This window comes from Emydura macquarii, unplaced genomic scaffold (genome assembly GCF_026122565.2).
Source record: "Emydura macquarii macquarii isolate MOO-44397 ecotype Brisbane River unplaced genomic scaffold, CSIRO-AGI_Emac_v2 contig_295, whole genome shotgun sequence".
Classification (NCBI taxonomy): Eukaryota; Metazoa; Chordata; order Testudines; family Chelidae; genus Emydura; species Emydura macquarii.
This window is the reverse complement of record NW_027130432.1, coordinates 12,619,082-12,671,235: the sequence shown is the minus strand read 5'-3', so window position 1 is coordinate 12,671,235 and position 52,154 is coordinate 12,619,082. Positions and strand designations below refer to the sequence as shown.

General features: G+C 44.6%; 1 protein-coding gene across 2 annotated transcripts; it reads left to right on the top strand.

The window, feature by feature from the left end:
* Positions 1-877: 877 nt before the first annotated feature.
* CSNK2A2 (casein kinase 2 alpha 2) lies at positions 878-41,178 on the top strand. Of its 2 annotated transcripts, none has more exons than XM_067552590.1 (12): positions 878-1,131; positions 2,074-2,185; positions 13,848-13,949; positions 14,947-14,997; positions 24,047-24,106; positions 26,606-26,689; positions 27,939-28,049; positions 28,264-28,365; positions 28,808-28,908; positions 30,422-30,570; positions 30,845-30,938; positions 40,510-41,178. In XM_067552590.1, the coding sequence occupies exons 1-11, from the start codon at positions 1,028-1,030 to the stop codon at positions 30,919-30,921; spliced, it is 1,053 nt and encodes a 350-aa protein (XP_067408691.1). In that variant the 5' UTR covers positions 878-1,027; the 3' UTR covers positions 30,922-30,938; positions 40,510-41,178. The 2 variants fall into 2 exon arrangements, with proteins under 2 accessions (XP_067408691.1, XP_067408697.1); XM_067552596.1 differs by lacking the exon at positions 40,510-41,178 and adding an exon at positions 31,415-32,352.
* Positions 41,179-52,154: the final 10,976 nt, after the last annotated feature.

The window sequence follows — 52,154 nt, the reverse complement described above, 5'->3', positions numbered from 1 at the left end:
GAGATCAGGCCAGGTTAGGTTTAAAGCAGTTTCCCTTTATTTTGAGCTCTGTTGTGTCTTTAGCCACCACTGCCCGCTGTGGATGGTGTGACTGAGAGGTGCCATGGTGTTGATCTTGAAATGATGGTGGGTTAGGCAGGAGGTGATGATGTAGAAGTGGCAATAAGGTTGGATGGAGATGGATAAGTAGGTGATGGAGGGTGTGTGATGGAGCTTTTGGGGAGGTTGAAGAATTGGGAAGACGTTCTTGAGCTCTGAGACGTGGGGAGGAACTGAGAAGGTTTTTGTTGGTTGGAGGGGAATTGCAGGGCTCTGGGACCTTTGGGTTGTAGAGGGTTCTAGGGACATATTTGATTTCAGGGGATGGAGAGTGGAGGTTCAGTTGGGCTCAGGGTCTGGGGCAATAGAATAGGAGGTTACAGGTCTCTAGGGGTAGGTGGGGAGGCTGGGAGTCATTGGAATTAGGGGGGCAATAGGAGGTGGGATTATAGGTCTCTAGGGGTAGGGGAAGGCTGGGTGTCATTGGGATGTAGTGGCTCCAGGAGGGTGGGATAATAGGGGATGGGGTTATGGGGGTGAGTGGGGAGGCTGGAGTCATACCAGTATTAGGGCCCCAGCGGGTGCGGTGGGTCCCCCCGGCCGCAGGGGTCGCTGTGGCGCCGCCCGCGCAGCCGGTCTCCGCCGCGGACTCTCTTGCTGGCTGGGCCGCGGCCGCCGGATCAGCCCCTTTTCCGGGTTCGCTGCGCTGCGCTCGGGGCCGGCTCAGGCTGCGCCGCCGCCGCTGGGGATCGGGCCTCGGGCAGAGACCGCGCGGGACCCGGAGCCCGGCCCGCCAGCCCCGCCCCCTCCTCTCCTCTCCCCTCCCCCCGCCGGGCCGGGACCGGCCCCCTGCCCCGCTCCCCTCCGGGCCGGCCTGGCTCTGCTGCCCCCCGCCGCCGCCCTCCTGCGCTCCGTGCCCCGCCTCGGCAGCCCCGCCGGCCCCCTCCGCCGCCGCCTCCTGCAGCCGCCCCCGCCGCTCGCCCCCGCCATGCCCGGCCCGGCCGCCGGCAGCAGGGCCCGGGTCTACGCCGAGGTGAACAGCCTGAGGAGCCGCGAGTACTGGGACTACGAGGCGCACGTCCCGAGCTGGGGGTAAAGCGGCCCCCGCCCCCGCCCCGACCGAGCCGGGCAGCGAGAGCGAGGGGCTGGGCTGGGCTGGGCTGAGGGGGCGGGCTGGAGCCGGTGGGGAGGGGAATGGGCTGGAGGGATGGGGCGCTGGGGAATGGGCTGGGCTGGGCTGGGCTAGGGTTGTGGGGAGCAGGGGCTGGTGAGGGAGGCGGGCAGGCTGGAGATCTTTCCCACAACTCGGGCCAGGCCCTCCTCTAAACCCTGTCTCAGGGAGATTCTGCTGCTGCCACCCACACTCCAAAGCTGGGCTAACGGGGGGGGGCCTGCTATGCAGTGCCTCCACCCTCTCTGCCAGACACAGGGCCGTGGGTGGTGGGAGCTGCCCCCCACCATGACCAGATCCTCAGGTCAGAGATCCCTCAAATCTCATTGTGGGGTGGTGGAGGCTGGTACTGAGTGACCCCCAAGGATATGCATTGTGGGAGTTGGTACTGACCCTCATAATTGCACTGGGAACCTGCCAATGAAGCCCACCTCAGGAGCAGCCTTGCAATAGACTCTCCATGAGTCCAGGGATGGGTGGAGATCTCAGAGCTGCCAGGGTGTCTCTTCTTCCCTGAGATGGATATTAAAGGCTGTGGAGAGAGAGCAGGTTCAAGGGAGAGTCACAGTGTCCCCACTCCTCTTCTCTACAGGGCTGTGTGACTGAGAGGAAGATGGTTGTGGGCACTAGTGCTGCAAACTGAGCTATTTGATTAAAGGCTTTTCTCAACCCAAAGAGAAACTCGTTTGGGGATGGGTTTGCAGAATATAGCTGTTTCAGGCCTGCCCCCTCATCTGAAAGCAGATCGCTTAATGCACAGAGCTATGTCCAAATGCCTTGGATGCAAAGGGCTAATGGGGCTGGGAGGAGGGAGAATTCCAGCCTGGTAGCCTGTCAGTTATTTTCCTTTTTGCTGTTCACAGTAATCAGGATGATTACCAACTGGTTCGGAAACTCGGCAGGGGAAAATACAGTGAAGTCTTTGAGGCCATAAACATCACCAACAACGAGAGAGTGGTTGTGAAAATCCTCAAGGTGAGTGTCCAGTTGATGTCTTTTTTGAGCTGGAAAAGTGTGTGAAAGGGGACATCTTTCTAGGTTTATCTGGGGGAGGGGAGGTCTCCTGGGTTTCAGCCCTGCCCTCTCTGATGTTGGGGTGCTGGATTACATCTCTGAAAACAGATTTTCAGTTTGTGCCCTGTAGTGATGTTTTGATGTTCTCTTTCTTCTCTCCCACTCTGGGTAGTAGGAGTCAAGGGGTGCTTGTCAGTTTGAGACTGCAGTCTCTTTGGGATAAGAATGGTGTGTGTCTTGATGTTTGAATGGGACTGGATGTGCTTTCTGCACTTGGTAAATAATATCTGGCAATGTTCGTCTAAAATGACTTGTGAACTGTCCTGTCAACAGTAATGTGAAGCCTTGAGGGGGAGTCCTTCCATTAACCTTTAAATGATTGGCATTTAACTGTAACAGAGCCAGGCTGTATAGATTTTGGGAAAGCAAACTAAATCTTGGACTTGGTACTCTGGAAAGCATATTGGATGGCAAATTCCAGGATATTTAATGTTAGTCGTAAGCATAATTGAAAATCAGGGTAAAGAAGGAAACTTGTTTACCATCACTCACTGCATGGTATGTTCTGTTATGGTAACATCCCAGTGATAGTGGCACATTATGGACAGAAGTACAAAGGTAGCTATTCAAATCCTAATGGTTTTGGTCAGCCAAGTGCTCTGTGCTGGCTCGTGGGGAGAGTAGTTTCTCATATCACTGCTGCCTGGGAGCACTGGAAGTAGCATGCACAGCCTATGAAAGAAGTGACCATTCAGCTGATTATGGAAGGATGTTAAAGGGGAGAGAAATGAGGGTTGGTGAATTAACAGAATGCTTTGGGATGATTGGCAGCTGCAGTCCTTCTTTCTAAGTCTACCATCATCTTATTGCTTTTCCCCTAATATACAGAAGCCTGCTTCTAACACTAGAAATGCTGAGAACTCAGACATGCATCAATCTTCAGTGCAACAGTAGGGGTACTTAGGAAGTGGCCCCTCAGCCGCTGTGGCTAATAGCTAACTGCCATGTATGCATGGCCCTTTTCAGCAGAGCAGCGTTTACCTGTCAGCCTGTGAATTGGATACTAGGTCTGACAACGTTTGCTCTGGCAAAATCCTCTTGATAGCCCAGGCTGCTCTGATTGCATGGCTGGCCAGCTAGCATTGGCTCTGCTCCTTTCCTTTCTCCTTCAGGACCAGGTGGTCTGCTCATCCAAGACCTCTGATTCCTCTGCCTCTTCACCCCATTCATCTTGTTCTGCCATAGATCATGTTCTGCCTGGAAACAGATACTGGGTAGGGTGTGACTTCCCAGCCTCTTTTGAGAAGAGTTAGCTATATCAACAGCTTAACTGGGGTTCAGAATTAAGGCAGCAAAGTCATATGAATCTTCAGTGAGAGCCCCACATCAAAGAGTTGGCTGGTTACTCTGTATATTCATATGAAGAGGTGAAGCTTGCATGTTGTGATTGAATTTGTTTGGCTTACTGTTCAGGCCTGTGCCTCCTTTGGATGCTGCTGCCATGACCTAAACATTTGCTATCTAGCACTCTGAGGGGCAGAAAAATCAGCATTCAAAGAGAGAATATTAAAAAGTAGCCAGAATGTAATTGTTATATGGAGAGGTGGCTCTTGACTAAGCATGGGAAACCATATGCTTCTGTTTACCACCAGTCTGGCAAATTCATCCTGGAGCTTTGGTGGTGGACATTAGATGACTGATCCAGTGCAAGGAGAACCCATGCATCACCGTATGCAAATAATCACTTCCCTCGAGCACTGCTAGAAGATTGAGGGAAGTGATTATTTCCCTCTATTCGACACTGGTGAGGCCACATCTGGAGTAATGTGTCCAGTTTTGGGCCTCCCACTACAGGAAGGATGTGGACAAATTGGATAGACTCCAGCGGAGAGAATATAAATGATTAGGGGGTTAGGGCACATGAATTACGAGGAGAGGCTGAAGGCATGGCTTATTTAGTCTGCAGAAGAGAAGAGTGAGGGGGGATTTGATAGCAGCCTTCAACTACCTGAAGGGGGGTTCCAGGGAGGATGGAGCCAGGCTGTTCTCAGTGGTGGTAGATGACAGAACAAGGAGCAGTGGTCTCAAGTTGCAGTGGGGGAGGTCTAGGTTGGATATTAGGAAAAAGTTTTTCACTAGGAGGGTGGTGAAGCACTGGAATGGGTTACCTAAGGAGGTGGTGGAATCTCTATCCTTAGAGGTTTTTAAGGCCTGGTTTAACAAAGCTCTGGCTGGGATGATTTAGTTGGGGTTGGCCCTGGTTTGAGCAAGGGGTTAGACTAGATGACCTCCTGAGGTCCCTTCCAACCCTCATCTTCTGTGATTCTAGAAAGGGGAGCCAGTGAGACACTATTGCCAGGAAAGGGCCTTCTGAAATCTTCTTGTCTTTTTTCCTCTCCGTTCCTACCCAGAGGGCCTACACTGGGTTGGTATCTTCTCCCTGTTGTAGAGTGAATCCATGTCTCTTTGGGAGCCTGTCATCATCACTCGTGAGTCAGCTGGAGAGAGTCGTTTGAGCAAGGCGAGGCATTCCCTCTCTTCAGGGTCTGAGTGTATTGCTACAGGAATGTATCTAGTGCTTTCTGGGTCTGGAAATGAGCTTGAACTGTCTCAGACTGTGTGCTGTGCTGCTGGTAGGCCTCAGGCTGACATTTTTCACTTTAATGTGTAAACAGCGTTCCTGTGAGTTACATTGTGAAAGCAGAAAGTACAGGAACATAAAGATGAGCTTTCTTCAAAGTGGAAACTGGATCAGTAAAAGGCAACTTTCAATTTGCCACATTGCGTGTGATGCAGAATCACAGCATGCATAGATAGTGTCACAATGAGATATACATAGATTAGTAATTTCCTGTCACTAAATCTGTAATAATTAAGCCTATTTGTGTGCTCTTGTTTTAGTAAATAGGGTGCATCTCTCTGGCCCTCTGAATTCAGCCTATAGTTTATGAAAGAAAAACCAGAATGTAACAATTTTTACCCTCATTGTTCAATATAGCCCCATGTCTTATCTGCTGCACACCACACCGCACTGACTAAGGATATGTTTTTCTTTATAGGCTTTGCTATGGCTCTCATCACCATAGTGTCTGAGTTCCTGACCTCATCTCTGTGAGATCAGGCAGTTTTATCACAGTTTCTCAGATGCAGAACTGAACCACGGGGGCGGGGAAGGAGGAAGGAGAGAGAGTTGTCAGAAGTTGCACAGGAAATCTGTGAAAGAGGCAACAATACAGCTTAGACCTCCTAGGTCCCAGCCCTCTGCTTTAACCATATAACCATTCTTCTCTTGCTTCATTTACTGCATGCCATGCAACTTTTACAGTGAATGAGGGTAGGGTGCTGCAGGCTCTAGCTTCATTTCAGGACACACCATACAACGATGTGGTGAATAAGGCAGGATGCTCTAGACCATATACTATTTTACTACAAAACCGTGCCTCATTCATTGTCCATCCAGTACTCATTAGATATTATCATAATGATATATATTAGATAATGTAATTAGATATTCTCCTAATCTGCACAAGAGGGCAACTGTAACTTTGTCTCTTTCCTGACTTTTTTGAGTGCTTTTTAATGCTCTTTTCATGTAACATTTTTGTGTGAAACTTGCTAAGTGTGTGGTGTTTTCTTTTTAAGCAAATAAAGAAAGAGAGTTCCTCCAGATCCCACTGTAGTTAGACAACAGTTAAATGCTCTGTAATGCACAATATGTACAGTCTGGAAGGCAGGAACACTTGCTTCATCCCATATATGTTTTCAGAGATCACATTCCACAGCATCCATTTGTTTAAAGTGAGGGCCAGTTGCTTGGTCTTTACACTCTTCCAGTGGTGCAAAGAATCTGTAAGGCCACCTAAGCAGGCACCACCTATGAATCAGGCTGGTGAGGATTTTCCTCGTATGGACTATTCTTTGGGTGATGTACCTAGCTCTCTGCCAGCTTGATGTGTGTATAAGGCATGTTTCTCAGCTTAGAAGGGGATAGTCAGAATGCTGCTGTACTCTGGTGATCCCCATCTGGCAAAACTGCCTCTTGGAGGGCCATTAACAATTGAAGTTAGAGCAGGTTCAGGGATGCTCTAATTTTATGCAGAGGGCCAAACCAGTCTGAGGCAGCGTTGAGGATCAAGAAACATGCAAAAATGGCATATGGCCACTTTTGCCTCCCACTCAGGTCCTATCCCAAGAACAGCTCGGGCTGGACCAAGGATTGAGCCCTGAAATTCTGCTGTACAACCAAAATAATTCCAGGGCATCATCTAGTCAGTGACAGTTTCCATTGATTTTTATGTAACGTGCATATATATATTACCAATGGAATATCAAAGTTATCCAACATAATCCAGTGCAGATCTCCAGTCTGATTTTTAAACATCATAAATCAAACCAAATCAAAGTGAATTTTCACTTGACCAGCGAAAGGCCTGTCTATGATTTAGGTGCTGTATGCCTGCCAAATTTCAAGTTTCCATCACCTTCTGCTGAGGTGCTAAAGCTATTAAAAAAACCCAAAAAACTGGCTGCATTCATGATTTCTTAGGAAGGAAAAAAGTGTTGCTTTTTTCATTCCTTCTGTTCCTGAAAATGGCTCCTCTGTTTTTGCTGCTACCTCAAGGAACCTTTTTTATTCTTTTTCTGAAGGCAAGAATGAGCAGAGCAAATTGCAGCCCAAAGATAAAACTTTGGGAAAGTTACAAGTGAGTGAAAGAAGATGGGAACGCTTGGGGACGGTTATAGTTAAAGTTGCCAGTGCATACCATCGATATATAATGCCACTTCCTTGCTGATTTTCACAGCCTGTGAGTTTGGGTTCTCCCTTGTGCCTGTTATCTTCAATATTGTTGTCTGCCGAAGGCAGTGACAACAGCATCTATATACAGCTCTGTTCAGGATTTTTCCCACTTCTGTTCTCTCTAGATTTGTGTATTTTGTTCAGTGTGCTATGTGTTTACAGACTCATAAGGGAAAAGATTCATCCCCTGAGGTGTTTACAATCTGAATAGGCAGCATACACAGGAAGGGTAGGGAAAAGATGCAGTAAAAGGCAGCGGGATTGAGTGGTGAAGTGTAAGGGATTGTGTTTCTAGCGAGAATGGAATTGTTCTCTTGCTCGCTTTGGTGATTTCAATTCTTGAGCTGCTGCACCTCATTGCAGTGTGACAGTTTGGTCCATTTCTCCTATCAGGGTTACTGGGGGAAAGGGGCCTATCCAAAACTACTTCAACACAGCGGTTTTGATGAATGGGCACTATAGGCTACTGGACAGTATTATATTTTATCATTCTTTTTGGTTGTAATATCCTCTCAATAGTGTGAAAACCTCCTTATCAATCTTGTCTTATTAGATTTTCTGAGAACCACTATATGATTTTCTTTGAAGGCTAGAGTCTTTATAAGCCCTTTAGAAGAAACTAACTTTAAGGTATTTAAATTACTTTCATATTGGTGTGAAGAAACATCATGGAGTAGGATCAGATATGTCACTGCTTCCTTGTGGCTGCAGCTTTTGACTCGGTCACCATCTCCATCCTAAAAACTGAGCTCGCACCAAAGCATATTCCTGGTATTACTTTCTCCTCTACTCTTTCAGTTGTGTTTTGAAGATGCGCCTCCTTCCTCTTGGCCCAAATCATCTGCCTGTTGCATATTCCACAACATGATGTCCCCGCAAGTGGTGTGGGATGATAACACTCGTTTAAACACATCACTGATGTTTAGCTCAAACAACCAGAGAAACTGTGAAATGCACAAGCTGGGGAGCAATCCGTGCCATTAGCCTTGTGCGGTTTAAAGCTTATTCTGTTGCCAGAGTCCCATTTTGAATGACACTGTGATTGTGTACTCGATTTAAAGTTGTAATACAATTTTAATCAAGGATGTCACTCGGTTGTGCCAAACAGCTACTGATTTATCATAAAACACAATCAATTGATTGGTTAAGAACTGGGAGAGTGTTCATATTCTGCTTTTTGTTGCAAGGTGGGTGTGTAATCAGTCTGGTCATACTGACATTGGGCAGAAACTAGTAAATAAGTTCTGTTAGACTGGCCCAGCAGGGAGGATCCATGTTTCGGTCCTGAATATCTCAAATGCAGCGGTCTTGAAGTGCCCTGGTTGGAGCCATCCCTGCCGGCTGAGGGGATGAATGGTACCCATATGCGACTTTAGAAGGTGAGCAAGGAGAATTACAAAGGCAAAAACAACTTAGCATTTTAAATGCTTTTTTTTTTTTTTTTTTTTCTGTGCTGCTCTTGGGAATTTAAAAGGAAAGTTTACTTTTTTGTAAAGGACATTTTGCAAGACAGCGAAGGCACAAATTGTTATTAAAACAAATGCTCATTTTTGCAACTGCTTTAAATCTGTATTACTTGGTTTTCCAGCTAACATTTGCTAATGACAAAATAAATTCAACGGTCCTGAAGCCAGTTTCCCTATTGAGCAATCAATGTTTGTGCTCAGTAGGTCGGTTATAATAACCCCCTTGGTAACAATTGCTAGCTATAAACAGGCCTTTAATACCAATCTACATATTAAACATTGTCATATGGATGCTAGGCAAGTTTTTCTGAGGTTGGACTCTGTACACCAAGGTTTGCTTACTGATTCATTGGAATCATTACAGCATCTGCCTATAGTCAGGATTTGGTGAACAAAGAATATTATTCCATTTTTTTAAAGGTTGAAAATATTAGTTTGCCTGATTAACTTGGTCATTTCCTGCCTTGAGTGATTAAAGTTGCATATGCAATCTCAAATCTGTGTTACAATAAGGCTTTAATTACGTGCCCAGGGTATATCTCCTAAACGGTATTCTCTACAGTTCTAGTTACATATTCTGCAGCATATGTATTTTTTGTTCTCATATATTTACACTCTTTATTATCATAATCTGGCTTCCTATATATAACTGTGTCTCTAGAGATGTGTATTAAATGTAGTCAGCAGGCATGCACTATACATTTTCTTTTCAATCATCAATACCTCTCTATGTAGGTGCAGTTTGGGAGAGGAGGCAGTTATCTACAAAAGTGAGGCCTTATTTACATTAGAAAGATGTGCTGCTCTAACTATATTGATGTCAATAAAGTAGTACAAATGTCACACCCCAGCATGGACACACTTGCATTGCTATAAAGATGCTTTATACTGGTAATAGGTTTTCCTGTACAGGAGGAAGAATAACTATAACAATCTAAGGTACCTTGATACTGGTAAAACTAGGACTTTTACCAGTTTAGCTATTTCAGTTTTAAGAAAAAGGGGGTGGGAGAATCACATTTCTACCTGGAATAGTTATACTAGTAAAACTTTGAAGTGTAGGAAATGGCCAGTATTGGGTGCAGTTTGTGTACTCTTCATTAAAAGGGCTGAAATGGGCTTTGTTTGGCATTATGAGGGCATTATGAGGGCAGTACTATAGTAGTAAAAGAGGGTACAAAGATATTTAAGGTTGTAGAAGAAAATTGTATAATGTATCTGAGGGGGTGACCCTAATGCATGTGTACAAGGGGTAGAGGGAAAGTTATACACGTGACCTTTAATGCTGGGATCTCCTGACTCTTGAACATTAGCTATGCAACCCTTCTGATCCCCTAATGTAGCACTTAGTGGAACTTCCTAGATTATCCATTTTTTAAAAGGAGAAATGTTAGACAAAAATGCCATAATCCTGACAGTTTGGCTAGATACTGCCAGAATGCCCTGTCCCAACTACTTGATAAAGTGTCAAGAAGAGAGCCCTCTCGCATCTAACCTTAAATGATGCAAAGCAGGGCAGGCTTGCACCCCATCTATGGCACTGCCGAGGAGCACAAGAGCAGGGTTTCCTTCCTGTGCTTCCCTAACAGGTTAGCACCTGTAGAAGCTCCTGGCTGTTGGGGTTGGAGGGAGACCTGCTAAGGTTGTCCATACACAATTTGTAAAGTGCATAGTTGTTAGCCATGTGTGTATTGTCCGGCCTTAGCTACATGCTTCATGAGCTTAGCAGTAAAAATGCACTGCAGATGCATTGCATACAGGGGTTTTAACTCAATCAAGTTGAAACCAGTTTTTGCTAGAGCGCTCCAAACGATTTCTATTTAATGACAACGATAACCCTGTCAGGTTTCAACGTCCACCTGCTGGCATTTCAGCTACAAAGATTTTTTTTTAAAGTCACTCTCTTTGATCTGAAAAGTGGCTGAACCATTTTTGTTCACATGTTGAAAAGAAGAAAAACCACTTTCAGCCAGAGACTGAGCTTGAAAATGTTCATGACAGAAGGTAAAATTTTGGGACATGTATGATTGAAAAGTGGGTTAGAGTAGAAACCTTTGTTCATCCTTAACTAGAGTGGTCATTGCTGCTATAATGAAGAATCTTAATAAAAGTTTCAGGATGGAGGAACCACAGTACCTCTACCTACATTGATGCTAAGGAGCTCAGAGTTAATACAGTGTAAGGGGAAAGTGGGGTTTACATCCCCTCCCCCCTGTTAGATTAGGACATGAAATACAGATGTTAACTGTCTGACATCACTTTGAGAAAGACAGGGAGGGTGAAGTAATATCTTTTATTGGAGCAGCTTCTGTTCGTGAAAGAGACTAGCTTTTAAGCAGAAGAAGAGCTCTGAGAAATTTCAAAAGTGTGTCTCTCTCATCAGCAGAAGTTGATCCTATAAAACATATTACCTCACCCCCCTTGTATCTCTAATATCCTGGAACGAACACAGCTACAACAGCACTGCAAATGACTACATCATTTTTGTCCTGTTGACAAGTTAAAGATGCCTCTTCAGCTTCCTGGCTGGTATTGCAGTGTATGGGACAGAGGAGCTCTTGTGTAGTTCTGAGGCTTTGCTAGTGGCCAGGCTTAATGGGCTTGTGTTGAGGATGGAGTGACAACCTAGCGTCCCTTCAGTTACTTGCAACTGTGTGTGGGTGTGGGGCTGAGTACAGATGGACAAATACAGTAACTGGATTTATGTCCCTTTAATTCTGTCTTGGTCTTCTGATGATGATCAAACCATGTGAACAAAGCTAGAAGCCATTACAAAGCCATTCTGCTATACATGGAGTTACAGTTCCATAATGAAATCTCTTCCTGGTGGCTTAAAAAACAAACATACATCCTTCCCTCATTGATTAGAATGCTGGGTCCATGGCACATGCAAGCGACTGCCCTTTTCCCCTGCTGTCCCAGACATTCGAGTTCTGTCATTGCTTCTTGTGTGGCTCTTGTCTTCCATTGTCATCTCTCGATTGGACACTGGAGAGTACTGACTGTCTGCAGCTCTGATTGACTCCTGTAACTGATGTGCATGATGCAATTTCATACGGTTGTATTATATCTTGTGCTGGAATTCATGTATTAGGGGAGGCTCAGTAACTGTTATATATCAGGGTTTGCTTAATTGCTTCCATATTAAACCCATTTTCAGTAGTTCATAACTTTCTGCAACTTTCACCTTTTGAGACTGAAATTTTCTAACCTTGATCTCCGTTGGGAGATGACCTGTTTTGGAAAGCTTGAGTTAAAATGGTTCAGCCACGTTTGACAGTGTATGAGGGAGGAGATACTTTCTCCGTTACATAAATAAATACAGTTATAATGCTTTTGGAACAGCTCTAAAGCTAAAATGGTTGGAGGCCGAAAATGAAATATAATCTTTCAGGAAGATAGGCCTTACTGAGAGATCCGTGCCTTTGGAGAGTTCTGGTGAAAATGGGGTTCATTTTGATTTGATAAGAGTTTTGAGAGCTGACCCTCTCTTTCTCTGTGTACGTGCAGTACAGCTGGAATGATACTTTAACTCTTTGAAAGTAGGCTACACAGCACTCCTGTGTCTAAAACGTAGTTACGTACTGCAGAATTTAGTGCAAGTTCACAGTGAATGGAAGGGCTATATAGAAGCCTTTGCCTCATACACTTTGCATCTTGCAAAACTGCCCAGATCCTCTCTAAGGTGTTCAGCACATAGTGTTCTGGTTGTGTGTCAATATGGCTAGATACTGTATGAAATTTATCTTCCCAAAAGCCTAAAATCCCTTCATTTGAGAGAGAGAGAGTTCGTGATTGGGATTAACTATGTAGTAGTGTGTATTCACAAGGGGGTAGAGTAAAGTAGTATGTGCAACTTAACTTTCTTTTCCTAATTTGTAGATGCTTAACAGTTCAACTTCAATGTTCTCTTAATGTAGATTTTAAATATAACTTATGTTTAATGGGAGTCTGTTAACGGACACTTCAGCTTTTCCTTTGGCTCTCTTACTTTTTTAGCTGTCTGTGTTTATTGAGCATTCCCTGGGGTATGTTTATGATTATGCTGTCTATTAAAGGCAGGAGCTGGCATGGGGAGAGGGTTAGTATTCATACCTGTGTGTAAGGGGTTCTTACTACTATTTTATTTTCAAATTGAAAGCTTTAAAGACTTTAAGAGACTCTCCGGGATCTTTAACTTTCAGTGCTTCAGGAGGCAGCCAAAAATGAAAAAGTAGGGTTCTTAAATTCAATGTTACAATGGTGGGTCTCTAAAGTTTCTCATTTTACAAACCATTTTTTTGGGAGGGAGTGATATGTGAGTGGGAGAGAGTGCATCTCATGAACTTAAATCCCTTCTTAGTACCTCACTGCGGTTCTCAGAGTGGCTCATGCTGCAGACCACTGGTGGCCCATGGACTATTGTTCATAGACATTGTCTTAAAACTTGCCTGCTCTGCTGCTTTTTCCTCTCCAAGCAGCTGCAGGAATAAAGAGTCAACAACTTCAACTTCCCTTATGCCGAGTTATGTAAATTATCATCTCTTTATATGGAAATGGGCAGCTGATCAGTATGGCTAAAAAAATACCCTTCTGATTTAATAAGATCTCTCCTTTGTAAAGTTTGCTCCCCAAAAGAGGTTTCTGGAGTGTGTATGTTTGAAGACAAGTTTACAACAGTTTAAAATGTCCTTACAATTTTTTAAAAGTGTGTGTAAAAGCAATAACTTGTCAACAGGTGCAGCTTTAGTGGGTGTCCACACTCCCTGGGGTAGATGAATGTGTGCTAAATGGTGTGCAATTATACACTTAAGTGTCGTCTAAACTCCTTCATAAACCTCAATATCTGGAATTTCAGCAAATTAGCTAACTGAAGAACGACTCAAGATAGGATATGTCTAGAAGAAATAAGAGCTGCACAGCAGTGGAACAAGAAAATCGTGTGTGTTAAACTAGTGAACACAGGCTATGGTACAACATCTGCCATATTTGTCGTGATGATATATGCATAACAACTAACTATAACCTTCTCCATATTGGGCTTTTATTAAGCCATCTTTAAGTGCTTTTACACTTGCTTATGACCATAGTACTTGTAGTCACTTTTGTCTGCAAAGCACTCTGAGATTGCATGTAATGGAAAAGAAACCTATCCTGACAATAGGGAATTCACTGTTCGAGGCTCCTGTCTGCTGTATGTTGACCCTTTCTGAAAACTGCCTTCTCCTTGCAGCTAGAAGTGTTCTCATCATTCTCCTTTTTCCTCTCCCCTCCACTCCCCCAGAGGAGGGAAGTAGTTCAGTCCAGTATAAAGCACTGGATGAGAACTGGTGTTCTCTTCTGAAAGGGTCTCACTTCTAATCATTTTTGTGTATTTAAGCCAGTGAAGAAAAAGAAGATAAAACGAGAGGTTAAGATTCTGGAGAATCTGCGAGGTGGCACCAACATCATTAAGCTGATTGACACTGTCAAGGATCCAGTGGTAGGTGTCAGTATGTCCTGGGGTATCTTGTGTGCTGGGCTTGTCTTTAGCTGCAGTCTATAGGGTAATTCATGGAAATACATGTTTCAAGTATAAAACTCCTATTTGTTGCTGGTTATCTTGTTGCTTTAGCCTTCATATTGCTGTTTGCATCTTACTTCACTGAAGAGCAATGTTGGGTTTTTAGGTTTTATTGAGAATACTTTGGTTTGGATGACCTGGAAATCTTCCTTTGACCCCAAAATCCTTTATTCCCATTCTGTATCTGATACCTCTAGAATTGATTGGTGTGTGGGGAGAAGCGTTTTGGGTCTAACGTGCCTGTCTTAAACACACACAAATAAATGTCATCTCTGCATCATGGCCACTTGGTAAGATTTGTCCAGGTGAATTCATAGCAGGTGCTCGTCCTCCCACTTGATTACATCTTCTTGTCTTCTTACCGAACTGCTGCTGCTTATTTCCTCTTCCTTCCTTCATAAGTGATGTTTCCCGTGTTTGGTCTGATTTTGCCCCTTTCCCAAAATGATTCCTTTGTTGTTTGGGGGATCATAAGAGAATGATTTGTTGGGCTGGGTCAGATGACCTTTTATTTTACTGACAACTACAAGAGGAAATGATTAGCAAGTTGTAAGTATTAGCAAGATACTGATACGATTTCACTTACCAGCTCAGCCGTGATAGTGCACAGCAAGGTGAAATGAAACGTCTTATGCTATCTGTGATCAATCAGCTGGAGGGGGAATAGCATGGTGGGAAATGCCTAGCTGTTGCTTGCTGTGTGGGTAGTCAGGATGATTTGTTCCAGCCCACTTTGTTGGTAGCAGGACAGGGGTTGTGTTCCTCACCCTTTCCTGCTCTGTTGTGTGGAGCATAACAGTGGGCAGGAAACTACATGCAAGCATGTTTTTTTCAGTCACAATTAGGGGGCTCAGAAAGGACAGAAGGTACTGCTTTTGCAGGAAGATGGCTAACTCTTAATCTTTCTCTCTTGCAGTCAAAGACCCCAGCTCTGGTGTTTGAGTACATCAATAATACAGATTTTAAGGTGAGTCTGTCTTTGTACCAAAGCGGGAAAGGTGGGAGATCTCAAAATCCTTTAAATTTACCATACACCAGGTGTGACACACTGCACACCCCCCATGATCACCCTTTTATGTAATAGTGTATTGTTTAATGCAGAGTATGTCATATAAAATGTTTCTGGAATGCTCATAATGTACTGAACATTATTGTTTATAGTAATATATTTGTTGTAATGTCATGTGTATGGTCATGAGGCTTTGCTATGTGATATGCCCAAAGATCTCATGGCTTAAAACATATCCAAGCAAGACACTCTGAGCAGAGGGGCAATTCGCACCTCACTAAGCCATGATTAAACCAAACCCAGCTTTGCAGCATTCCAGGAACGAAGGAGTGGCCCAGGTCTCAACAAAAGATCAAAAGGACCTTCAAATGAGCTATCGCCCCCTTTTCCTTGGCTAGCTTGAAGCCATATAAGGTACTGCTCACTGACTCAGGACATGGATGAACCCCTACAAGGACATTGTTTGTCACCTGACCTGGGGGGGGGAGGAGGAGGAGAAGAGACATTTTAAAAAGGGGAGACATTTTGCCATGCGGGCTCTCTTCCACTTCCATCTACAAACACCACCAAACAACTGAAGTTCTGACCTGGGGGGAGCCTGGCTGGAAAGGGACCAACCAGCCTGTGGTGAGAATCATCTGTGTTTGTAAGGAAGCTGAAAGTGTTAAGCCTAGTTTAGAATGCATTTGGCTTTTGTTTATTTTGATCAAATCTGACTTGCTTTCCTCTGACTTATAGTCACTTAAAATCCTTCTGTAGTTTAATAAATTTGTTTGTTTATTTTACCTGAAACTGTGCATTTGGTTTAAGGTGTGTCAGAGACTCCATTTGATGTGGCAGGGATGGTGCATATCCATTTTGTTGATCAATTGACGAAAATACAAGCTTGCAGTGTTCAGTGGGCAGTTCCTAGGGTTGCATCAGGGACTGGGGATATTGGCTGGGATCATTCTATTGCACAACTCAAAAAGTGGCTGGTTAGAGTCATTCACTCACTGAGTTGGGGGCAACTTGATTGCTGGTGACTGTGTGGGCACCCAGGAGTGGGAGCTCTCACAACAAAGCAGAATAAGATGGGCTCCAGGAGTGGGTGACTGGGGTGACGCAGTGATTCACCAGCCTAGATTGCACCAGGGGAAGGTTACAGCAAGTTTACTTTGAAGAAAAGCCTTTGAAAAGCCACGTTGCTGTTGACAACGGTGGGGAAATAATGGATTTGGTCCATACACTACCTTCCCTAATAACTTCAGCCAACATAGCTCAAGTACAGCTATGAGACATAGAACTCGAAACTGTCCAGCTGTCCCTCCTTGTGACTTTGAGGTGTAAGTTCCAAGGATACAGGAAAATGGGAGAGTTTATTGCATTTCCTAGTTACTCTCTCTCAATATAGCAACTGCTGCTGTGCTGTATTTTAAAGCTAAGTTAATCCCTCTGCTATGATACTCTATTTATGGCAGGGCTGTTGATAGAGATGATGGCATTGATTTGCTTAAAAATCCTGCAGTGCTGTTGTGTAGAGTTGTGACTTAAGGTCTGTGAGCGAGTATTCTCACTTACAAATATCATAGCCAAGGTCTGGCATGACTGTAAAGCTTTTTTCCAGATTGCTGTATATTCTCTGCCTTTGTGATTGCTGGGGAACTGAGTAGAATATTTCTCTTTCCTGTGGTGAACTGTTCTAACTTGGTGCATCAGTGAGCATACTTGCCAGTGTAACAGTTTCTGGCTGGGAAAATGAGTTAATTTGCAAAAGAGTTGTGTAGTTAGTAACCTTCTGAATTAGGTGTGGTCATCCCTGTGTGCCCTAGGTGAGTTTTTTACCATAAGTTATTAACTCTGTGAGATAGAATTAATTATGAGTGACTGTCATTTAAAGGACAACAGCCATCAGTTATCCCCCCACTATATCTGAGAGCAGTTTTCTTACTCCATATCTAGGAAAATATTCTGATGTCAAATAACATGAGTGTGGGAACTGTTGGTAGCTTCTCACTTCTGAGGACTTAGGCTACAAAGTACTCAGTAAATGACTGTACAAGGAATATCACTTGGCTGTTGCCAGTACAACTTGCTTTTACGGAGAGGAGAAGAGCTTGGTCCTTCACTCCCAGGTCAGCAAGGGCCAGATTTTTAAAGGTATTTAGGTGCCTAAGGATACAGATAGGCACTTAATGAGCTTCCATTTAAATCAATAGGAGTTAAGTACCTAAGCACTTTAGAAAACCCCACTAGGCATCTCTATGTATCTTTAGGTTTTTAAATACCTTTGGTCCCAAGGTTATTACATTACATCCCTTTGCTCTTTAGTGAATTTCTCTGGACTCAAGGATGGTCCCAAAAGGGCTCAGATTCAAGGCCTCTTCAGAGGCAGAGTTGCTGGAATATGGGGTAAAGGAGGAAAGGAATTAAAAAGAAGAAACTCCCTGAGTTCACAGCTCAGAGAATAAGTGTTCCACACAGAGTTCCAGACCTAAGGTTCACCAAGTAATTAATACCCAGCCACAGGAACCCTTTTCCCTCAAATGGGATTGCTAGCACCTTTGGCTTCAGTCGCTGAAAACATGTTGAAAGGAATAAGGAACCCATGTATTGGCCATGTGAAAGCTCTGCAAGTCCTCTAACCCTTGTGGTTCAAGATTGCATTCATGGCTTCCATCACATGGGAGTCAGTGTAGTGATTCAAGTGCTGCTGTAATTTGCTGACCACAGCCAGTGCATGTAATTAATCTGGCTGTAGCATTTTGGACATTATTTACTCTATGTAGGGATTAATCAGGGAGACTAGAGTATAGTAACATGCAAAAGAATTTGTCCTGACAGTGTTTTAGGGGGAGTGAGCATTACCCCCATTAGAGTAAATGGCAACAAGAGCCAATGCTATGCTGCAAACTTTTTGGACTAATTAAAATGACCTTGATTTGTCTGGGTTTAATTTGAATCAGCTGGATTGTGCAAACAGTGTGTACTGTTCTGAATTATGGAATTTTGTATACACCACACATGCCCCATCCAGGCATTTGGCCCCCAGTACATAGCCATTTAAGTTGATGGCTGAAAATCTTTTCAAACTACTTTTTACATTTTGTTTACACGTTTTAACAAACAGCATGAGACAAAGTCAAGTCCTAGGGCAGCAAATCCAGTTGTTTTTAACAAGGATCTCTTCATGCTATACTAAAAAGCTACACATGTGCCTAATAGTTTCTCTACACAAAAATCCAAAGCAGGGCGTATTTCCCTAGTACTCTGCACTCAAGTCAGTGATTTGATTCTGTTCCCCAGCTGGTGTAGTATGGGGAGATAACTCAAGACAAACACCTGTCAGGGATGTTCTAGATAATACTTAGTCCTGCCTTGAATGCAGGGGACTGGACTAGAAGACCTCTTGAGGTCCTTTCCAGTCTTATGATTCTATATTCTATGAAAACCTACCCGGTTCTTATCAGATTATGCTGTCTCTTAAATACTGTTCTAAACAAAAAGGTATCTGGGTATAATGGTCAGTGGATACAGTAGCAGGGGAGTTAAATGGCCTCTCCTGTTGGTTTGGTATGGATCATGTGCCACATACCTAGCAAACTGTCATTCCCACCAAGAACAGGAATAGTTGTTTGTTTTTTTCCAGTGGTTGCAAGCTTGCCAGAACAGGACATCAGAAGTTGCACTGCTGAGTTGTGGTCATTTCATCAGAAGAAATTAAAATGTTTTTAAAATTAATTATTAAAAAGCAAATATAAAAGCCTGAGTCTTGAGAATCATCAGGACACAAATATGAGTCTAAGTTTTAAAGATTCTTTATTTCACTGTCTGACGTCTACTGATTGGTATGAGACAGAACTGGAAAACTTCTCTTGAAACCGAAAATCTGTCTGCACCGTGAGATGCTCAGCCTGGCTAGGAAAGAGTAGTATATTCATAGCCCAAACTCAGTAGCCTTGTTTAAGACCTGTGTTTTTTTTTGTTTGCAGGTTCATGTATGATTGGTATTTACATGCACAGATGGCTAGCTGGGTGCCTATCTAGCCAGTGCACGTGCAAAACCACACAAGAGAGTCTCTGCTTTTAAAATCAAGCCCCAAAGCCTGTCTGTCTTTGTACTGAGACGGAAGCAAGATGTTTGGAGGGTTGAGTGAAAACAAATCCAAGAATCCTCATGTTGGTTCCCACTGGCTTTCCTTGAACCCTATTAATAAGATGTCTGGAGATTTAAACTGGAAGCCTTCCAACGTGTTTCAATTGTTTCCTTCTTTCTTTCAATGTTCCATGTTTCGAATTGCCCCTGGCAACTTAATTTTGCTAGAGTTAAATGTAATGCACACTAATTCGAGTGATAGGGAATTGTCCTCTTACTCATTTCAGTGGCATTGGTCCATGTGCTAAATGCTTGAATTTGTGATCACTATAACAACTTGTACACCCAACAGCAGTGTGACAATTTTGTCTCTCACAAAAACATATCAGCACACGAGTGGAGGATTCTCAAGCTAATTCCAAGTGACTGTTTTTTCTATGATGGGCTACTGCCAAATACTTTACAGCAGTGTTTCTCAATTATATTTCGCTGTGGCACCCTTGCGTTGCCATGCCATACCCTCCGCCGACAAGTCCAGGAAATCTTCCCCTTTTTGGCGGCGCGCTCTCTAAGCTGTTTTCGGCGGCGCGCGATTTCTGTTAATTTTGGCGGCGCGGTTCCGCTTTTTCGTGGAACCCTTCAACTCAGCCCACGGAACCCTGGGGTTCCACAGAACACTATTTGAGAAACACTGCTTTACAGTATTACATTTTTATCTTTCTGTCTCTCATTTGTAATATCTTATTTGAAGCTAGAAGATTTCCTAATTGATCATCTTTTCTGGCAAATACTTTCCCTTGTGCTTTCAGTGAAATTACATTTTTGCTTAATGTGAATTGCTTGATACGATACAATGTTACTTTCTTTGGAGCACATAGATTGCCAGTGGCATCTGCATAATCTTGAGAACAGTGCTGCTTGGACTTCCTCAGCTGCCTCATGGCCTGCCTGTGCATTATAGGACCTACCTAAACTAAGGCTATCGGAGTTCCCAGTTTTAGTGACTCAAACTTCAGAATCAAAGGAATTTAAATATTTTAAAATTACAATATTTGGTTACTGTGGTGATAGGCTCTAGAAATAACTTAGGTAGATGATGAATACTTTACCAGATGGTATGCTTTGAAATTGGTCAAATTATAATCTTAAACTGCTTGACTGTATACCTTCTAAAACTGATCATTCCGAGCCTATGGGCCTGATGAACCAGAGTTTGAAAAATGATACTTGGGGTTCATGTGAGAAAACAAGTTAATGTCGCTACTTATGTCTTAATGAGTGGCCAATATTTCTCTTACCCATTGGTATAACAGAATTTATCTTTAAGGTCTCACGCAAACCAAAAATGCTTGCCTAAAAAATCGTGACTTCAAGCAAAATGATACTGTCAGGCAAATGGTCATTAGCAGGGGTACAAAGTGCCTATTGTCTTTCTATTTCCAACTGGAAGCTAAAACAACTGACACTCCTCCATACTCCCAAACTCCTCCCTTCTCCCCCAATATGATGCATAATTTGTATAGTACCAGAAATGTGTGGTACTTTATAGGTCTGCTAGATAATGTGCCTGCCTTGCTTGAAAGAGCCTTCATCTTTTTCTTCAGCTCTGCACAGGCTTTGCTATCTTTTTTGCAGTAGATTCCACTTTGAAAGGCAGGAGTAAAGTTTACAGGCTATTCAGAAGAGGTATTTAAAAGGAAGAAATGGCAGTTGTGCCCAGCAGATTGAAAGGAAGATCCAGGTTGTATGGGGCCGCATAGAAGAAAGTGAAGGTGCTCTATCCAGATAACTTGGAGCAATTGGGATTACATCCCTGGCGGTGGTGAATGTGAGGACAGGATAGCTGTTTCCCTTCTTTCTCTCTGTGTATAGGGTGATGCAGGCAGGCTGCTAGGACTCCTATGTCCTGGGATTCCTTTCGTTCTATTTTTCACGTCTTGAGTGACAGTTTCCCTCCACCTTCCCACCTAAACTTATGCACATTGAGGATAAATATAGTTTCCTACTACATTTGCAACACATACATGGGATGTAAAGGCATGAAATAAAACTGCTTCTTAGCCTAGCTATAAACCCCAGCAGCCAAGGGGCAAATGGTTTTCAAGTGATGCCATTTAAATGCTTTACGCTTCACGCTTCAAAGCTGCACCCCTTAAATGCAGTACTACATTGAAAGTCATAAAATTAACAGTGCCTTGTTCCAGAAATCTGCACCCCCTGCGCAATCAGTCAGACTTGCTCACTAGTGAGAAAAAATGTTTACTGATTAACTCCTGTCAGTCCTGCAGGAATCAACACAGCTCAGAGAGGGAGTGGGGAAGCTTGTTCCTTCTTGGGCATCAACAGAATTGTGAAATGCCAATTGATTCCATCTGTACAAACCTGCTGGAAGCCATAGAGGGCTGTACAGGTGCCACGGAGGGCCTGATTTGGCCTGGAGAGGGTTAGGATTAGGGTTGTTGCTAGTACTGATGCACGAGAAGGAAAGAGCCCAGTTTGCACCACTGAGCCCAGGTTCAGTTTGAAAGGCTGGCAGTTAACTGAGCAGATGGTGACTGAAATCCTTGAGATTCAGAGCCTCCCGGTGACGTTTTTGTCACAGTTGGGAAACAAACCACCCAGAGAATGGAGCATGAGACTGTCACTCTGGAGAGAACTCGGTGATACGGGGGTGTGCTCGTGCTCTACAAATAGCTTAAATAAAGAGAATTTGGAGCCCTGCTAGGAGGATGTTCATTTTATTTAAGTCGCTCTGTGGACAGAGATTTCCCAAAGCTATGTTCTTATTGGTGCACCAAGTCCCATGCTGTGGAGGCCATGGCTCTGTTTTTATATGGTACAAGGCAGCTGAAGAGAGGAAGGATCAGGAAGAGAGTTTTAAAATGCCCCACTCCACCCTTGTGCCAAGCCGTCCATTCCGCAGTAGCATGGGCACCTCCAGCAACTCCTCTGACTTTCTCTTGTAAAGACTTAGGGAACTTTCTGTATTTCATGTTCAGTTTTTACAAGGAAGTGTGTTGAAAGAGGCTGTTGGGTAACAAATTTCAGCTGAAAAGGCAGCCTAGCTTCGGAGGAGTGGTGGGGCGAGAGGGCTGGGAGGGGATAATAGTTCATGGAGTCGTATGAAAGTTAGAAAACATTAATCAGGCTGGCGGGGGGAGGGAAGGGTTTATAATCTCTTCCCTGTTGTACTCTTTCTCCAGCCCATCATGGGACTAAGGAGTTGAGAGCACAGATCCCTGATCTGACATAGACTCCCTGTGGTCTCTTAGGCGCAGATCCTATAAGGTTATTTAGGTTCCTAACTCCCATTGAAATGAGTGGGGAGTTAGTTGCCTAAGTATCCTGGACAAAGGTTATAGGCTATCTTTCATGGAAAAACTAATTTAATAACCCCCCCGAACTTTTCAAAATGGCTTGTTTGAAAAGTAATGAAACTTTCAGATGAATGAGCCATCCTCTCCTAGCAATAACCTGCTCCAGGGTCTGCATAAGGAGGCTGCTGGTGAGCTTGATGAGGGCAGAAGGTCTCCAGGTGAGCCTCAGTAGCCTAACGTGCACCCTGCTATAGCTTTTTGCTGTTTCTTTTTGTCTCACCCTTGCTGACTCGGGCCTGCATCACTGAGTTGGGCTTGAGTGTTTGGATCACCCTAACTCATGAAAATAAAATTGAGTTAGCACCCCGAGAAGCACTAAATTGTTCCCGCACTTGTGAATGTTCTTTGTACATTGCTGGACGATTAGGCTGTTTGTTGACTCAGGGATGGTGAAGGCTGGACTGTTTGGGTGTGTTGTTGGGGGAAGCCTTGGGCATAGGCGGTAACTTGTTTACATCACTCTTCAGCATTGAACAGGACACCGTTCCAGAGCTGAAGAGAATCCAGGATCAGCTCTAGTTTCTTGGAATATGAATTTCAAATCTCCACTGTGGGATTTCTTGAAACTACCAGACAGTGCCCTGAGCTAGCAGCTGGTTTGAAGTTAATGCAATCAAACAGTTTGACTGGGCTTTCAGGACTCTTTTTTATTAAAAAGGAAAAAAGGTTAAATCTTGCTGTGTTTTATAAAACTCAGAGTGAATGAGATTCTTCACATAGCTGCTGCTTTCTAGCATCATGCTGCCCCTTTGCCGTGAGTTTTCCCCTCCTTCCCATGGGGTAGGAGCAGTGGAACAGGATGAGCCTGATGAGGGTGCCGATGATGGATTTAAAGTGAAATGCTAACTCTATGCTAATTATGACCCCGGGGCGGCTCACGCTGGAAGTGACTGGGTGACAAAGATATTAGTGGTATTGCTGACGATGAGCTGTGGTTTAAATTGCACCCTGGGTCTTAAATGCTTCCCCTGCTGCTTTACAGTAGCAGCGATTACTAATCCCAATAGGAACGTAGAGGAGACTGCCAGCAACGAACTCAATCATGTGATCTCTTTCCCACGCTTGTGATGGGGTCTCTGAGCTACTTTTCCCTTCCATGTTACTGTCTCCGTCCCTTTGTAGCAGCTGCCACTCTAGCCTTCTTGACTAGTGTGGATAGACAGCCTATATATACAAAGGAAATGTGAAAGCTAATATTCTCCTAAAGCAGACAGCAAATGTTTCTGATGTTGCAGGGGATCATCCAGTTTAGGGGAAGCAAAGGGGCAATGATGGTACTGTAGGATGCTGACATTCCCCACTGTGGGATGTGGTGCCCTTTTCCCTCATCGCCCAGCATATATCCTGTTAACCAGAATAACCCTGCACTGATATCTGGTGCTCCTTTTGAATCAGGAACTGGCGTCAGGAAATGGCAGTGTTAGAAAAGGATGCATAGTGGCTTCAATACTTGAGGAAGTGGGGGTTAGGAACTAAAAGGCTCAGTTTTAGACTCAAACAATCAAGATCTGAATATTTATTTTCCTTTCTCTTTCTCTCCCAAAATCTGTTTCAGCAACTGTACCAGATCCTGACAGACTTTGATATTCGGTTTTATATGTATGAGCTGCTCAAGGTGAGTGGTGGTCATGGAGTCCACAGTGGCTGGGGTGGGGAAATGATCTCCTCTGAGGCAGTGGCAGAATTCCTGGAGCAACCTGGCTCTTGACTTTGACTTTTAAGCTTATTTCTTGTCTGATATTTAATGCAGAATCATTGTTACGTGACAGAGCCCACTTGGGAGGGGTTGGTAACAGAAGATCAAATAATAACCAGCTACCTTGGAGGAGAGAAGGAGCTGGGAAGCTCATAACTGAACTGGGGCTCTCTAATTGTCTTTTGTACTGTAGGTATCTGGTGTTTTTCCTGCAGTGAGTGCACTATAGATAGTGACTGTGTAGGAAAATGGAGGGTAAAGCCCCAGGGCAAAGCACTGGAAACGAGTGGGGTGAAGAGAGTAACCCAGGTGAACTAGGGACGGCTGGCATTATGCAAAGCACGAGGGGGTAGATTACTAACTCTATGTTGCCTAATGCTGCAGAACCTGAGGGCATGCCCAGACTTGATTTTGTAGCCCCAAGTGTCCAGAGTCAGGAGGACAATTAGGGAGTTGGGTGGAAGGCAGGTGGCTTCGAATCTTCCTTTCCCTGAATGATCCTGTGGGTCAGAAACAAGCTGGCTCGTTAAATGCTTTGAAATCTTTCAAAGCTCCTGAAGATTTTTCTGTCAGTGGGCATGAGGCTTTAGCCAGTGGTTTCCAACTCGTGGCCCACAGGGTCTTTCAGAGTGGCCCATGGCTCCCCTCCCGCTGGTTGCAGAAGGGAACCGCTGCCTAAGTACTCAGGCAGAGTAGTTACTGGTACAGACTCCTTGCTGCAGCCAAGGGGATGGGAGATCAGAGTTCCCCTCCCCTTGGCTTGTAGCAGAGAGCACAGCAAAGCGCTCCGCCTGGGTCCTTAGGTGCTGGGGCCCTTCAGACTGGTGGCCCTTCAGGGCTGTAAAAATTATATTTGTGGCCCTCGAGCCAAAAAGGTTGGGAACCACTGCTTTAGACCCTGTTGACTCTGCTGGTATTTTAGTTACCTTTGTTAAGGTAACTAAGCCCCTTTGAGACAATACTTAGAAACTTTCAGTAAGGCATCTATTAGGCTGGTACTGCTTCCAAAGGACAGAGAAGGAAGGAAGAAAAGGGATGAATAACATATTCAAAGGAGCAGTGTGTGCCCTTATGCTCCTTTTGGTTTTATTAGACTGGCCCACACCTTCTCTGGAAAGGCTTGTGTACGATCACGTGGTAGGTCTTTGAGATCTGCACAACTCCCTCTATGGGATCTCAAGCTTCAATCTGAAGGAGTTAGCAGAGCACTTCAGTTGTCATAGCTGTGCTCTGGGCACTATCATGTTGAATCTGTGCTAAGGCAGCAGCTGTTGTCCCTCTTGGTTCCCAGCAGGGCTACTGGATTATTAAAACTACCATTTCCAGGCCTTCTGGGCTGGCTTCGGGTCTGGAAGTGTCAGAGAAGGCCGTCTGAGCCCTGAAGTGTTCACTCCAGGAGTCAGTGACTCAAGATGACCACTTGGAATAGATCTTCTAGCCAGCCCAAGCTGTGGTTACCCATCCTTGTTCCCAGTCCTCTCAGGCAATGATTGTGCCTGTCTGGGATGGAAATCGCCTTCTGATTGAGCTCAGGGCATCCTATGAAGTTTTAGGCTACTTCTGTTTTTAAGGAAATGAGGGAGAGGAACAAGAAATACAGCCTTTTAAAGCAAAGTTAGAGAATGCATTGTCTGCTTTAGTGCCTTCCATGTGAGGCTCTCTGAGCACTTGACAAATATTGATTGATTGATCTCCACCATCTCTTTGAGGTAGAAAAGCTGCATGCACCCCACTTAATACATGGAGAACAGCTGCACAGAGGTCATCAAGCTGAGAGCAGAACTCAGATCTGTGCACTCCCTGCCTGCGTATTTCCTGCCTTGTGCTTTGAGCCACATCGTCATTCCCCCCATGGCCATTATGCTCCTTGCATGTGTGAGAACTTTGTTTAGACATTATTGGTAGATCCAAGAAGATTCTGTAGGGTCAGAAGAAAAGCCTTCCGAAAGCATTGAGCACATGGTCGAAATTGCTGGATTTCTGGGAGTTCCTCTCCTGCCAGCGGAGACCGTGAAAATGATGGGCAAAGTCACGTGGCCTTGTGGATCTACCTTTCGATGGGACATCCAGCTCACTGCCTCTTGAGCTCTAAAGTACATGCTGGGAGCACAGATCCAGGAGTTGGGGCCTGGTACGACAAATTAACCAGGGGTAGAATGGCAGCTGCTTAGTCCTCTCTTGTTCTTTACTGGCAACATGCCACTTCTGCTACAACCATGATGGCAAGTGAAATAAAGGTGCTGGTTGTTCATAGTCCTTGGGATGCAGTGCTCTCTCAAAGCCAAAGGACTGGTTCTCATATTCTCTTCATTCAGGCACACTTACCTTATTGGCTGGAGAACCATCTGTTACATCGTGGACTTTTGTCTGTGTTTGCTGGTTTGTCTCTAACCTGAATGTATATTGTCTGTCTGCCAGGCCCTGGATTACTGTCACAGCATGGGGATCATGCACAGGGACGTCAAACCCCACAACGTCATGATAGATCACCAACAGAAAAAGGTACTGCTGCAGTGGGGCACAAAGTCACCGAGGCTTCAGGGCAGCTTGAAACTTTGCCACCACGAAGTCCTGAATCTAGGCTGCTGCTTTCTTATTCTCTCTCCCCACCACTTTCTCTCTCCAGAGTTAGATCACTTGTACTATACATGTGTTGGGTGGGGATTGTCTGTCTGAACCAGCACATTTTACTTCTGCTTCCTTTACTCTGAGCTCTACAGAATTCTGTAGCTACTGTAGGTTTCAGATGACTAGTCTAAGTGTGGGTGGATAACCTCCTTTCACCTGCAACTGCTAGCCTGGCTTGATCTCCTAGCTGAAAGCCTGTGGCTTATCTGCGCAGGCCTGCCATATGCATTACTGTGGCCTCCTTTTCCCATGTATCTTCTGTCATTTTTTTTATACACACTAGTCAACCCATGGGATAAAATACCTTACTGGGTACTCGCTTGTTGTGACACAAACCTGTTGTCCCGCACCAGAGTGTCATCTTAACTTCATTGCCGCATTTGGCAGGGAACTGCTCATTTTCCCCTTTCCCGTTTGGGGTGGATGCTGCATATACCAAAGTGACATCAGTATCTCAGGGTCTTTCCCTCAATCCGACCAGTTCAAATGGCACCGTAGAGTCCTCCCACAGGCACTTTTCTCCTTTGCTACTAAGCCCCAAGTCCTGCTCTGTGAATCAGTGGTAGCTGTATCCAAGTGTATGCCTGCACCTGAGGGGTTGCAATCTCCCTGGCAATTGTAACCCCTGCAGGTCCATGCCAGTGTAATGCAGTCTGCATCACTCACCTGAAAGAGCAGCTCATCCCCTTTGCTGTATCCAGTGACTCTCTCATAGCTCTTCCCACTTGTTAGTATTGATACTGCCTTCGGGCCCAGCTGTGCTTTTGATTTTTGTTAAATGCAGCTGGTTTGTGTCTGGTCCCTGGCATCCAATTAAATGTCATTTTTTGGCTGGTGGCATTACTAACAGATGAGTCACCCAGCAATAGATTATTTGATTAGGATTGCAAGGCTGTGAATTCTCTGAGCTGTGGTAATTCCACAAAGCACTGCAGATAATAGAGTGAGGTGACAGCATGAACAGAGCCCAGACAGTACCACATCATTGCACAAAGGGCTCCGGGCTTTCTCCAAACCATTGAAAAAGGATTTGGCAGACTGGGCTTCACCTGATTTGTTTGTACTTAGGCAACTAAACCTGTTTGCTCCTGACTCTGTGTGTTTCTCTTTATTGCCTGTTTAGCTGCGGCTCATAGACTGGGGTTTGGCAGAGTTCTACCATCCAGCTCAGGAATACAATGTCCGCGTCGCCTCTAGGTACTTCAAAGGACCGGAGCTGCTTGTGGACTACCAAGTAAGAGTCTGCATCCAAAGTACTCCTTAGCACGTTGCTTCTGGTTGCTGCTTTTAGTTTGTCCATTTGCCCTTGGGGGGGTTACCAGAGTTCAGAGAGACTTTGCTATGCAGTTGGAAAGCTGAGAGCCTCCTTTGAATAGGGGTCTTTTGGGGCTTGGGCCTAAGGTAAGTGTGGCCTTTCCCCCATCTGATTCATTCTTCTCCTCCCTCAGATGTACGATTATAGCTTAGACATGTGGAGTTTAGGCTGTATGCTGGCCAGCATGATCTTCCGAAAGGAGCCCTTCTTCCATGGCCAGGACAACTATGATCAGGTAAGGAGATGCTTCTGACTCTGAAAGGAGGAATTCTTGTTTGTCTCGTCTCTCTTTGGTTGGGTCTGAGGTTCATGGGATGGAATCATCTGATTGGTAAGGCACTGTTATGTATTTGGTGAACTGAGGTGTCAGGACTTGCACCACAGAAAGTATGTGCCTTATGGAAGGTCCAGTGATATGTAGCACAAATTGTTGCTGTGCTGGAGAAACGAGTTTGCAAGGGAGTTTTCCTTGGACCTCAGGATTTTCCCAATGCTGAGCTCCTAGCCTCGGACTGCCCAGCTCCCAGGTGCTAACAGACTAACTTCCCAGACTCGTTAGTGGTTACCAAATGTAAAAGGACCCATGGATGCAGCAGCCCGTCCTCCAGCTGGGCATTTTCTTAAGTCAGTGTCCTGCCCTTCTCTTACTGCTTCTGTAAATCTGTCTTTTGTTGCAGCTGGTTCGCATTGCTAAGGTTCTGGGCACAGATGAACTGTATGGGTATCTGAAGAAGTACCACATAGAACTGGACCCACATTTCAACGATATCCTGGGGCAGTAAGTAGGAGCCAGAGGGGGGAGCAAAACATGGCTTTTGGTTTCTTTTCCATAAAGGAAAAGAGAAGATTCCATAAATCTCCATCCCAAGAATGACTCGAAAGCACAAGTGCTGCTTTTCTTCTGGGCTGCAGTGTCTCTGGGCTGTCTCTTCTCAAACTATTGTTGTATCCTGGGGTTTTTCTATCCTCTGGCTGTCTATGCACTGAACAGGCCACTAGATTTTCATAGTAGATTCTGTTCTCTGCCTCTCCCAGTTTCCAAGAGCTCTTCTAGGTTTATTTTTCTTTCCATGTTAGGGTCTACGTCTCCTGTTCCTCGTGAGGCCAGTAAAATTACTGAAATGAGTTGGGAGGAACCTAGTACAGATGTTGGGAATTGTCCCCTATGAGCCATTGTAGATTTTGAAGGCAAAAAGGACCACCCAGATCATCCAGTCTGACCTCCTGTATATCACAGGCCACCAACACCATCCAGCACCCATATGCTAAACCTAACAACCAAAGCTAGACCAAAGTATTACAGCCCACAGAAGACTAGAATATTATGCCACAGGCAGAAAATAATGGGGACCGAGGTACACCAGTGTCTGAGGCCCCTCCAATGGCAGGGAGATTCTGACAAGTGACCCACACACACACGCTGCAGAAAAATCCCCAAGGCCACTGGCAATCTGACTTCGGGGGAAATTTCTTCCTCACCCTACATGTGGCAATCTCTGCTTTCCTTAGATCCCAGAAATTGTTTTGCCTTCGTGCTTTCAGCCTTGCAAAATTGTCTCTTAAATTTACCAGCCCAGCCACAGGATCTACTTGCCCATCCTTTCCTGTGACGATAATGAGAAACCGGGGTTGATGTTTTCTAAGCAGGGCAAGGGATTTAATCACATATCTGCCAGTAAAATTAGTGGAAGATGCGTGGCTAGATCCACTGCACTGCTTTGAAAGTCTCAACAATGATTATCTTACGGATCTGTCAAAGTAAAATCATTCCCCTCACCCAGGGTGGCAAGTAGACATTCTCACTTCTATGTGCCTGGTTTTGAAGCCCTTGTATCTCATAGATTTTAAAGCCAGAAAGGACCATCATGATCATCTAGTCTGACCTCCTGCACATTGCAGGTTGCAGAACCTAGCTGTCATCCTAGTTGTTTGGAATTCATGCCTGTTCTTTATGGAATAGAACCCTTGACAGCAAAGGGTCTCTCTGTCAGTCTGCTCATAAATTAGCCTTACTGTGCAGTTCTCTCCCTCTCTTTGGGATATAGAGCATTCACTCGAGCCAAAGCCAGGTATGCTGGGTTGTAAAGGAAAAGGCACGAATGGCCCTGCCTTTGTTAGTTGTCACTAGTGAAATGCTGGATTCTGGACGTAGAGGTGGTTGGTCGGTAGCTCTGATTAGCTCCTCTGAATTCACATATGGGGTGTGATAGGTGAATCCTCCTAGATCTGATGGTAGTTGCTCTGCCATTCAGAGATTGGTCTGTGCTATGAGAGACCTCCCTCTGCTACAGGCATTCACGAAAACGCTGGGAGAACTTCATCCATAGTGAGAACAGACACCTGGTCAGTCCTGAAGTCCTGGACCTTCTGGATAAACTTCTGCGATATGACCATCAACAGAGACTGACTGCCAAAGAGGCTATGGAGCACCCATATTTCTGTGAGTCCTGTGGGGAGTCACACGGCTGGGCTTGAAAAGGAGAGGGGTTTGTTGATCTGGGGGGAGGTGGGGCTTCCATTCAATGTCTCCCTATGGATCTTGCTATCATATTGATGGCTGGAATTCCAGGTTCTCCAACTTCAAAGAGTCCAGTGGAAGCTTGTGAATCTTGAAGGGGGCTTCCTTGGAAGAACCTAAGCCATCATGAAAGTGAAACTTTAATCCGCTCGTAATGCTGCTTCCCATCCCTGGCTGATCTTTGTGTCTCTTGCAGACGCAGTGGTGAAGGAGCAGTCCCAGCCCAGCTCAGAAAATGCTGTGCTCTCCAGTGGCCTGACAGCAGCACGATGAAGACTGGAAAACAACGGGTAATTCAAGATGTTTACAAATAAAAACAAAACCTTCAGTCACACAGTGAAGGGAAATAACCAAGACCCCTCCCCATTTATATTCAGCAGAAATCTAACCTTTTGGGGGCTAAAACCTCTGTTCCTCTCCAGTGGTTGTGGATAATGTAACTCTGAACCTGTGGTACCAAAGCCCTGGGCAAATGGTTTTGCAAGATTTAAATATATAGGGATGTACCCAGGGCTCATCGCAACTGATCCTTGTTCGCATTTCCATGGCTTCTCCTCTTCTTTCCCAGTCTAGCCTTTTCCTACTATGCGGGTGGGGCAAACTTGCCATTCCACCAGTGGACCATAGCATGCATCTATTATAAATAAGCCCTTTGGAGCTGTGGATGCTTGGGGCCAAATTCAAACCGGGTGTAAGCAGATGCAACTCTGAAGTTTGAGAATCATACCTGCTCACTCCAGATCTGAGTTTGGCCCTTTAATTTCAGTTTCAGAGGAAGAGTGTCTCAGAATGGTTTGGATCATTAAAACGAACACACACCTTCTGAGTTGCTCAGAGAGAGGTGAGCACCACTGCAGGTGCATTCCGAAAAGGTTCCATGGAAAGAAACAAGATAGGCCTGTTACGGAAAGTCCTGGATGTAGACGCAGAAGGTTTTTTTGTTTGTTTGTTTTTTTTCCTGTAGCAGGAAAAATACTTTCCCACAGACCTCAGGAAAGCTGATACTGCAAGACTGTCTGTAATAATAGACATACAACCGTATAACTTATGACATGGCTCATGTGATAATTCATGCCAGGTGAAGTACTATTCCAGAGTGTGAATCTGGAGTGTTTCAATCCAGCACCATTGAATGAAGAACAGAATGGAGATGTTGTGAAATGCAGTAGGAGAGCTGGGGATGCAGTAGGGGGAACGGCAAGAGGGGGAGGAATCAGGAAGCAATGGTGTGGTGGGAACAAGGAGGATGTGAAGCTATTGAGGGGACTGTGTAGCTAATGATCCAGAGCTTGGGTTCATGTAGTGTGTTAACAATCAGCCAATGATGAATTCTGGGGCTAAGATTCTGTCTGGGGTGTTGGGGTTGTTCTCTTGTGGCTTTTCTTCAGATCCCTTGATAGCTTTATTAGCCCCACAACTCACAGTTGCCTCCTTTATTTGTTCTGTGTGTAATTTCATCCAGCGGTTCTAGTAACCTCCTAAACCTATACACCAGAGAAAGTGTTTTGCCACCAGCACCTAAACACAGAATTTTCTTCTCCGGCATTGTCAAATATTTAATTTTTTTTATAATATAAGGTTAGAATGTTTCTATTTGAAACATCTGTTTACATTCCATATTCCAATAAAGTTATATTGGCATTGATAGCAGGTCAAATCCATTTGTATAATTCACTGAAACCAATAAATATCTATACGTATAAACTTCTGTTGTCTTCTAGTCTATGGGGATGTTCAGAAACTAAGAGCAGCTGAAGGCTTTGCATTTGGTAGTTAGGGTTGAGTTCCAATTTCCTTTGTATCAGAACTGTCTCTCTAACTTTCTCTCACTAGCTCCTTTTGGCCTGATGCTTTTCATGCTTGGTCTCAGCACAAACGTGAAATTGTTTGAAAGTCTCCGCAAAATGGCTTCATAGACTCTAAGGTCAGAAGGGACCAGTATGATCATCTAGTCTGACCACCTGCACAATGCAGGCCACAGAACCTCACCCACCCACTCCTGTAATGGACCCCTAACCTATGACTGAGTTATTAATGTCCTCAAATCATGGTTTAAAGATTTTAAGGTACAGGGAATCCACCAGCAAGTGAGCCGTGCCCCATGCTACAGAGGAAGACAAAAAAAACACAGAGGCGTTGCCAATCTGCCCTGGAGGAAAATTCCTTCCTGACCCCAAATATGGCGATCAGTTAAACCTGAGCATGTGGGCAAGACTCACCAGCCAGAGACACCCAAGAAAGAATTCTCTGTAGTAACTCCGAATCCACCCCATCTAACATCCCTTCACAGACCATTGGCATATCTACTACCAGTAATCAAAGATCAGTCAATTGCCAAACTAGGCTGTCCCATCATACCATCCTCTGCATAAATTTATTAAGCTCAGGCCTGGTCTATACCTTCAAATTCGGCGGCAGTTGATGGGAGTTACGCAAGCTATGCAGAGTAGCTTGCGTAACTCTCATCGACTTCGTAACTTCCCTTCTATGCGGCATCTTCACTGCGCTGCACCACTTGAGGGGGTGGTTTTAATGCGTAGACTTCCGGATTGATTGAGTGGGTCTTCACTGGCTGCTCAATCGATCCAGATAGATCAATCTGACGGCAGCAAATTTGCCACTGTCAGTGAAGACATACCCTCAGTTTTGAAGCCAGCTTGGTTTTTTGCCGCCACTGCTCCCCTTGGAAGGCTATTCCAGAACTTCACTTCTCTGATGGTTAGAAACCCGCGTCTAATTTCAAATCTAAATTTCCTGATGGCCAGTTTATATCCATTAGTTCTTGTATCCACATTGGTGCTGAACTTAAATAATTCCTCTCCCTCCCTGTTATTTATCCATCTGATGTATTTATAGAGAGCAATCATATCTCTCCTCAATCTTCTTTTGGTTAGGCTAAACAAGCCAAGCTCTTTGAGTCTCCTCTCATAAGGCAGGTTTTCCATTCTGTGGATCATCCTAGTAGCCCTTCTCTGCACCTGTTCCAGTCTGAATTCATCTTTCTTAAACATGGAGGACCAGAACTGCACACAGCATTCCAGATGGGGTCTCGCCAGCGCCTTGTATAATGGTACTAACACCTCCCTATCTCTACTGGAAATACCTCGTCTAATGCATCCAAGGACTGTATTAGTTTTTTTCACGGCCACGTCACATTGGCGGCTCAAAGTCATCCTGTGATCAACCAATATGCCCAGGTCCTCCTCCTCTGTCACTTCCAACTGATGCGTCCCCAGCTTATAGCAGAAATTCTTATTAGACCCTAAATGCATGACCTTGCACATTCCACTATTAAATTTCATCCTATTTCTATTACTCCAGTTTACAAGGTCATCTAGATCTTCCGGAATGATATTCTGATCCTTCTCTGTACTGGCAATACCTCCCAACTTTGTGTCATCCGCGGACTTTATTAGCACATTTCCACTTTTAGTGCCAAGGTCAGTAATAAAAAGGTTAAATAAGATTGGTCCCTGAGGAACTCCACTAGTAACCTCCATCCAGTCTGACAGTTTACCTTTCAATATGACCTGTTCTAGTCTCCCCTTTAACCACTTCCTTATTCACCTTTCAATTTTCATATTAATCCCCATCTTTTCCAATTTAACTAATAATTCTCCACATGGAACCGTATAAAATGCCTTACTGAAATCTAGGTAAATTAGATCCTCTGCATTTCCCTTGTCTAAAAAATCTGTTAACTTCTCAAAAAAGGAGATCAGGTTGGTCTGGCACGATCTACCTTTTGTAAAGCCATATTGTATTTTATCCCAATTACTGTTAACTTTAAATACTTTCTCTTTCAAAATTTTTTCCAAGACCTTGCATACTACTGGGGTCAAACTAACAGGCCTGTAGTTACCCGGATTGCTTTTTTTCCCTTTCTTAAAAATAGGGACTGTTAGCAAATCGCCAGTCATACGGTACAGCCCTGAATTTACAGATTCATTAAAAATCCTTACTCATGGGCATGCAATTTTATATGCCCCCCGATTTAGTCCCATTAAGCTGTTCGAGTTTGGCTTCTATCTTGGATGTGGTCATTTCTGCCTCCATATCCTCATTCCCATTAGCCACCCTACCATTATCCCCAAGTTCATCATTAGCCTCATTAAAAATGGAGGCGAAGTATTTGTTTAGATATTCGGCAATGCCTAGATTATCCTTAACCTCCACCCCATCCTCAGTGCTTAGCGGTCCCACTTCTTCATTCTTTGTTTTCTTCCTATTTATGTGGCTATAGAACCTTTTACAATTGGTTTTAATTCCCTTTGCAGGGTCCAACTCTACTTGGCTTTTGGCCTTTCTCACTCTATAGCTACATGTTCTGACCTCTGAGAGGTAGCTTTCCTTGCTGATCCGTCCCATCTTCCACTCCTTGTAGGCTTTCTGCTTTCTCTTAATCACCTGTCTGAGATGCTTGCTCATACAGCTTGGGCTACAACTTTTGCCTATGAATTTTTTCCCCTTCCTTGGGATGCAGGTTTCAGATAGTTCCTGCAACTTTGACTTGTAGTAATTCCAAGTCTCCTCCACATTTAGATCCATGAGTTCTTCAGTCGAGTCCACTTCCCCAACTAATTCCTTTAATTTTTTAAAGTTAGCCCTTTTGAAATTAAAGACCCTAGTCACAGATCTATTATTGTTTATCTTTCCATTTAGTTTGAACTGAAATTAGCTCATGGTTGCTCGAACCAAGGTTATCTCCCACAACCAGTTCTTCTATGAGGTCCTCAATACTCACCAATACCAAATCTAAAATGGCATCTCCTTTTGTTGGTTCAGTAATTATTTGGTGAAGGAATCTGTCAACTATCTCATCCAGAAAAATCTGGGCCCTATTATTACTACTAGCACTTGTCCTCCAGTCTATATCTGGGAAGTTAAAATCTCCCATAATCACACAGTTCCCAGTAATATTTACTTAATTAAAAGCCTTAAAGAGGTCTATATCCATGTCCAAATCAGATCCTTGTGGTCTGTAGCACACCCCAACCACTATCCCAGGGGAAACTCTAGTAGTTTTCTTCCCTAATGTGATTTTTACCCAGACAGACTGTCTTATCAATTCCATCACTTCTAATTTTACAGTCTACCTCATCATTGATATACAACGCTACTCCACCACCTGTGCCTTTATATCTGTCTTTCATAAACAGCACATACCCTTCAATACTTGTACACTAGTCGTGATGACTATTCCACCATGTTTCTGTTATTCCTATAATATCTGGTTTCACTTCCTCTACCAGTAGCTCTAGTTCCTCCATTTTGTTACCCAGGCTCCTCATATTGATACACAAACATCTTAATTTTTGCTATTTGGCTTCACTCACATTCCTCACCTGATTTGGCACAGTCATTCTACTGCCAATGTTGTCTATTAGATTGGTATCTACACTACCCTTCTTTTTAATGTCCATTCTGCTCCCCACTGCTGTGTCCTTCCTTACTTCATTTTCCTCCCTCTCAATGCTAAAATCAGGCGTGGAGATTACCTGGGCATCTCCCCCAACTCCCTAGTTTAAAGCTGTTTTAATCATTCGTGCCAGCCTCCCTCCTATCAGTGCATTTCCCTCCTACTCAGGCGAAGTCCATCCCAAGAGAACAGTTCTCTGTCCATGAATGCCTCCCAGTGACCATACAGCCCAAAGCCCTCTGTATAGCACCATTGCCTGAGCCATCTGTCGATCATCAGAATTTTGTCATGCCTTTGTTGTCCTCTAGGGACAGGCAGAATCCCACGAGTCTTCCCCAGCATGGCATAGTCTCCTTTGATACATGAGAATCTAGCTTTATCATTTGTACCCACATGAAGGACAATGAGTGGATTCTTTCCTGCTCCCATTAGGATCCTCTTCAGCCTCAGGTCCACTCTGGTTACAGGCTTGTCTGTTCTTCTCAGCAGGGAGTCCCCAATCACGTAAACCTGCCTTTTCCTGGTAACACTGTGATTCTCCAGCCTCTCCCCTGTTCTTTCTGGCTGTAAGTCATCTCATCTACTATTCTCCTTTGCAATCTTCTGCTACCGTTCCTGTATCCTCCTGGTGCTCTTGTTGGGTGGTATCTCCATTGGCTCATCCACTCTTTGTATAGGACTAGCTGCTCTTCTGTTCTTCCTTGCCCTCCCACCTTCAGTAACCACCTGCTGTTCCTCTTCTTAATTTTCCAACTCTGCAAACCTGTTTCTGAGCTCTCTTTCTCCTTCATTAGCTTGACTTTTCCTCCGCCGGGTTCTCACAGTCACATGCTTCCACTGGCCGCTTTCCTCACCCAGCACTCTCCCCTCAGAGTTCATCGGTCCTGCTTCCATCTGCAGGTCTGGGGTTTTCCCTTCAGCCTCCTCATTCCTTTGCTCCATCATCTGCTAGAACCCCCTTCTAAATTCAACCAGTTTCCACCTGCATCTCCAACCCTCGAATCTTCTCTTCCATCAGCTCTATGAGTCGGCACTTCATACAAATGAAGCTCTTTTGATGTCCCCCCTCCAGGATCATGTACATCCCGCAGCTTCCACATCCAATCATCTTCATTGTCTCTTCCACTGCTTGAGTGACTACCACTACCGCCTCTGTATCTGTCATAGCCTTTCCCCTATTACCTGTCAGTGAGAGACGCAAAAACAAAGAAACTCCCAAAAACACCGTCCAACGAACACCCCAACAATACCAGAACACCACACACTCCCTCCTCAACTCCTCTTGCAAACTCCCGTTTGCAGCTCTGATTGCTGGGTCCTGGGCTGCTGCACCTGGTTTTGTTCAAAGAGGGTTTCGTATGCCCAGGGAATAAACTTTTGTGCTTGCCAGATTCTCAGGGTGTCTCTACGGTGCAGTAAAACACCCACGGCTGGCCCATGTCCACTGACTTAGGCTGCGGGGCTCTGAAATTGCAGTATAGACCTTCAGGTTCAAGCTGGAACCCTGGCTCTGGGACCCATTAATGGGGGAAGGTCCCAGAGCCCAGGCTCCAGCCTGAACATCTACACTGCAATTGTATAGCCCTGAGCCAGTTGGGCCAGCTGCGGCTCTTTTAATTGAAGTGTAGACATACCCTCACACTTGAAACGCCAGACCAGGGTTGTTTTCTAGAGCTCTCCTTCAGAGAAAGAGTTCAGGTTTGAAAACCAAATATGTCAGATTCCTTGAAAAGTCCTGAATTCTTAACCTGCATGTTGACACATCTGAATCCTTTCTTGCTGTGGGTGGATGGAACATTGTCTATTAAGGACATTTTGATCTAGCATCAGCCCTTCATTTCTTTCCTGGTTTAAGAAAAGAAATGCAAATACTAGTACTAATGCACTGGCCACGCTGAGGAGTCAAGCAGTTGGAAAATTCCAAAAGTGAAGGTTCCTCATTTAAATATGAACCTCCAGTGTACTATACGAGTGGTTCTTAACTACTTTTATGCTGGGATGGCATGTCTCCCCCGCTACCTCCCCTCTGTCTGTCTCTGTCCAGAATGAGCAGAACAATTGCAATTGCCTGATGGGTTCACAACCCTGAGACTGAGAATCTATGATCTATACCAGAAGATTTCAAATTGTGTGGCGTGTCAAGAGGTTATGGGGGGGCACAAGAAGCTGACGGGGCCATGCTGAACGACCAGGGGCAGGAGAGGGCTCTGTGCATACATCTCAGCTACCAGAAGCAGGCTCCCTGCCTGTCTCTCTTCCCCCATTGCACACCTGCAGCACCCTTCTACTGGCAGTTACCCTCCTCTTCTGGGGAGGTTGGCAGGGACTCTGTGAGCAGAGAGCTGACAGCTGCACCCTGTGTGTACTGCCCCCCCCCCCACCAGAAAGAGCCCCCTCATGTCCTCAGAGCCCCATCTACTTCCCCTTCTGGACAGAGCTTGTGTGTGGGAAGTGGGTCAATAGGGAGCCCTATGCAATAGGAGCCAGCACTTACAAGGTGCAGCTTCCCACTCCCCTACTGACCCCAGCCCATAGTGCAACCCTGTTCACTTCCCATGCATGGTGCACAAGTGAGACAGGCAGGAAGCTGGGTCCTGGCCACTAACACTGCTGGACCATTGTGGGGAGCAGGCAGCTTTCTCAGCAGCCACATGGTGAGTGCCCCCTTGGCTACCAGGCTCCTCCTTCCCCCTTGCTTAGAAAGAGAGGGGGTACGCATGAGATGGGAATTTCCAAAGTTGGGCTCAGCAACAACATCTTGGGAACCTTTGATCTATACTAGTAGCCATAATAGATGGCAATAGGGTGAAGTTAGTGCTGGGGTAGAAAATCTTTGGAATGTCCTGACTTCTGATTGGTTGCTTCTCAGCCTCTGGGTTGCATTAACTCTGGTTTTGTGCATTTAATATTTAAATTCTAAACTGTTAGAACAACGCTTAGTGAATGTCGCCATGCACATTGGGAAAAGGCAAAGGTTTATGTTTCTTATAGCAAGAGGCGCACGCCATTAACGCTGCAGCGAGAGCCATCTGCATTTCACAATTTTTGTGTTTTGCATTTGTAACTAAGGGTGCGTGAATGTAGAATCTTCACCCCGAGTCCTTTTTTTTTTTTAATCTGAAGAGGGAGAAGGGGTGGAGGGCTCTGGGGGAGAGGACAAGGGTCATAAGAACCTACTTCCTATCTCCCACTGATAGGGGTGGAGACCCTTTGGCATTCCTCCCTCACACAGCCATGCAGACTTGCAGTACATACTGTGTAGTCTGGCAGGATCTTGTACTCTGAAGATCTCAGCGATGCTTTCCAAACACAAAGTAAGTTAGGAAGAGAAATCATATTCCCCTCTTAAAGGGAGGGAACTGTGTGGTATACAATGGGAAAGCGACTTGCCCCAGTCCCCCCGTAAATTCAATCTGGTCCCACCACCTCCTCCACATCAAAGCTGGGATTGAGACCAGACATAAGAAGCTTCGGCCCAAAAGGAAATGCGAAAGTTGACTGAAAACATGATTATTATGGAAATACCCTTGCAACCTTAACTAAAGCATTCCCTATAGCTGTAATATACACTTGAGTAGTACGTGTGTGCACATAGCTGGAGCTTGATCAGGTTCTTCCCTCTTTGAGCCTGTTAGCATTTTAGATGCCCAGAGCAGGAAATGTCACTTCACCTTGTTCAGTAATAAAGCATTTTTCACCTCCGTAAGTAGTAGATGTGAAGTGTCTTCAGAAGGAAGGGGGGAGGGGAGATCTTTCAACACATCCCTTCCTGCATGCTCATGAACGGTCACTTATATGCAACAGCGAGAAGCAGGTGAGCTCACAAGTGTACAGTTAAAATTCCCGGGTTGGTGGGCTGGACCAGTGCCGTAGCAGCAGCCAGAGGGCTGGAGTTCAGAATCTGAGCGTGGAGCCTTGCTCTCAAGATTAGTAGGGTCTGGGAGCACATTGGAACCAGTGCAGCGGGAGATTGGGTGTGAAATAAAGTGTTGGGGTCACGGAGAGATTCCTGCCTCTCCCCACTAAAAAGGTTACCCTGGGTGGGGGGGACACTGCTAACCATAAGTATGGGAGGCAAGGAGGAAAAACGGATTTTGATTCACTTGCCATTCTTTTCAATAGTAATTTAGCACTTCTACAATGCTGACATCTTTAAAGCACTCTACATACACTGTGTAAGCCTCACCCCGCTCTTGGGAAATAGGTCTCTATTATCCCCACTTTACAGATAGGGAAACTGAGGCACAGAGGTTCTGTGACATACCCAAGCCTGTGTAGGGAGTCAGATTGCAGGGGGAGGGGAAGGATTAGAACACACTTCTGTCTGTTTGGCACTGTGCTCAGTTTGCTGGGCACCGAAGAAGGAAAAGGCTCTGGCTACGCAGCGGCGTCACCTGCAGCTCACGTCTGATGCTTACTTCCCTCCTCCCATCTCTCCCCAGGTCCGATGCTGTTCCTCCCAATTTTCCATAAGCAGAACAAGAACCAAATCAAACGTCTTATCAGCGTGTGTACAGAGCTGGCGGCCAGACGGCGTTGCGGTGGCAGGTGACGAGACCAGGGACTGCACCAGCTCCATGGCACCCATCAGTTTATAAACAAAAACCTTACTTCTGAATGTAAAAGGTTCCTCTGCCTTTGACTTCCTGTTCACCTCTTCCTGACCCAGAAAGCATGGAAAATGTGAAGGGTATGCAAAATGGTTATTGGCTAATGTTGCTCCCCCCCCCACCCCATTCTGACCTTTGCCCCCCTGAATCCCCTGCGTGATGGATTAACTAGCTGGCTCCAGACTTGACATGGCAGGGAGGGGGTGGCGGGGGGAAATATGGCATGATGGACAGTTCTATATTATAATTAAAGGAATTATATATTATTGAATAAAAGTTTTAAAAGAAATGTATGGAGAGTATTGAGTATGGAAGGAGCCATGGGGCGTGCCCTGCCCCGCTGCACTGGAGAATGCTAGGGCTGGTTGGAGCCCTTCCTGCTGCTGTCTCCTGTCGTTCGCTTGTTTTACAGGGGGGAAGAGAGTGAATCTGTTGTACAAAATCATTTGAAGTGTTATGGCGGGCTGGAGCCCGCCGCCTGTAACTACAGGCTGGGTTTAAGCAGCCAGGCTAACGGAGGACCGGAGCTCGTAAATCGATAGGAAAACTCTCCACGGGGCCTAGCATCTTGCCCCAAACGTCAAGCTCCTTCGGAGGCCTGGATAAACACTAGACGCTTGATCCCTGGGTGGTGGCTGCACCACAGCAAAGGGTGAGGCTGGCTGCCACCTTTAGCTAGCAGCCTGCTTCTCCCCCCACCCTCTGCCTCTGAATGAACTGCCGGGAAAGGCGCAAACTCTTTCTGCTGCCGTCCCCCAGCAGAGAAGGAAGCGGTGCAGGGCGGGGGTATTTCAAGAGGAGTATTGATCAAGGAGAGGCCTTTGCAATTATAGTACAGGGTCTGGCTCCCTCGAGATCTCAGCTGGATTTAGAAAAGGATAAGGAGATAACCCCCTTTCTGCACCAACGCCCTGCACCTGCACACAAAGTGGGTGACTTCAGCCCTTTGTTCCAGCCCTCCTGAGCAGGGAAGATCATTCTTATTAATTCTAAACACAGCAGGCTCCCAACCCCCACAGCTCTGTATGGGGACCTCAGAGACCCCGCTCTGCAAGCACCCACGGACAGAGCCAGTATTGCTCACAGTGCTTCCACGTGCTCCTTCAGTGATCGCTCCCTGGAGTGCCTCTGGCTTCCTCCTTGGCCTGCCACTGCATCAAGCTGTACCTCCACCTGGGCAGCGGATCGAACCAGCCCTTTCCTCCAACCCCCACTTACATCAAAACACCTTCCTGCCTGCAGTGGTGCCACTCGTGTTTCCTGATGCCCTGGGTTACGGTAGAGATCTGTCAGACGGGTGGGCAGATCCCTGTCACAGCAGCCAACACGTCACCTGCCCAATCGTCAAGTGTTTATCTGAGCTGTGCCGCTGCACTGTCGGAGCTCCGGGCTCTGGAGTGAACAGGCAGCATTTCCGAGCCAGTGAGCTAGAGCTTGAAGTTAACAAACCCAGACACTTGAAGCTTACTTTTTAAAATCCCAGCAGGACTACAATTCTACTGTGTCATTTCTTTTCTCCGGCCCTCCTCTCTGCCTCCAGCTCCCCTTGCATAGTTTTTATCCAGCGCCTTGGTACTGAAGCTGTGTGTCGTAAGGCTACCTCTGATATAAGGCTATCTGCTGTACTTTTGTCTCCTGGCTCTTTGGAAGCTCATTATAAATACCTCTTTATAACAAGCACCTCCCTTTCATGTACATTTAGTATCTTCTAAGCCTTATAGACGTGGTGCTATGTATGTATGCGTGTGTATATAAACTGTATTTATTATCTGTTTCCAGGTGTGGATCTGTGTATCTAGGGAAGCACTGTGCACTTTGTGTGCAGCTGAAGGATTTTCTTAAGGGGAAAAAAATATGGAGGTGGGATGTTAAAATGGACTTTATTCCTTTAACATGTTGTGTCCTCCTCCACTCCCCTTTGCCCAGTCTCCTGGTTGTGAGCATGGTCCCAAGAATACATGTGAGCCCTGCTTGGTTTTTCAGGGCCTTGGAGCTGGTGGGGAAGAGTTTCTGGGGATATCTTCAACAAGCCTCCCCCGCCCCACTTCTGGAAACAATTGCTCGATCTCTAGATATTAATCCTGGGCCCATCACTGCAGAATCTTGGCCCTTTCTTCAGGAAGAGCATCTTCTGGTGATCACAAGAAAATTGTCACTCTGTGGTGCACATTTATGTTTTATCTGTAGTTCATATCAGCACAGGGTTGTGTGCTAGTTCAGTTAGATTAGGCAATAAAGCATGAACACCAGTTTTCCAGGCTAGAGTATGAAATGCATCTATATGCTAGGAGCACAGTGCGCTCATTCAAGAGTGAAGATAAATGAGAGTGTGATGACCTATGAGCCAGCAAAGAACTTTACAGGAAGGAATTGAAATAAGCAAGGTGCATTTGTTGCCTCTTGGCCTCCGGTAGGGCTCACCTGATGGTGGCATGGAAAATAGAGAACTCATTTAAGGACTAATATATGCTACTGTTGCCATGTTGAAAACCCACCTGCAATATGCTAAGTGGGTCTCCACCCAGTTAAAACATGCTTCAGACTTGCCTGTATACACAGAACTAAACTATTTGCCAGAGCAGGTGGTTGCACGTCAGTCACACCTGTTAGAACATGGTTCCATCTGCACAGGCAGAGCATAAACGTGACATGGCCCTACCGTGTTGTAACTGGGTACCCCCAGCATTGTAGTTCTTGTAGTGTAGATGGGACAGCCTGGTAGCTACGGGATTCTGACGCCCATCAAGTTTAAATCCAACCTAAGCCTCCCTAATCCAACCTAAGCCTCCCTTTTTGCCTAATATCATCTTGTTAAAATGGCCTGGCCCTGAAAAACAATTTCACTAAGGAAAGGAACCTTATGTACCAGCCATACCAGGTGCTACAGAAGCAGTGTAAAAAGAGGTCTAGTCTCAGTTATAATATGCTAATTTGCATAGGACGGTGTCTTCCTACTGCCTCCCAGCCTCCATCTCATCACTCACCTTTCTCCCAAACCCTCCCTCTGCTCCTTCTTTCCACTATGTGCACTCTATCCCCTGCTTGATACATCCCAAAAGCCTGTCTTTAAAGGGGCACTGTTGACTACTTTCTACAGTTTCATTTTCTTTTTGCAGTCCCTTGTTTGTAATATCCTGACAGAAGCTCCAAAAATAAAATGGTCTTTGCCTACTGACTGTTGTCTTCCATTTGTCAGAACGCTGAGCCTTTTCCTCCCCACCTCACCCATTTTTTCGGATCCTGCACCGGTAAACCTGACTTCCGTCTTCCCCACCTTCTGGCCTTGTCTGTGTCCACACAGGACTAGATCTATCCTGATAGGCTGCTGCTGAAGCAGCCTTGTGGGTGATCTTTTTTTTTGTGTGGGTCGGTGAAACTAATAAGCCCCTGCCACCTCCCCCCCAATAAGTAAATAAAAATTCAGCAACCAAGTGGATTTAAGAGGAAAGAATTCTACTTAAAAAGAGAGAACTTTCTTCTAGGGTATACTGATTTTTAAGATAGGTCAAATTTTAGAACTTGGACTACTTGACAGTGCCCATTTAACTTCTTGAGCTCTTGTCCAGCGACAGACACACCTCCTCTGCCTTGTCGCAGTCTCTGCTTTCTGAATATTTCAGTTGGTCAGGATTCAGCAAGTGCGAGAATTCCAAAGCCTCCCTCTTCTCACCTGCCGACTTCCAGTGTCCAACTTTCCCATCCGTAAGAAGCCATCTGTCTGATAATTGCTCCTGCTTTCATGCTGCAGACATGCCTTTCCTTCAAAGTTCTCAATGGATGGGCCCTTCTCCGTTCCATCTCCTGTGTGGTCATATGGTTCTACCTTATCTTCAAAGAGCTCTGAGATCTTAGAAGTGTGCTCTATTTTTGAAGTCATGCTGCTTTACAAAGTGCAAAACAGGCGTTAAAACTGAGCCATAGTTTTGCCTTGACATTATGAAAGGCATAGGCTAAAGTTCTGACTTATATCCAGTATGTATCCAGTGTCATTCTAAGGCTGGGACTCAGCAGTGTCCGTCCTCTGTTGTCTCATCTATGGTGGGGGAGATAAATTAAGGACTAGTGCTCAGCTCCTCATAGACATTTAGGCTCATCATGTCCATTGAAATCAATGGGATTTAGATGCTTAGATTCTGATCCCCTTTCTCATGTTGAATAGCATCTTACTCCATTGACATCAATGGGATCATTCCAGGAGTTCAGATGATACTCAGCATGGATGATGCAGTCAAAATCTGGCCCAGTGATGTTTTCCCTTTTTTTAGTTTCCTTCCCCAAAGTTAACACCAAGTGTAGACCTCAAAATCGTGTTGACCACAGCAGCATTTTGCAGTGGTCAGCCTCACCTATGAGAAGTACTCACTACCATCCCCAGGCTCTTAAACTGGCAAAAACAAAGATCTTATAATTAGTCAAAGTTCTGTACAATTTAAATGGTGATTTACTAGTATAAGAACGGCCATACTGGGTCAGACCAATGGTCCATCTAGCCCAGTATCCTGTCTTCCGACAGTGGCCAATGCCAGGTGCTTCAGAGGGAATGAATAGAACAGGTCATCAAGTGATCCATCCCGTCAGCCATTCCCAGCCTCTGGCAAACAGCAATCCCTGGCCATCCTGTCTAATAGCCATTGATGGACCTATCCTCCATGAACTTATCTAATTCTTTTTTGAACCCTGTTATAGTCTTGACCTTCACAACATCTTCTGGCAAGGAGTTCCACAGGTTGACTGTGCGTTGTGTGAAGAAATACTTCTTTGTGTTCGTTTTAAACCTGCTGCCTATTAATTTCATTTAGTGACCCATAGTTTTTGTGTTATGAGAAGGAGTAAATAACACTTCCTTTTTTACTATCTTCACATCAGTCATGGTTTTATAGACCTCTATCATGTTCCCCCTTAGCCATCTCTTTTCCAAGCTGAAAAGTCCCAGTCTTATTAAACTCTCCTCATATGAAAGCTTTTCCATATTCCTAATAATTTTAGTTGCTCTTTTCTGTACCTTTTCCAATTCCAATATATCTTTTTTGAGATGGGGCGACCAGTTTGTCATCTCTTGCTACCAGGATACAATTCCAACTAGGTCTTAAAAGTTCCCAGTGTATGAACTATGTGCAGGGAGGGGGAATGTTTAAGTTTTTCAAAATAATTCCTGTCAGCATGTAAACTTTTTTTTTTGTAAAGTGAAATCTAATTTTCAAATTGAAATAACTGAAATATTGAACAATTAGTCTGCTGAATCTATCACACTAACTGTTCTACTGGCTTTAAAGGCATCATGCCTCAAAGTCTGATGCACACACTGTTAAAAAGTCCTCTGGGAAATGTGCTGTGAGGTTCTGGTATCATCATCATCTAGGTGAAGATTTGCTCTGCTGCTTTGTCCCCTTAAACCGACAATCTCATTATAGACTGGTGCATGATGGAATCTCATCCACCTGCATTTATTTTTTCCCTTCATTATGCTAAGGATGTTGATGTGAAGACAGGATTTCTGAGTTCATCTGCTCTTGCTTCTACTTTTTCACCTGTAACCGTTTATAATGTCCTGGTGGTTTGCTGGGCAAATAACTGTTGTCCCTCTCATAATTGTAACTTCAGGTGGGATATGAGCAGAATGCTTAACATCCTCTGTTTCCATCCCAACTGGCGTTGGAACTGGAGAACAAGAAGCTGCCTAGAAACAGAATTTTTTGTATCTCTTCCAGTCTGAGAAGTCTGTAGACTCTTTTTCTTTCTTCTCCATGTGAGTTGCACAGTGATTTTTAGCTCAAGCAAACAAACATCTCACTGTCTTCACCATCAGATATATGTCCCTCCATTTATATCCACATTGATTCCAATATCTCTTGTAAACAAATGTTTGGTTCTCCAGTTAGTTTAATCTTGGGTATATTCTATTCCCGGTAGAAGGAACCGAGGGCTCTATGTGAGGAGATTAAATTTTTCTGTTGCTCAAGACAAAGATTAAAGATATTGCCCCCTGAAGATGGGCAGGAAGTAAAAACATGCTTTTCAAGCCCAGTTGTGAGCCAAGAGCCATATGAGGAGCTATTGCAAAACACACGACTGAGCAGGATTAAATAGCAAATGGAAAATGTTGATGAAAAAATCATCTGGCTCCCACTTGACAAGATGTTGCCTTGAGCTTGAGTTTGTCTAGCCTATAGTTAAATACAGATTGTTTTGTTGCTCTTCAAAGATGGTATAGGCTGGGGCTGGTCAAGATAATGCCCACAGCTGTGTTTTGTCTAATAGGGTTTGCTAGTCCTTGAACAATGTAAAATCTTTTACGGGAAAAAGAGGAGTCTTGGTTATTCTGAAAAAGCTCTGTTAATATTGCTTCTTGTAGACCTCCACAGCTAGGCCATGATCCCACCCCATCAAAGTCAATGGAAAGACTCCCATTGATGTCAATGAGCTTTGGATTGTTCCGTCACTCATGTGAAATGTCCAAGGTACTGTGAAGCGATATGATTAGGATAAGCAATAGATGAATAATTATTCATAGGAAGGATTTATTATCTTTATAATTCCCTTCAGGAAACATGCCCAGCACTGTTGGATTTCAGAGGGGGCACCTTAGTTTTGACATGTCTTGTGCCAGTGTTTTAGGAAGTTCCTGAAGTGCTCACCACCTTGAAAGTCATCAGACTCCAGGGTACTCTATAGAAAAAACAAATTCTTTGGAGGACGCTTTTATTTTTGGAAATGGACCTTCCATTTACTGTCTCATACTCAAAGATTTCTGCCAGATGGAGGCCTCTTCCTGGTGTATTTAATATGAAAAAAGCATAGTAGAAATGAGTGCACAGTTGCCAAAACCCAGTGCCCATACACATTGGAAATGAAAGGGAGAGTGTAATATACCAACAGCTTCTCTGGTGATCAGACAGACTCGAAAACCTCTGCTATTTTCAGAGGTCATAGAATCAGTTAGGTTAAGGTGCCTTGCCAAGGATTGCTGCAAGGCCTGGATCCTGCCCAGTGGGCAGACTCCTGTGCCTAGCTGGGCTCTACACTGACTTCAATGAGGCTCCACACAGACGCAGGGCTCCAGGTAAGCCTGCAGGATCAGGAGCCAGGTTTATACAGCTGGAGATCAGTGACTTGCTCCTGCTCCAATGAAGTCAGTAGGAGTCAGACTGGGACACAGGTTAAAAGAGTTTTCTCTCCAGTGCAGTATTGGACTGGGATTTTCAAAGGTGCTGAAAGGAGTTAGGTGTCTAGGTCCCATTGAAATGCAATGGGTGTTGGAGATCTATTTAACTACCTTAAGTTTCTTTACAAATTCCAGCCTTGGATAGTGATATATACTGTCATTCCATTAGATGACTGTGCTTTTCATGCCTGTTTTTAGCATTGTTTCCTGCATTACACGTCTCTTGGGAGGAGGAGAGAGACTGGAGACGCTGTGGATAAAAATTGAAATTGCCTTGATTTTTCTTTAGAATTCACTGAGAAACTAGGACAAATTATTTGAAAACACAAAATGTTTCCATGTGTGTTCCTCCTGCAAAACAAGCATTAAAATGTGTGCATGGACTGTATTTGCACAGTGGTTGAATGAAGAGTTGCGCTATTCAGGAATGGCAGCTGTATATTTGCCCTATTCTCATGTGTTAACAGATTGGATTTATGGAGTAATTTATTTAACTGTGTTGTATAAAGTGTTTGTACTCTAACCAATCGACTAAATATAGTTATACTTTTTAAATAATGTGTTATTACGTTTGGTGTGTTTTTAGTTGTTTGTGGGGGACGATGGGCGTGTTCTGTGTGTGAGAGCTGTGACAGTAAGAAGTTGTGACTGTGGAAGAAATAACCACTTAGGGCCCTGATCCTGCAAAGACCTATGTATGTGCTTAACTTCAAGAACCGTGGGCTAGATCCAAAGCCCATTGAAATTAGTGGACATGCTCCAATTGACTTCAATGGGCTTTGGATCAGGCCCATTGAATTGTGCCATTGAAGCCAATGGAACTACTTGGGTGCATAAAATTAAGCATTTGTGTATCTTGTGCAGGGTCAAGGCCTTAATTAATTTAGATCTTGCCCTCGTCTCTAGTTTGTCTTTGGATGCTGATATAGACACTTGTCTTTATTATTTTGGGAGCTTAAATATTTTTTGCTTAAAAATGCCACTCCATGCTGAAACTGACAACAAAGGGAATCCTGTTGGATTGCTTAAAAAATCAGTTTAAAAAGATGTGAAATAGATGCACGTTTGTTTAAATGAAAGGCAAACTCTAATAACTGCAAGTGTGGTTCTACTTGGAAAAATGATGGTAAAAATGGCATTTTGGAGCTCCACGTTTAGCATTTTCCAGTGATTCCTGAGCAAATCTACTTAATTATAAGTACATAGTTGGGAGGAAATGTCTTCTGCCAGCAGTTCAAACTCAGCCTGGGCTTTGAAAGTCAAGCTGTGATCTTTCTGATGCATCACTAGGAATAAAGGGTTGGCAAGACAAATTATGTTCTCAGTGACACCTATGTGGTCCCACTGCCTTCAGATGTAACTGATTGGAACTTACTAAACAGTTCTGTTGCCTATGCACATGGAGGAATTGAATCCAGCTCACGCTGTCTTAGCTGTGTTGTTCTGCGGGGCTAATGGGAATAAAAAGCAGCAAAAACGTATTTTAGGCCCCAATCCTGCAATCACTTCTGCTGGTGTTAGTAGTCCTACTGATCTGAATGGGACTTCTTGTGTGAGTAAGGCTACACATGTGAGTGTTTGCACAATTGGGGCCAAAGTTAGTAGACATGACTCTTACTACAGAAAGACGGCAGAGCTGCTAAGAAAGAAGGGGCCATTTTTCCATAGTCACCTTTCAGAGCACAAACACACTTTAAAGAGCTCTCCTCTTGTGGAATTTCAAACTAGTTTTGATTTTAAAAATAAAAATGAAATTAGCCAAATTATTTATAACCCCGTAGATTGAAAACGGATCAGCTATTTCACTAGGGAAAGTGGCAGTCAGGTATTAGCTTCTGTCAAGCCAAAATATGTACCTAGCACAGCAATTATCACATAACTAATTCTTTTCATTAACAATTTCTGTGTGTATGTTGAGAGGTTCCTCTCTCCCCATCTCATCTAGGCTGCATCATTAAAAACAAAAGATTCTTGAATTACGAGAACATCATCAATTGGTTTTGGATCCAAAATTTAGGCCTCAATCCTGAAAACACTCCCATGCTTAGTTTTACCTGCAGGAATGGTGCCATTGAAATCAATAGGACTGCACATATGCTTAAAATTACTCCCTTGTAAAACTGCTTGGGAAATTTTTGTCAAAAGTTTTCTGTCAGAAATTGGCACTTTTGTGAAATTGTATTGATTTAGACTAAAGTTTCAGTGAAAAAATTTTGAAGTGAATTATTTTCAGACTTTACATTTTGCAGGACTGAATCCTGAATCTGGACTTTAACAAAGGAAGACTGCCAATGACAAGGCTTGGAATGGGCAGAAGCCAGCATGTTGGTTTGTGCAAGAACGATAGGTAGCTTAGTCAGACTGGTTCAGGGGGCTGCAAAGGAGTTGTTCGAGTTACATTAAGAAAAATGCTGCCATCATGCAAATCCCACAATAGGGAGAGAGAAAAATAAGGTAACCGCTTGTCTGTTTTCTAGGGAGTCAGTATTATGAGGGGTCAGGACTCCTGGGTGTTGTTACCAGCTCTGCCACTGATTCAGTGAAGGACCTGGGCAAGTCACCTAGGGCCAGTAGTAGTAGTTGCTTGCTCCTTGAGTAGTCCCCTGAATGAGTTGCAACTACAGTGAGATACTACTCCATGTGAGTAAGGGGTCTGAACCTGCTACTGGACCTGTTTGAACCACAGTTCCCATCTGTAAATCGGGGAGGAGGCTCCCTACTCCACAGGAGGGGTTTCTTGAGGCTCAACTCATTAATATTTGCAAAGGGCTTTGAGGGCTAAACAAACGCAAAGGGATTATGGAGACTTACTCTGACGGCCTCTGTGTGGTGGTGGCAGGGTGTTGCCTATGGCTGTCTGGCAAGAGGGTGCTGGTAGATTGCCCATCACTTGCGTACATGAACACACCTCACCACATGACTGAAGTTGACCTTCTGATAGCAACATGTCAGCTCTTCTGAGCATTGGCCCTGCTTCTCCATCCCCACCCTCAGCCATGCACCAAATAGATGTAAAGCTGTAGGAACAAAACAAGATCATTGTATTTAGGCACAAAGTCAAAACAGCCTCTAAATTGTCATTGCGCCACTCCTAGGTGCTTTGTCTGGCCCTTCTTGGATGCATGATGCTGGAGTGTCTCCCAGAGGCTAGGAACTAGAGTGCCGAACGTTATGTACAAACTGCAATCATTTAGATTGAACATTTCCCTTGTACTGTGCTCCGTGGTGCCTGATCCTGCCCCATGGAAGCCAAGAGGAGTGACATCAATGAGGATCAAGCCCACTGTGCGCTATTAGGTTTCTAAATGCCAGTGAAATAATTGTATCCTAAATTCACTAAAGATACACGCCTTAGAACTACCTGCTAGGCTGCAGTGAGATGCTTTTTGCAAATCGTTCTGTGTGTAGGAGGTTCTGGTTTTGGTGTAGTTTTTTAATCAGTCGTTTTAGAGATATTCAGAAAATGTCTTGTCCAAAGCAGCAGGAGCCTCCAGCATTAAGGCTTTCCCCTTAGTGCTGCATCAGTGGTTGGGAGAACTTCAAAGCTTCAAGTATGTTGCTGCAGCCTCGAGCTAGCTCCAGTCTGGCAGGGAACCTGAAGCAGTGAGACTGTCTAGCTGAGGGAGGAAATACTGGATGGGTTTTTAGGAGGAGGAGGTCTTTGCTTTTCACCAACAAAGGTGCCCATGTTCCCTCTGGTCAAGGAGGTCTAGGAACTGACCCTTAAATGCCTGTTTGTGGAACTGAATAAGGGAATCATTTGAGAACAATACGAGATGTCTTCCAGGACCTAAGCTTGATGTTACTGCTGCTCAGTCAGAAGCTAGACCTCAAATTAAGATCTTCACAGAGCTGGATATTGTCTAAATGACTGATTTTATTAACCCAACTTTCTGGTGGATTCAGTGGCATTTTACATAAAAGTCTAGACCAGGTGAAGACCGGAGGGATTCAAGCACACGCGACAAATGCTATGTTCATGTTTATCCAGCCAGAAGAAAAGGAAAACAGGTGCCTAGTGAAAATGCAAGAAGCTGCAGCTCTTTGAGGAATAAAAAATTATGAGCTACTGTAGCTAAACAAACAAAACACAAAACCAAAAAAAACCAACAACCCTCCTGCAGAAACTGCCAGTGGCTGCAAAAGGAAAAGTGGAACATTTAGAAAATGTATCCATGCAGTAAGTGTTCATTAGGTATAAGAGCAGTCATTTCATATGTGGGCTAGAACAGCATTGGCTTAATATTAAACTTGGATGAGTAAACAAGAGATGGGAAAGGAGATCACAATCTCCCTTGCAACTCAGTTCACTTCA

Coding starts and splice junctions, on each gene's coding strand:
- CSNK2A2 (XM_067552590.1), top strand. CDS start 1,028: ATGCCCGGCCCGGCCGCCGGCAGCAGGGCCCGGGTCTACGCCGAGGTG. Junction 2,186..13,847: donor TGGTTGTGAAAATCCTCAAG/GTGAGTGTCCAG, acceptor TGTGTATTTAAG/CCAGTGAAGAAAAAGAAGAT. Junction 28,050..28,263: donor AGCTGCTTGTGGACTACCAA/GTAAGAGTCTGC, acceptor CTCCTCCCTCAG/ATGTACGATTATAGCTTAGA.